General features: G+C 35.9%; 3 protein-coding genes and 1 pseudogene across 4 annotated transcripts; 2 read left to right on the top strand and 2 right to left on the bottom strand.

The window, feature by feature from the left end:
* LOC18774606 (GABA transporter 1) lies at positions 6,354-11,626 on the bottom strand. Its single transcript, XM_020565140.1, is given in 8 exon segments — positions 6,354-6,884; positions 6,986-7,219; positions 7,542-7,672; positions 7,755-7,941; positions 8,192-8,217; positions 8,220-8,258; positions 9,127-9,354; positions 11,377-11,626. Coding segments are annotated over 8 exon segments (1,344 nt in total). The 5' UTR covers positions 11,495-11,626; the 3' UTR covers positions 6,354-6,503.
* LOC18774494 lies at positions 19,470-30,504 on the top strand (annotated as a pseudogene).
* On the top strand, positions 50,529-56,685 carry LOC18774396 (glucomannan 4-beta-mannosyltransferase 2). Its single transcript, XM_007208398.2, has 9 exons — positions 50,529-51,340; positions 51,492-51,590; positions 51,924-52,176; positions 53,604-53,714; positions 54,405-54,541; positions 54,660-54,773; positions 54,883-55,082; positions 55,181-55,396; positions 55,928-56,685. The coding sequence occupies exons 1-9, from the start codon at positions 51,011-51,013 to the stop codon at positions 56,088-56,090; spliced, it is 1,623 nt and encodes a 540-aa protein (XP_007208460.1). The 5' UTR covers positions 50,529-51,010; the 3' UTR covers positions 56,091-56,685.
* LOC18775337 (RAP domain-containing protein, chloroplastic) lies at positions 61,774-65,393 on the bottom strand. 2 transcript variants are annotated; one of them, XM_020566351.1, is made up of 4 exons: positions 63,084-65,393; positions 62,885-62,967; positions 62,251-62,358; positions 61,774-62,149 (listed from the first exon to the last, which is right to left on the bottom strand). In XM_020566351.1, exons 1-3 carry the CDS (start codon positions 64,909-64,911, stop codon positions 62,263-62,265), a joined length of 2,007 nt encoding a protein of 668 aa, XP_020421940.1. In that variant the 5' UTR covers positions 64,912-65,393; the 3' UTR covers positions 61,774-62,149; positions 62,251-62,262. The 2 variants fall into 2 exon arrangements, with proteins under 2 accessions (XP_020421940.1, XP_007208299.2); XM_007208237.2 differs by having other exon boundaries at positions 61,774-62,358; positions 63,084-65,392.

Here is a 72,089-nt window from a genome sequence, read left to right on the forward strand (position 1 = left end):
CCTTACTCCTTACCCAATACGTAATGTTCACATGTTGGGTTTGAATGTTTGACTTCGATGTGGACTTGGCTCCACGTGTGGTCCACTATGTGGTGGTCCTACGTAAGGGGTTGTGTTGAAGAATATAAGTACCACATCGGAAACTTGACTAAATAAAGAGTGCTACTAAACGAACCCTAAAATTAACTAAGTACACCATATAATTTAAGTACACCTTAATATTTAAATCAAAATATAAAATTAACTAAGTGCACCCTATTTAACTACTAAAAATACCCATAATACACCCTAATACACGCTATCACACAACAACAAACCCATTCAAATCTAGTAACAGAATATTCATCAAGGTCAAGTGGCATACTAAATTATTCGGATATCATGGCTGAGAAGCTTTGATTCAAAGGTAGCAAAAAGCACATTGTTTCCTCTCTGATTTATCATTCGCCATTGCCATGTGGTTTTTTAATTGATTAAATGATTTTTATCGGATCTTAAATTGGAATAGACAAAAACAAAGAATAAAAAGTTCAATTTAAGGATGCATGTATCATGATGACCTTGTTGGGATTGGGTATCAGCTAGAAAACCCTAGGAAATCCTATCTTTGTATGATCAATGTGCCAGTGGCTTTTTCTCCTTCAACCACTGAACGGGCCTTCCTCAGTTTTATATTTTTATTTAACTTATATTTGAATTCTCTCTGCATCACTTTCCCAAGTAAGCAGATTCTTCAACTCAAATCCCCAAAGTTTCAATCTTTATTTCCTTAGTTTTCACCCAAATTGAATTCGGTTTTTTCAATTTTCAAATTTTCAATACCCAATTACCAAATTCTTGTTTCAATTCTAGGTATTTGGAGGTTTTTTAATTTGTTTATTGTCAAATAAAAGGAAATAACATAGTTTTTGGAAGTAGGGGTTTTTCGCTTACGTTTGATTATGGTTGAATATGGTGAGTAGGGTGTACATATTAAAATTACATTTGTTTCTCAATTCAATATATCCTTTTTAGTCATTTTATATTAGGATAAATTAGTAATTCAATAAATAGTTTGGTAGTAGGGTGTACTCAGTACATTTTAGGGTTTGTTTAGCAACACTCCTAAATAAATCATAACTTATAATAAGTTGTTCCACTCCTAATAGCACCAAGACATTTGTGATAAAATCCCACACCTATTGGGCTTTGTAGGTGGTTAAGTTGGGGACAATGTTGATTGTAGTGGGTCACTGACTCGTTTCTCTAAAATTTAACACAATAATTGTAACTCTTCAACTCTTGTTACCCTTTCTATCTCTACTAAATCCTGAAGTAACAAATTTTTTACCGACGCCTATCTCCTAACCACCCCTGCACTTGTTCATGAGCATATAACTATAGTTAATTTTTTACTTTATATTTGTGGAATCATGGTTATACTTATAGGTACTCGTCAAGTATTAAGAAAGGTGGTGATGGTAATACACCTTGTGTTAAAATTGTGAGTAAAAATGCTCCTCTTAAAGAAAGGCTTAAGAATCCCGAATGTCAACTTCAGCTAGCCGTTATGGATGAGCCAATTGGTCATTACAAATGGTATAAGGGCAACCTAGTCTATTGCTGATGAGTTCTTAGAACAGCTCCCCACTAACACACGAAAACATTTTTTTAAATGAAAAAAATGACTATGAATACTTACCTTTTCAGTAAGAGAGTCCTCCTAGTGAAAAGTGGAAAGAGGTATAATCCTCCCCTACTCTCATACTTATAAATACTACTCAATTAGTCTGTTATCCCCTTTTTTTAGTGTGTTAGTGACTTCTTTACTTGGTATTTTAGATGTCATGTTGATATTTTAGTTATATTGTTTGAGGTAATATATTTTAAATACTTCAAAAATGAAATTGTACACAAACATTATTTCAAAAAAGAAAAAGAAAACTTGGTGAAGCCATTACTGAAAATCCAAATATAATAATAAAAAACCAAATACACAAACTTCTCTTTACCTTGTACTCCAAATAAAAAATTCAAATATTTTGAAATCTCCATATGGTAGGATAATAATTTTGGTCATGGTAGGATACAATTAATAAAATTTCAAAACATTTCCTCTTCCCATTTTTCTAGCTATAGAAGAGTCTCATCCGGTCCGACCATGGAACAAGTACTGTTAATTTCTGTTTTTTTTCCTTTTCAATTTTTTTTTTTTTTTTTTTTGTAGTTTGAAGATGAAAGAAAAAAAGAATTGATGAAGGAAATCAATTTACAAATTTAAAACAGAATAGAGATTAACTGAGCTAATTTTGTGGGCTCAAATATAATTGTTTTAATTCAAACAAACTTATCTTTTCCGTGCTGTTTTTTTTTTCCCAAATTTAATTTTTCAAATCGATCTCTGAAAAAAAAAGAAAAGAAAAAGGATTTCTAGATTATGTTCTAATGGAATTATTGTTACGGAACCCAACAAGGAAATATCAAGTAATAATTCTATGGTAATTAAATCATATTTTGAAATTTTAAATCACGTTTTCAACATAAGCACTTTTGTTAAAAATAAAACACTGAATTGTTACATATCGAATAATTTTTATATTTTATCTTGGAAATAAAATCTCCTAAATATCACTAAAAATCGGAAGAAATTCCTATACATAAATCGAAAAGATTTTTTTTCCCTTTTCACAACATTAGATATTTAGGAAAAAGAGAGAGTTTATATTTTTTATTTTTTTGGGTGTACAAGAAAGAACTAACCTAAAATGTCTCTGGGCCTATTGTCGCCAGAAGAAAACATATTAAGGGCCTTCCAAAAAAAAAAAAAAAATTCTGCTTTGGAAAGAAAAAATAAAAGGAAAAGCAATAGAGAACAAAGTTTTCCACCATTAAAGAGGCTTACAAAAATTCCAAAAAAAAAAAAAAGAAAAGAAAAAGAAAAAGAAAAGAAGGAACACTCTTCTGGCGCCCTTTACAAACCGACCTCTTGTTCAAACTATTTTTTTTTTCTTCATATACACACAGCCTCTTTCTTCTTCTACTTCTTGGTATAACTTTTCTTCTTCACCCTTTGTCTGCAGAAGCTGTTAGTATTGATGGAAGAGAACAACATGGTCACTACCTCCCAGCCTCCACAGACTGAAAGTAAACCGAACAATGAAGTAGAGACTTTCATGGAGCCTGTACAAATGAATATCGAGCCCAACCAAGATTTAGATCAATCCGGGGCCCCCATTGGAAGAGTGGAGCTAACAGGAACAGATGTTCTTGTGAAGAGGAAGAGGGGTAGGCCGAGGAAATATGAAATGGTTGGTGAGGAGGGAAATGTGGTGGGCTTAGTATCAGCATCACCCAGCAGTACATATTCGGGTTCATATTCGGAAAGCTTACCGAAAAGAGGAAGAGGACGCCCTAAAGGATCCGGTAAATTGCAGCTCTTGTCTCCCCGTGGTGAGTTCTCTGCCTGATCTTCCCTGAAAATCCCACAAGGATATGAATTTAATTAGAGTTGTGTTTGTTAATTTTCCAAATAATGGGGTTGTATTTGTTTCTGTGTCTTTCTTCTTCCACACGTCAATGGTTCTATGTATGTTGTTTTCTATTTGGTTTTCTCTTTTGTTTCTATAGGTACTTGATGATGATGATAAAAATAATTGTTGTTGCTCCTGTTATTGGATTTTTGGAATTGGTGGAATTATGTTGGTTCTACTTGTGAAGGAGATCCTCATATCTATTTGAATGAGTAATTTTTATAAGTTTAATTATTATTCCATACAAAGTTATTTGAACGAACTTTGACATGCTATTTACCAAAAAAATTAATTTATGCAAGCAGCTAGATTAGCATATTTCTGACTTCTAACATCTACAACTACTTCTTTTTCTGCAGGTGGGTTGTCTGTGGATCCGGCTGGAGGAGGGTTTTACACTCAAGTACTGACTGCTGAGACTGGAGAGGTAATTGTTAGATAGATCTGTGAGACGTCTCAAGGTCACTTTGATTTCAGTTAGTCTTGGTTGTTATGTTCTTTATTCTATCTGCCACGAGTTTTATGGCTTTATTTTGTTTTTTGTTCTTTTTTTCTGCAGGATATTGTTCATAAGATACTTTCATTATCTGAAACGAATCCTCGATCACTTTGCATTCTTACAGCTACTGGTGTGGTTTGTAGCGCCGTCATACGCCAACCTAGTTCTTATACTGGTATTCTGAGATTCAAGGCAAGATTCTCATAAAGTTGGAATCTTTTCAGTAAATCCTTTTCTTTAATTTGTTTCTCTCAACAGCCATGGATGCTATATATACTTTTAGGTGTGACATCTTTAACACAACTTGAACCCAACACGAAGTGTAAACATGAGTAACTCGAGAAAAATTCGTAAATAATATGACTTTCTAACTCAAATAATAAACATGCCAAGTTATAGAGTTTAAACAAGAGTGAGTCCATCCTGACATAACTAACTTGTTTAATGGTATTGTATGAAGAACATAATCATTTCTCCAATTTTTTCCCTTTGCTTTGATCTGATATGATATAGATCTATGTAGAGTTATGGTATTCATTTTCTTGGTTTTGCTAGCATCTAAATGAATATCTTTATATCGCGCACAAGCGATACATTTAGTTTAGTAAAATGGATCTTACCTTAATTAATTATGTGGATCAATCAGGACACGGTAATAATGACAAGTATCAAGTCATCAAACATGATTATATGTTAAGTTAGAGTTCATGAAAATTCAACACAAATCCAACACCATATAACTCGGTTACCACCCTTACTTTGGTTCACTTGTGTATCTAAGTTACACATTTGTCATGTCTTGTGGAATGCTAAAACACGAGCAGAAATGTTTGAACCTTCTTGAATGAGGCATGACATGAGTAGCAGCTAGAAAAACTGAAGACAAAAATTGATGCCATACATATAACAGCCACCAACAATTTAACAATGAATTCTCTGTTCTCCGCTTGATGGTCTCATATGTTTTTTTTTTTTCAAATGAGATGTAGTACTTTCCAGCCATATATTAGCTTTTAACATTGAAGGGTAACTCTTTATTTCTTACTTTCTTCCTTCAATGCAGGGCCGCTTTCAGATTCTCACTCTATCTGGATCATTTGTATATGATGCAACGCAAAATCGACGAGGAAAAAATGGTATGTTAAGCGTTGCACTGTGCCATCCTGATGGGAATATTTTTGGTGGTGCTGTTGCAGGCGCATTGATAGCTGCTGAGCCTGTTCAAGTCAGTTTCTTCTTTCTTTTGTTTTCTTCTTCTCTTCTGTTTCTTTTTTTGACTCTGGAAGTAGAAGTGGAATTGCCAATGTTGCTCTAAGGACTCTTTCAAGTGACTGAAATTATTTGGTCCACAAAGTTATGACAAAATGAATTAGTGAGTACAACAGTAACAGAGTGAAAACCAAATATTTGGTATTGAACTATAGTCTTTTTCCAAGGTAATTAAAAGTGCTTGAGGTAATTGCTCAGTCTCATTTTGGGTTATTTCATTTATCAGATCATTGCTACCAGTTTTCTGCAAGAAACCAGCAGCAACACCAGCAAGGAATTGAAAAGGAGGCACTCAGCGGAATCTTCTACCTCGACTAGTATGCTAGGCAATTCATCATGCTTGGCAATGGTTCCCTTACTAATGCCTCCACCAACAATAGTTCATGATGAGAGTTGCATTTCGCCTACATCTGCTCTCTTGGAATTTCCATCCCATAGTGGAGCAGGTAACGTCATTGCTGCAAACCGTAACATGAACCCTGCTACACTTCCGGGTTTTGATCAGAATGCCTTGCAGCCAATGCCAGATCCAACAACATCTCCTCACATTGACACCTTTATTCCTTAGATATAAAGGTAGCTCTCTCTCTCTCTCTCTCTCTCTCACAAACATACAAAGACCCGGACAAGAGTAGACTGATATGTTTGTTATCGAACTTCCTTAGGTCTATGCAGATTTGGTGACTAGAGTTGAAGTGTTTTATCCAGTTTGCAAGGCCACAGTGCAAGATTTCTACCAGTGACTGAGATAACCGTAAATGAGATCTTCGACTTGTTATTGTTGTAGTTTTGATGTTGTAACTTATTGTAGATTTTGTGCTTTGCTTTTTATTGATAATGTGGACTTGGAGTTGCATGAAGATACTGTTAGACTCTTGTGGTAGGAAACAGAAAGGTGCCAGAAAAAATGCACCAACATGAGATCAAATCTCTGAATCCAATTTTTACCTTGAGACTTTTCAATGAATATTGCTGCACCAAAGATATTATTTTTGAGCAGATGGTGTACACATTATATTATGCAGATGTCAACTGACCCAAGAACAGCATGTGTGTAAAAAGCAAGTACAAATGAGAATTGCTGTAAACTGGAAATTCATAATATTATGTTCATATAATTTTTACTTTTCACTTGTTTCTTGAACAATTCTAAAATTCAGCCATCTGATTGATGGATCATAAAACAATTCATGGGTGCAAGGGTGATTAAAATTTGCTTAATGTGTTCATACATTAGCAAATAACCGATAACTCTTGGCATCGAGGCTTATTTGTCTTACAGCAGCAATTGCAGCTATAACGCCCAAGATTGAGAAAACCACAGCAATAGTGGTGTTTAACAAGAAAATGGGGCTCTTTTTAGAGGGCTTAAAGGTCAAGTTGTAGAACACAACAGGCAAGATGAAGTCAAGGGGTATGAAACCAAAAGCCCCAATAACTGAATTGATGTCCCCAAAAAATGGAAGCATTGCTGCTATGGTTGTTGCTACGACGACAGACAGCGAGCGAAAGATTACCCTCGGGATCACATTGCGAGTAGAGAACTCTTTGCTCGTTGGATCCACAAATGCTCGTTCAAGCACTTCATTTGTTGGCTGCAGATAAACCTGTACCAAAGCAATGTAGTTTAGACTACTAGTTTTAGTGAGTGTTTGGTTCCAGAAAAAAGATTGAAAAGAGATTGAGGTGGTGTTTTTTGATTTCTTACCACGCCAACAGCTGATAGTTGGAGTATGGTGAAAATGTTGGTCATGAAAATGAACCACTTTGGCACCAAAGGTTTGCCATCATCCAAGAAGTTGCTAAGTATGAGGCCTTCAGCTTGGTTACCAAATGCCCAATAGCCAGAGATAGCAACACTGGAAAAAGTCATTATAACTACTGCATAACAAAGACATAATCCCTTGAACATCTTTCCCTTCACTGGTGGTGCTATTGTTGCCTATTAACAAAAGTTACATAATTATTAGTTCCTAAAGAAAAAACAAAACCGGTTTTGGTAGCGATTGGCCGAAATGGAAAAAACACGGTTTCTCAACTAGATTTTAGTGCTTCCTAGAGAAGACTTGATAATCACTTCTCTAGAAAGTGCAGGTGAATACACAATGAGAACTTGGGTTTTTACTAAGATGTTTTTGTGTGCTTCTAACAAAACCAATTAAAAACACTTCATTCATAAACAAACTCTCCCAAACAGCCCCATATAATACTCGAATCCAAAAGAAAATGAAAGCGAATTCAAGGATAATTGGACTATTTTGAACCTGAATTTCTGGAATGATGCCATTGCCAAATGTTGTAGCAATGATGGCATTGGCATTAAAGACCCCAAAAACACGATTTTGAGTGTTGCCCTTCAAGGAATAGTCCTTATGCGGCCCTTTGGAAGAACTTCCTGACAAAATATAAAATTATGCTTGCTAAGTTTTCATCTCGTGGCAGGCAAGAAAATGCTATCATGAGTGAGTAGCTATTACCAATGTAGATGCAAGCAGCAGCGGTACAAACGCTATAGGCTAAGCAAAGAACAACAGACACCAAGTTGATGTGCCTCAGTGAGTGAAAAGATGGAATTTGTGCCAAAAACAGCATCAAGCATCCAAATATGATCACAAACTCGTAAAGCTTCATAGTCCCAGTTGGGTTTGACAGCAAGTAAACTGCCTGCAAAGAAAATAAAGCATATTATAAATATATATAATAAAAAAAAGTCACAAGCGCTTCAACTAAACAACCGTGACAAATAGCATACTGTTGATAAAAAATGAAGACATCTTAGGTACTGTCAAAGAATTAAAATCACCCGATTTATGTGATACACATGATTTGCCGGTGATTGCACGTATCTGAATTTTACAATAACCTTTTGTATGCCATAAGCGAGTGAGTCGTACAAGTTAAGAGAAAGGATTACCTTCATGCATTGTCCTCCCAAAAGAGGAACTGACTTGGGCCAACAAAATAGCGACTCCATCCAGGCCCTGTAGAATCCAGTACAGTTTCAATTAAATAATGTCAACCTTTTTTATTATTAATTTTATTTTTATTAATTTTTATTTTTTGAGGACCTTTCCTATTGAAAGGGGTGATAGCATATTAAACTCACACACACAACACAGATGCTAGGATTCGAACTCAAGACCTTGCCTGTTAAAAGAGACATAATTCATCATATAAAGCAAAATACAAGGGATACTCAATTAAGACCATCCTAAACCGGCCTCAACCATACATAAAATCACAAAACAAAAACGTAGTGGATGCAGTGGTTCTAGGAATCTTCTTTATGTCTTTAGTTTCTTATTTTTAGGTTTTCATAATGTGGAATCGATTTTGCTCACTATTTTGTATATCAATGTATTGTTTGCAAGGACTCCTTTAGGTTTCAATTTGTTTTCACAAAATCCCTTTTCTTTGATTGTTCATCCAAAATTGATGATTTCATTTAAAATACACTTATGCAAATGAAAAAATTAACCTCAATGAATGCATATGCAATCTAATCTCAAAGGAAAATTTTGTCATTTAGAGAAATTTTTTGTATAAAATCATTAATATTTGGGCGAAAAATCAATGAAAAAAAGTTTTGTGAAAACAATTTAAAATCCTAAAGAGTGTTTGTGTAATTTCTGAAACCTCAGGGAGTTTTGTGAAAAATTCGAAAACCTCAGGAAGTAAGAGTGTAAATAACTCTGAAGATGTTGTATAGCCAAAAAGGAGAAATTGACAAGGGCCATTACAGTCAATGGCAGACAAGCCACATTCTTTTTGCATTCAGGTTTTTTTTTATATTTTCTCTCTGACAATTTAAAAATGAAAGAAAAGGATTTCATACTGATATATAGGTACCTAGAATGTCATGAGCCATGTCTCTGAATCGGAGATGGCGATGACCCAATTTAGCATAATGTTCAAGAACCAAAGAGAGTAAATTGTATGAATAGGTCACGATTGCTCCGATGACCAAACAAAAAATCCCAGCCGCCCATCCAAGGAAGGTGAAAGCATACGGCAGACTCAGCAGCGCTGGAGCAACTATTGAGGTTGTCAAGTGATAACCGCAGTGCACCCATGATCCTAAATCATCAATATCAAATTAATACCAAATTTGACTAATTCGCTTCTTCTTTTTATGCAAAACAATCTAACTATATAATATAAACTGCATGGATTCAATTATAGATTATAATGACACACTCCAGAAGCAAGCAACCAGATTTTTGTAATTATCATACGGTAAAAATACTAGTTTTTTTAAAATCTAACATATTTTACACGTGCATATGTATTCTTCTCGTTTAATATACATATTTTTAATATATTATTGATTAAAATATTACGGATAGACTCAGGATTTGAAAATGGCATGACCTAAATTTTCCTTACATACATATCTATTGAAAACTCGACGGTACCAATGAATTTTATAAAGACAAAAAAAAAAACATCGGGGACATAATGAGCCTTACTCTTCAAAATGCTAGTACATGTAGATAAAAACATACTTAAATAGTTAAATATCTAATAAAAATTTAGAAAATGTCATTAATTGTAAATAAGAAAATAGGCCTTTATCACATCTTCAATCAACATGATAACAACTAATCAATTTATCAAAATTCCTAATTGACAATTCATACAAGCAAGAACACTAAAGTCAATTTCAAATTCTATTTTGCCATCCTAAGAGAGAGAAAGAGCGAGAAGATAAGAGAGAGAAAGAGAGAGAAGAAAAGTCAGTCTAGGGGGGTTAAGATTTTTGTTGAAATTCTACATTGTGTGTAGATTCTACCATATTGCCATTCGACATGGCACATGGCCAAATGGTCTAAACCCAAAATATTCCAAATTATTGCCCAAAATCTCTCTCAACCCAAGAAAGTGAAGGGGTTAAAATTTGAAAAACCCCAAATTTGGACCCAAATATCAGTCTGAGTATTGTCTGGACCCCAAACTATTTAGTGGAGCCCATCAACAAAAAGGCACAGCCCATGTACATCAGAAAAACAGTGGAACCCGCGCTGGGCCCAACGCTAGTGGCTTTATCTGCTAGCTCATCCCACGTGTCTGCTCCTGGTCAATTGGCCGTTGCAATTCAAATGCCTTTGTTTGTTTGTGTTTTTTATATTTAAAATCATGCAAGTAACTTCAAAAAGGAGTCTGTTTACTTTTTAAATCATGCAATTCAATTGGCCGTTGCAATTCAATTCTCATTTTGTGTTTTTTTTTATGTTGTGTGTTTACTTTTGGAATAAAATTAAATTTATGGAATTTCAATTTTTTTTTTTAAGCCAAATTGTTCAAAAAATTAAATTATGACGTTATTTAAAAAGATAAATGAAGAAAAGTTTTCCATAAAAAAAAATTATATTGGACTTAAACCATTATTAAACAATTTAATAAAGTTGCGGACTTAAAATTTGAGTCCGGATGTTTGGAAGAAAAAACAATTTGAATCCAGACAAAACCCAAATAGTCACTTTTTAAAAGAGGAAAATTTGGATTTAACCTCTCATGAGTTGGAGAAGGCCTAATAAGCTATAATAAGCATAGTTTCTAAAATAAGATAATAAGCTATAATAAGCATAATTTCTAAAATATAATAAGCATTGTTTCAGCAAAAATGTATATAAGTTTATTCGATACGTCAGATTGTGAGTGACTACATGCGGTCAATATTTGCTTCTTCAATAAAAATAATATTATAACTATTTTTCACCTCATTAATGACGGTTACAAGATTTGAAAATCAAGTAGATAAAATTTACATACTAAATTTGACTGTTTGAGTGAATTTTATTAATAAACATAGAAACTAAATATATATGTATCCATTGGACACACATAAGAATAATTGAAGTCGGCCAGAAAAATGAAGTAGGATTGATGATAACCAAATGGTAAAGGACAAAATGAGGTAAAAAACAAATATGTGAAAGACATATCAATCAACAAGAAGAAGAAGATGATGATGATGATGATGATGATGATGATGATGCGATGATAATCAAGATAATGAAAAAGAAACAAAAACTAATTAAAACAAGTTGTAAATTAATGATATAAAAAGAAAAAATATCTCTGAAGGGCGGTCAATACCTTTGGATTTAAGAACAAAAAGAGCACCAGCATCAAGTTGCTTCTCCTGGTCATGAGCTTCTTCTTGGCCAATAACCTCTGCCTCCTCTGAGCTTGGTGGCACCGGCAGCGTCCTCATCTCTCTCTCTCTCTACTGAAAAAGGAAAGAGAGCAAAGAAGTGGGAGAATCAATTATGGAGATATTGTGTGTATAATTATATATAGCGGACTGGCACTGAGTCAACGAGGTCCCCTTGATGATGCACAACTTTTCTTCATCATCGTCATCAACATATTATTATTATTATTTTGGATGTAAAGTAAAACAAAACAAGTAAAGGTGGCTACGTATATACGTCCTCTACTTAACAGTCAAACTTTTGGAGAGAGAGAGAGAAGGGGGACAAGAAGGACCATAATGACCCTCCATACCATGATACCAACACGCATTTATTGGTTTTTTTATCGATTTAATTTGTATATAAAATTAGTGTGGGCAAATTAGATGATGCTTTCTGAGTTTAGATCTATGGTTATTCTAATTTTTAATCTTAAAATGATTCCTTAAATTCTGATTAGTCAAAAATGATTCCTGAAACTTTTATTAGTGTTTAAATATGGTCATTGACTTGGCGTTTGCTAGTGTTCTTAGTTAAACATCGTTTTGGGTCTGGGACTAGTTGTTTATTTTCACTAATCAGTTATTCAATAGAGATGTGTTCTTCGTATTAGAGAACAGAAAAATGATCAATAAATATAACACAAATATAACATTATTGTACTTTCGTTTGAGTTTGCATGAGAAATATAGAACACAACTAAGGACTAATTTGGATATAAGGCGGCCAGGGTTACAGTCCGGGGCCCAAAGCTAAGACGGGCACACAAATTTTTTTATAGCCCATATATGTGAATATTAAAAATTAAAAAAATAAAATAAAAGAGGAACCAAACCTTCAAATCTAGAAGGAGTCATTCCTGATATGGTGGCATGTCAGCATAAATCACTTTTTGATATTCTCAAGAAAACTTCCTTCCTTGGAAAACAAAGTCAAAGATATATTATATATGTATTGTATAATACTACGCGCTTTCGCGCATGCGAGAGGTTTTTTTTTAAAAAAAATTTAAATTTATTTTAGAATTAAAAAAGATAATGGATATTTATGTTCCATAAAAATAGGATCCATTATCTGAATTTTTTTTATTTTTAATTTTTTTAATACGAAAAATTGTGAATTTACCATATTATCCTCATTTAATTAATAATTTCAATTCTTAATGTTTGCATTAACTAAGGGCATTTTCTGGTATTTGAATGTTTCACCATTCTCTGCCTTTTGCTTTATATATATAGATATAACAAAAGAAAAACAAAATATAGGGAAATTAAACAAAGATAAACCAACATGCCGCCTTCTTTTTTTAATCAAAAAGCAAAAAGGCACTCGAACACAACACAAGAAGACTCTCAAATGCAAGCAAATTTTTATTTTTATTTTTTGTGTTTCTCTTCTTCTCCAACAGCAAGTTGGAAAACAATCCTCCACAAGACCAAACTAGTACCTTTCTTTCAAGATTTTTATTTATTTATCAGATCTTTCAAGATTCTTATTTTTTTAATAAGAAAAAATAAATGCAAGAAGGAGAAAATAGGAAGATGCATAATTTAACAAAGTTCCTCATCACACTGTCAGCGTAACTAGATTACGTCTGACAACTTCACAACCCAAAGCCTTTTCACCCACACAAAGAACAAATCGATAAGGAAATAATACAAACTCCCTTTCTATATATACAAAAGAGAGCTTTCTCTCTTACCAAAACGTGGTAGGTATTCCGACCCCAAAAAAAACGTGGTGGGTATACCAATTCTTCTACTCATATTTGCAAAACAAGAGGCTTATACATGACGATAACAAAACCCTATAGGCACATGGCTCTATGGCTCTCACATGACCATTTAAAAGAAAATGTATGACTTCATATTGGACTCACACATTTAGGCAAACTCAATAGAAATCAAGCCAATAATGAATCCAATGCTCTTTGAAATTTCGGTCAAATCCTACTTTGCCTCCTCAAACTCAAAATAGTCCACTTTCATCCTTTAACCGAGGTTTGGTGACCCACTTAACCTCCACCATCAACTACATCCAAAAGTTTATTAATTTTGATGACGTGACAAAGGTGTTTTTGTAATTTCATATACATAAATCATTATCCACTAATTGAGTGGATGGCATGGCAAGTGGAGCCCAATTTTTTAATGACATGGATTCCATGTAGACAAAATAAATAATAAATAATTCTTCAATTAGAAAAATAAACCATGTGGATTCTATGTGGACAAAATAAACCATCTATTATGATGCAGAATTATATAGAAAGGGATTCTGATCTTTTTAGCTGTAGATCTCAGAGAAGTCTTTCTGCTAATGACCTGCTTTCATTTAATTCTCAATCAACTCTCTTGTGATAGTTGAAATTGTTGACTTTTCAAAGTCAGGTAGTCACGTGGGTTCTAAGAATAGGTTTTCCAAAAAAATTTGCTGACTTTGTACTCTGGGTTTTGAGATCAATGGTGAGCATTTAGAAGCTGGGCCTAATCCAATTCCTCTTTAGATTTTTATTAATCTGCTTTAGTGGTCAATTGCCATTTGATTTGGAGTTTTTTACAACTCTGTCATTTCGTAAAATACATGGGCTTCTGGATTTGGGCTCTCTTTTCTTTGGAATCAAAGCCCAGTCCTTTGTTCTTTTCTGTTTTTGTGGGCCTTTCTTTGCAAAGATGGGCTTGCGCGAGGATTTCTTTTTTGGCCCAAACATCTTTTGCTAGTCCTCGAGCAAAAGAAGAAGTTAATCTATTTCACTTTCGTAGGGAATCACGATGGCATTTAGCATGTGTCACAAGCCTTTAAACCCTTAGGTGTCCTTAGTAGGAGGAGTTGTGTCTCCTGAGAATTTACCAGTTACGATATCCACAAACTAATGTATGCGGAAACCACTATCTCAAGACTAAAATTATGTCATTCAAGTAAATGCACCACGTGTGAAGTGTAAAGCCAATCCTCAAAATATATTGGCTTAAAGACAATCATCCCTCAATGTCAAAGATAGAATTTGTCTCAATTCTAGGCCTCAAAAGGAATCACTCTTATTTTCACACAGAACCTAGGTTTACACTCTTATCAAGCATATGCGAATAGAGTTTATGTATAGGGAAGCAAGATTTATAGTATATGTATTTAAGAAATAAAAGCTCAATTTCTGGAAATAGACCTCATGAAAAGAATTAAATACTAAGAACGTAGGTACATACCATCACCTCCAAGAGCAAGATGTTCCAAAAGATCCGTTAGGTCTTTACTAAGGTTGTAACGTAAGGCTTGGCTATGGGTTATACAAGAAAGGGAAGGAAAGACTAGAACTTGAGACATGCCAAGGCTTCTACAAGCAAATTCTCGAAATATATGGTTGGCCCTTCTCTTTGAATTTGGTGATTGGCGCCCATTATTTTGTGCTTTTCCTCTACTACACGTGGAATGATTTCGAACTTTTGATCTTTTGAATTGCATACTTCTTTATCAGCCCAATTTTAAGGCTCTTTTGATTTTTTTTTCTTTGAATAATAATAATTTTTCAAACACTTGCAATTTAGCATTTTTACCTCGGTACACACCACTTCTTTCGTAGAAAGGTCAACCTCTCAACTTTATCTTCATCACCATCAAGCTATAGGGTATATGGCTTAGAATCGGTTTAAATGGGTAAGGATTGATGTGGGTGATGAAAGAAAAGGTAAATTGTTTAGCTTCAAGAAAGGGTAAACGGTGCACACAAAAGGTATGGATTAAGGCATTTTAGTGGTGAAATATGTCTAACATCATCACTTAAGGTCTACCCAACTTGAAAGCAACGCACCTACACAAAGTGAGAAAGTTCTTTAGTATCTAATGCAAATCCTAATGAGATCTTCTAATGAAGAACGAAATTGAAGTGTTTAAAAGTAGAAACAATATAACCCTCTCAAAGAATGGCTTAAAGCTCATATAGCTCTCAAGGGTAGTCTCCACTATTCTTCCCCAATCATTTGGGTATGGTACTTTGTCCACCAAAACATAAAGAGCATGGCAATGTGAGTGCAATAGATTATGATGCAAAAACCTTCGTGGCAACCATTTAGTAAAGAATTAGTGATCAAAGCATAGCATATATGTCTCTATTAGTAAGCAAAAGTAGTATCTTAAATTAAAAAACAAAGGTTTCAAAAATTGCAAAATTTCAACTTTGATCAACGTCCAGTTTTTAGTGAAAATTTTGAAAAATAATTCGTAGATTTTGACCAATTCTATATTCCCAGAAAATAAACATAAAATTACACAACTTTCATTTATACAAATTCCCGAAATTCGTTTTGGAAAATTGTGAAAACAGACATCTAAAACAAAACATGTGCAGAATCGTATGGCAGACTTTCCAGTTTTGACCCCTAAGTGCAAATATGATCATAACTTCCAAATGAAAAATCAGATTTTTAAGCTTTGGATATGACTGGATTCAGCATGAAAAATTGTAGAAGACAGCCAGGGCCAAATCTTCAGATTGATTACCAGGAAAAACAGTTTTAACCAAACATAAACCTTATGTTTTCTTAAACAGAAAAAAAACACATAACGAAAAACGAAATACACTAAAACGAACAAAAACACACAAAAAGTTCAATTTCACACCCCTAAACCTAAACTAAATATTGTCCTCAATATTTAAAGCAAAGATAGAATGCACTCAATGGTTAGGATAAGCATGGTATGCATGAAATCGAAACACAACAAACAAAAAGATAAAACAAAAAACAGAAAGCATGAAACGAAGTTACTTAGGTGGGTTGCCTCCCACCAAGCATTTTATTTAACGTCTATGCAAGACGGAGGGCATTATCTATGGCTCGACAAATTCTACCGAATCCACAACGCCCGAGGGGTCTTCCAAGTAAAGTTTGAATCGAGGCCCATTGAGTTTAAACTTATACCCATTCCGCAAGTTCTCAATTTCAATTGCACCATGAGGAGACACTTGCGTCACTTTGAATGGACCCGTCCATTTTGATCTCAGTTTTCCTGGCACAAATATGGAGTTATCACTAGGCATATGTCATTGACGGGACTAGTTGACGGCTGTTTGGGGTTCTTGTTTTTGAGAAGAAGGTCGGAGGATAGGGCGGGTCGAGAGAGAGAGAGAGAGAGAGAGGGAGAGAGAGAGAGAGAGAGAGAGAGAGAGAATGGGGATTTTTTTCTTTCTGTTTTTAAAATTTTTAATTTTATAATATTTTTATAAAATTGTTTAATGTAGTTTTTAATGTTTTTATTTTAAATTATTAGAATATTTAATTATGTGGAGGTGGGCTCCACTTGCCACGTCACTCACTTAATTAGTGGATAATGATTCATGTGTATGAAATTGCAAAAACACTCATACCACGTCATGAAAGTTAACATACTTTTGGATTGACGGCAGAGAATAAAGTGGGTCACCAAACCTTGGTCAAGAGATAAACGTAGGCCATTTTGAGTTTTTGGGGAAGAGAGGGGCAAGTGGGATTTGATCGAAGTTTCAGGGACATTGGTGTAATTAAGCCTATTTAAAATTATATAATTAGTTTAGTGTAAATGCAATATAATATGAAAGGTAAAATTTGCTCATAAATATTGTTTGCTAGTCCCTTTTTATATATATATATATATATATATATAGAAAGAAACGATAATTATATTCATAAATTAGGTACGAAGACCATAAGTCACAAGGGCTAGTACAAATCCAGATACATAGAAACACATCGGCAACATCAAGCGGACAAGGTATATCTTCACTAATAGCCTCATAAGTCCAAAGAAATTTTGTTATAAAAGCCGCAAGCCTGAACAAGCCAAACATTAACCACAATGCCTAAAACTACCAATACAACTACAACTTTTAAACTCTCATAAGTAGAAACTACAAGTAGATATTAGACTACAAACAAACACCCAAATCACAAAGAGGGTGCAATTATTACAACTCAAGAAATTGTAATGTCACAGCCCACTCCCTATATTGTCCGCTTTGGGGCCCGCCCACATGGATTTGTTCTTAAGCTTATCCTATCTTGCTCAAAATGCGTCTTACTAGGTAAGATGCCAACTGCTCTTATAAGGCACTTCACATTCCCAACACCACCCCCCCGGGAGCGATGTAGGATTGTTCACCGATCTTGCTTCTTACAAAGCGCACGAGTCTTACAACACACCACCTTTGAGGCCCAGCATCCTCACTGGCACACTTCTAGTCAAGGTCCAGCTTTGATACCAAATTGTCAGAGCCCACTCCCTGTAGCAAGATAATGTTCGATTTGGGCTCCGTCCGTACAAATTTATTTTTGGGCTCAAGCTTATCCTATCTTGAGATGGCAACTTCTCTTATACGAAAATTCAGCTTTCCCTCCCCGAGCGATGTGAGATTGTTCATCGATCTTGCTTCTTACTAAGCTCTCGAGTCTTACATGTAAACACCCAACTCACCAAAGATTCCAAGGACAACAAAACCACAAAAATCGCCAACGAAATCACCAGCGCAACCAAGTGGAAAATCCAGCCAAAAAACTAGTAAACAACCCCAAGAGAGAAGGGAGGAATGAGGAGGGAGAGGAGGGAAAAGGGTAGAGAAGTAGAGGGGAGATGGGAGGAGAGGAGTGGGGAAGGAGGCTACCCCCCAAAAGGGGTCGACGGTTGAAGCTAAGTTCCTGAGGGTTTTTTATTTCTTTCTCATGTACGTAACTTATGTATTGGTTGTGAAGGTTTGCTAGTATTTAGCGAAAAGAAATGATTTTTAGAGATAGGTTTTGGGGACTACAAATAACCTATTTCCTCTACATTTGACACAGCAAATATAAAGGAAATAGATTTCTCTCTTAAGATTTTTTGCACATTACTCTAATTAATACATGCTGACAAGAGCACAGTCGGTCCTAAGAACTAGGAGGCCCTATGAGAAATAAATATTGATGCCCCTTTTATATAGAAAGAAATTGAATTGTAACCAATAAAAATGAAATATTCGTTCACATTTTATTTTATATTAAAATTATTAAAATAGAGGTTGGATCCAATGCCAAGAATAAAAGATAATGTTCATTGTGGCGTAATTTTATAGTGAGGGTGTCATATGTGGACCCTTCATGTGGACTTTCATATTAGCCACATGATTATTTCATTAAACTTAAGTGAAGTTACTATCCAGATGAATCATGTGTGGCTAATATAAAGGTCTACATCCATAGTTTATATATGGCACCCTCACCATAAAACGATTCATCCATTGTGTTCAAAAAATTAAACAGAGCAAAGATGGAAAGCCCAAAAATACCAGTCGAGTACCTTGCAAAAGACCTTTTTGGCTCTCATTTGTTGGGCTTACTCATCTCTAACATGCCCTTTATTTTTTGGGGCTGGCATAAGCTCTGGGCTATGCCTAAATAGAATTGTACGCATTAGATGTGTATGTGCACTGTTTTGCTTGAGTAAAATCTTAATTAATTAACCCACATCACTGCAATAAATGAAGAACCTATTTTTCTGAATTTGACCAAAACATGTGTTTCAATAATATTTAAATAATCTACCCAAGCATATTGCAAGCAAAAACATACTGTTTGAACAAAAATTGGAAACCACATGCTTACCAGATGACATGCTTACTAACCTCAAGCATAGTGACTAGTTATGAGAGGAGTTCCAGACAATGGTTCATTTCAATGTTGGAAGTGTGGATTATTAAGTTCCAGAAGATAATACTTTTGAATATTGGATCTTGAAGAATATATATATATATATAACCATATGGTTTAAAATCTTCAACGGCCATCATCTAGGAGATCAGGGACAGTGGTAAGTTGTTTTAGTCAAATAATCAGTATGACCTTTATCATTATGGTATTGTTATGTCTTTCATAAATTGCAAGAAGGAGTGAATCCTTTAGCTCCAAGTATACCATTTCACCATGTTGATCTAGTATATTTGTTCTGCTCCTTTCTGGTGACAAGTGTTATACAGTAGTCGCTAACCAGGCTTGAAATATGCCATCAGAATGTGATAAGTGGGGTTGGAAGCATGTTACTGTGTTTGGTAGGTTTGATAAAGGAAGTGGTACCAAAAAGTGGAAATGCAACCACTGTAACCTACGTTATAATGGATCCTGTTCTCGAGTTAGAGCACACCTACTTGAGTTCTCCGGTGTTGGGGTGAAAAGCTACCCAACAATAGATAGGTCTTTAAGAGAAACCTTTCACACCTTAGAGGATGAGCGCCTAGCTCGTAAGAAGAAAAAGAACTTCTGGATGTGCACAGTGTTGGAAAATTTAGTATTAACTAAATTTAATTTTTCCTATTTGAATGGAAATTAATAAAATTCTTTGGGTTAAAGACATGACTCTTGGGTTAAAGACATCTTCACATGAGGGGTGACAACTCTTCAAATCAAGGGATGCATTGTTTGGGGTGACAACTCTTCAGACCAAGGGATGCATTGTTTGCCTTTTCAGATTGAGATACCTTTTTAGAAAGGGTATTTCATCATCTATAAATAGAGCAATCCTCCTATAGTTTTATTCATTCAGTTTATTCTTTACATACAGACTTTCACATATAGAAAACATTAGAGTTTTCATAAAGAGAGGTTCCTACATAATTTGGTTCAAAGTTCCTTGTGAATTGCAGTGCTTCTTTCACAAGGAGGGGAGTCGTTGTATCCTGGGAGGCGAATGCTAGTGAACCATAAGTACTGTTGTGGGGCGTAATTCGTCTTAAGGTCAGAGTGTCCAACACTTGCCTCGAGTCAATTAATGTTCTTTTAATTCAATTATGCTATTGTGAAAATCTGTTTTGTTTGTAATGTTTATTTATTTATTTTATAGCAATTTAGCACTCATATTTCCAACAATCTTAAGACGAATTAATCTATGTTATTGCTATATATATATAATCTGTGTGTTACGCGAAATGATGTATATTCAGTATACATAATAGCACAATTGATATAACTTTCAAATTGACTTTGAGGATGAGGGCATGTGGTCACATCTCGTTGAACAAGTTAATTGTTTGTTTTGTTAACCGTTGCATCTATTTCAATTAAGTTGGTAAATTCATGGTCAAATTGAGATAGCCATGCCTTGAATCAAGTGGGTTGAAATTTTTTTACAATCTAAAAATTATGTATGCATGTTGGACCATTTCCTGTCTATATAAAATGAAGCCATTGTGTATGGACGTGATCCAACTAGAAATTTGATTTTCAGTTTCTAACGGTCATAGGCTGTTAAATCCATTTGTTGGGCTTCTGGCTGTTCATATAAATTTTGCATTCATAAATGATGCATGGATTCTGCAAATCAAATACATTAAGAGGCATATAGTGCTTGTTTCTAGTTACTTATATAAACGTATGTATATGAACCATTGGGTTGACATCGAGATATGCAATTGATATATTGGATTGCATATAGAAAGATTGTGAATATGTGGTTTTGCAAATTTTCCTAAAGAGGGAAAACATGTCAGTGTATTATCTATATTTGACAAACACAATTGACGAATACTTCCAAGAAGAGAAGTAGTGTTGAAATGACCAGAAACATGGTATATTTCTCTGTCCTACAAAGACAACAATTGAAATGTGGGGATAAAGCCCTATTTTGTAGAAATAAGTTTCTAATTATGAGGCTTCAAACTACAATGGTCTGTATGAAAGGGAAAATTTCCATTACAAGGAAATGATGAGTAAAGTGGCTTCGAAATTTCCTAAAGGATATTCATATGTGTAACAAAATTACACAAATGATGAGAATCCGAAAATGTGGAGGTCTATTGCAAAATTGCACTAGACGTAATATGCAAAGTTCTTAAGGTATGAAATTTCATTGGTAGTTTAGTAGCAACCACAATTGTAAGAGAATTGTGGGGGTGGCTTAACTATCTTTGTAATCTCATATTTGTGTAAGAATGGAAAAGTAATTTGCTTTTTAAAAGAGACGAGTAATGTTTATTTTAAGGTATAAAAAGGTTGAAGACCCTACAAATACCTTAAATGTGAGGGAAGTCCACTGAAGAGTTGGCAAATTACTTAGTAAGTCCCAACAAAACACATGGAGGATTTTTCTTTAAAACAACTAGTCTCGAATGAATATAATTTCGTAAGATGGAATGTGCACACCATCAGTTCATAGTCAACCTAGTGGATCCAATATTTAAAGGTAAGACTAGATAGTTAGTTTGATCATTGAGGAGAATGGGAGTAAAAGCCTAAATATTTAAAGTCTCCATAGTGGATACCCAACCTAGCTGACTAGAGATCCCAAGATCTAGGTTCAAAAGGGACAACCAAATTATGGATGACTAAGTAGTCGCACTGCCGAGATTACATCTCCTACCCATATCCTATGATGAAACAGTGCTGCCTGTAGCATGTTTTAGGGTAATCTTTGATTTTAATAATTCCTATAGCTTGGAAATCCGAGTGGGGTAGTGCAGGATACTCTTAATAGGAAGTCACCTATGTGAGTGTGAAATGAGGCCTTTTTTATGAGAATTTTTTAAGGCTTGAATTCTCTAAAGCTCTCACGAATACCAGGAATCGCTCAGGGACAAAATGAGCATAACCGATCGAACCAAATATGTTTAGAAGGGTATTGTGTGAGTGCTATTGTCTGGGTTTACACAAACGGCTGAACAGTTCAAGACATCACATTCACTGATTAGCCAAGTAAATCCGATAGTATTCCGCTATGGAAGGTTCAAGGCCAAAAGCTACCTGTCCAAATGCAGTATTCTTCTAATAGGGACTCTCTCTAGTGTCTTTATTTTTTGTTTGCATGTTGTTAAGTCAATTTCCATTCATGTGGGGGATTGTTGGAAAATTTAATATTAACTAAATTTAATTTTCCTATTTGAATGGAAATTAATAAAATTCTTTGGGTTAAAGACATGACTCTTGGGTTAAAGACATCTTCACATGAGGGGTGACAACTCTTCAAACCAAGGGATGCATTGTTTGCCTTTTCATATTGAGATACCTTTTTAGAAATGATATTTCATCATCTATAAATAGAGCAATCCTCCTGCAATTTTATTCATTCAGTTTAATTCTCTACATACAGACTTTCACATATAGAAAGCATTAGAGTTTTCATAAAGAGAGGTTCCTACATAATTTGGTTCCAAGTTCCTTCTGAATTGCAGTGCTTCTTTCACAAGGAGGGGAGTCGTTGTATCCTGGGAGGCGAACGCTAGTGAACCATAAGCACCGTTGTGGTAATTCGTCTTAAGGTCAGAGTGTTCAACACTTGCCTCGACTCAATTAAGATTCTTTTAATTCAATTCTGCTATTGTGAAATCTGTTTTGTTTATAGTGTTTATTTATTTATTTTATATAGCACTCATATTTCCAACACAAAGCCTATAAAGCGCATTAAGACTTTACGACCAAGTCTTTGTGTCACTAAAGAAGATATAGATTAAATAGTAGCTAGATTATCATGACAGGGCAAAGACAATTGCTCCTTTTAGCCCTGGGTATGAACCCCTCTCAATAGATGAGCTTTTTGATTCTTTCTTAATTAGAGAGAAGGGAAGGATAGAGAAATCTTTGGCTCTACTTAGGGAGTCCTGCCCTCACACCGGATGCACAATATTGTGTTTTGGTTGCTTAGCATGCTAGGCTGCTTCCACATTAATATATTCATCTCTAATCTGAGATGACTTATGTTTTTGAAAGCAGTAGACATAGGTGATACTGATGGAGCAGACAACGTATTTGTAAGTGTTATTGATGATACTGTTATGGAAGTTGGGCCCAGCAATGTGCTTAAGATAATCTCTCATCTAGGCAATGCTGGCAAATTATCTGATTCCATTATGTTGTCAAAGTTTCCTCATATATTTTGGTCTCCTTGCACTTCACACTTTATATGCAAGTAGATGGAAGAAATAGCTGAAATGGACTTCTTAAAACCTGTTGTCTTATGTGCTAAGGAAATTGAGCAATGCATTATGGCATATCAGCACTTTTTTTTTTTTTTGGTTACAAGGAGGGCCTAAGCCCGACAAAAACACAAAGGAGAACTACACTGGGACAAGCCTCGCAGTGGTTCCCCTAGAAGAGTCATTAGCCAAGAGGCTAACAATAGAAGGAGGAGGAAGATCAATAACATGAAAACCCAAACTGGAATTTTGACCCAAGTGAGCCATATGGTCCGCAGCAGAGTTTTGCTCTCTATAGATGTGATAGATGGTGCACTCCCAGTCACGCAAGAGCAAGTCTTTGCAGCAATGGATGATGCTAGAAAGGGGGTGGTTAGTTCCAGTTTCTCCATTAATAAGAGAGACAGCAGTGAGGGAGTCACATTCCATCTGAATTCTTCGGATACCTTCGTTCCACGTGAGGAGCAGGCCTCTGAAGACTCCCCAAAGCTCCGCTTCTAGGATACTGCCACATCCCAGCTTCGTAACAAATCCCTTGACCCAAACACCAGCATCGTTCCTTATGATGCCACCAGCACTAATAGCGCCCAACTCACCCATACAACTGCCATCCACGTTAATCTTAAACCAGCCAGCACAGGGAGGAGACCAATGAAGTTTAAGAACATGTTTAGGAAGCTTGGAGTTCCTGGATCTGTTAGCCACCAGCCATTCACGGGAGAAATGGATGATCGGAATGTGGGGCCAGGGAGGAGGAGAGAAGTTGAGATCAAAAACTTTCTTACAGCGCCATTTCCAGCAGAACCATAGGGCAGCCAAAAACAGGGAGGACCAAGGGATACCCTGCATGCAGCTGAAACTAGCTTTAATATTGGTGAAGAGCCAGTCCTTAAAATCCATAGAGAAGGAGTGAGCAACTTGATTGGGAATGCCAATGGAGTTCCACATTTTAGTCGCATGCCTGCACCTGCGAAAGAGATGATCCAAGGACTCCATGGAGCCGTTGCAGCAAGGGCAGTTGGAGTTGGAAGCTAAGTTTCTTCTCACACGTTGGACATTGGTTAGGAGCTTACCCTGAATCAACAGCCAGAGAAAGGTTTTGATCTTGGGGGGGACCTGCAGCTTCCAAATCATATCCCAATTCCAAGTATAGTTGGTCTCCTCAGTAAACAAGGAGAGGTAAGCCGTTTTCACAGAAAATTCACCATTGGAGGTGAGCTGCCATATACAAGAGTCCGCCTCAGTGTGATTAAACCCTGCAAAAATGCAATGAATTTTTTGCACCACATGCAAGGGGAGGCAGCCCATAAGCCAGTCTGTGTTCCAACCTTGCTCCGTGAGAAAATCACTCACGGTCCAATCCAGCATATCAGCAGTAAGGGGGACTGTGGTGAAGTTCTCCAGAGGACCACAGCCAGCCCAATTATCCTTCCAAAACAAGATATTGTCACCATTCCCAACTCTCCATTTAAGACCTTTGGAGGCGAGTTGAGTCCCAAAAAGAATACCTCGCCAAGTACTAGAGCAATTTAGGAATTTAAGATTAGGCGCAGCAAGCAAACTTTGGTCTTTTAGGTACTTGCCATTGAGAACTTGGGACCAAAGGCCCTGCTTATTTTGAATAAGTTTCCAACCAGTCTTGGCAAGAAGGGCCTGGTTCATAAAATGGGTCTTTTTTAGACCTAGCCCACCACAGCTCTTAGGATGGCAAACAGTGTCCCAGTTGACAAGGTGGATTTTAGTTTGGTCACCGGTATAACCCCACAAGAAATCCCTGTTAATCTTATCAAGCTGGTTACAAGTAGATATAGGAAGCTCAACCGATTACATCGTATAGATTGGAATAGCAGAGGTGACAGCTTGCAAGTAAGTGAGTCTTCCTGCCATAGATAAAGTGTGGCTCTTCCAGGAGGCTAATCTGCGCTGCACTTTGTCAACAATCCCAAAGTAAGTATCCTTGGTAATTCTAGATTGGATCAAGGGAACACCAAGATAATTCCCAAGGCAATCCGTGAGGGGAGACCCGCAAATATTGGCTATAGAAGCAGCAATTCCAGGTTCAGTATTAGGGGAACAACAGATTCTAGATTTCTCAAAGCTGACTTGCTGACCCGAGGCACCACAAAAGAGGTCCAAGCAATGCTTCATAAGCTTAGCTTGGGGGATAGAGGCTTCCCCGAATAAAATGAGGTCATCGGCAAAGAAAAGGTGGGATATAGCAGGGCCATTTCTAGCAACCTTAACAGGTTTCCAGGTTCCAGAGGAGATATGATCAATGATAATATGGGAAAGTTTTTCCATACATAGGACAAAAATGTAAGGGGAGAGGGGGTCACCTTGTCTGATCCCAGCATTCGGAGAGAACCTTCCAGTAAGCTCACCATTGAGAATGACTTGGTATCTGACCGACTTGATGCACTGCATGATAAGAACCAGGAGTTTGCCTCTAATACCAATTTCCCATAGCACATCATAGATGAAATCCCAGTTAATCCTGTCATAGGCTTTGGAGAGGTCAATTTTCCAAGCAATGAACCCCTTCTTGCCTTTAGAATTTCTGAATTTATGAAGGACCTCTTGGGCAACGATAATGTTGTCAACAATCTGCCTGCCAGGGATGAAGCTAGCTTGCGCAGGACTGACAATCTTTTGCATGAGAGGCCTGAGCTTCTGAACAATGATCTTAGACACCACTTTGTACAACGTATTGCAAAGGCTGATAGGCCTTAACTGGGCAACAGAGCTAGGACTAGCCACTTTAGGAACAAGGGTAATCAGCGTGTCATTAAGATCATCCGGGATGCTTGCAGAGCAGAAACAACCAGCAACTAACTCAACAAAGGTTCCCTGACAAAGATCCCAAAAATCATGGTAGAACTTAGCAGGGTATCCATCCGGGCCTGGAGCTTTAAGATTGCCAATACTGAACAAACAATCCTTAATGATTTGAGGATTAACGTCACAATTGAGGGTCGTCAACTCAGAGTTCTCCAAGCTAGGAAAAAGCTGGGGAGATCAGCATTAGAGTATCTCATCGTTTGGGCAGCAAAGAGATTCTTGAAGTAGTTGACAATGATAGACTCCATTTCATTTTTATCGTTAGTCCACGTACCTTGAGCATTAGTGAGGCCCTCCAGCTTGTTCCTTCTTCTGCGAATAATGGTAGACAGGTGGAAAAACTTGGTATTACGGTCCCCTTCTTTAAGCCAAGTGTTCCTTGACTTCTGTAACCAAAAAAGTTCTTCTTGGTCAAGCAAGGCTTGGTATTCATTGGTGAGCTCTTTTTCCAAGTCAGCCAGAAAAGGGGAGTGTCTTCTGCAGAGGGCTTTTTGAATCCCGCCAATTCGAGCCAGCAGCTTCTTCTTGTTTCGAAATAAACTCCCAAACACTTCCATGTTCCAAGTAGTGAGAGCATAGGAAAGGGCTTGAGTTTTTTGGAGGATACTTCCAGTAAAGTTAGCCCATTTATCAACCACAAAGCTGCGAAAGGTAGGGTGCAGGAGCCACATGGCTTGGAACCTGAAAGGTTTGGCAGTAGCACAGGGGAGGTGAGCAGACTGGAGGCTAATGAGTAGGGGGCAATGGTCAGACTTGACTCTAGGGAGGTGTCTGACAAAGGCCTCGGGAAATTGATGTCTCCAGTTAATGTTGGACAGACCGCGATCCAATCTTTCCCAAGTGAGGACACCATTCTCATTTTTCCTGCACCAAGTAAACTGAGCACCAATAAAACCAAGATCAATCAAATTGTTTCTATCAATCCAATCCACAAGGCCACTCCCATGAGAAATGGGATTACCACCACATTTTTCAGAATTGTCAACCAACTCATTGAAGTCACCAGCAATCATCCAAGGGAGGTTAGTGGCCGAAGCAATCCCATCTAAATAACTCCAAAGATTTTTACGGATGCCAGGGCAAGGGTGCGCATAGACTGCCGTAAAAAGCCAATCAATATGGTTCATTTTAATGAGAGCTGTTATAGACTGCCTAGAATAGGCAACAATATCAACACAGGAGACATGCTCATTCCAGAGCATCCAAATACCCCCTGAAAATCCATTAGCATCAACAACATGGAATTTCGAAAACCCAAGCTTCTTAATAACATTGAGGGCAGTGTTGCCACTAATTCTAGGCTCCAAAATGAAAAAGAATATCAATCTTGTGAATTTTAACTAGATCTTTCATAATACCAGGGAAATTTGTACTCCCTGCGCCTCTTACATTCCAGACCATAATCATGATGATGGGGAAGGAAGGTGGCAGCAAGAACCTGAGGAAAAACCTCACTGACTGGAAGCGTTCAGCACTTCTACCAAAGTAGAAGCAGCACCAACAACTCCATTCTTAACATCTAGCATAGCTTTTTTCAGTCTAGCAGCATCCAAATTAATAGTAATCTGAGGGGCAGAGTTTTCTCCATGGTCATCATCCATCTTATCTCCTGGGATATCCTCCAACTTATCTTCAGTCGGACCAGGATCAGGCGGCTCAACCCCAGCTAAAATAGGAGGCGGAGATTTACCAGCGTTGGGGAGCTTAGATTTCAAGCTTGCCACAACGTCTCCCAGGGTGGCTTCATGGAAGTCAATACTTCTAACTTGGAAGCCCGAAGATTTACCAGCCGCGGCACCTTTAAGTTTCCTTTTAGGTTCAGAACGGGACTCGGGGCCAACTTTGGTAGTGGAGGCACAAGATATATTATTTTCAATACCCATCTGGGGCTTATCAACAACACCATCGTTTGAGATATCTCCTAGGGCTTGGCGAGCTTTACCTTTCAACTTAGACCGACCCTTAGCCTTGGAAGGTTTAGCAGGCCCAGCATTTGTCTCAGTTTGTATTTGGGACACCTCCTCAACAACAACATTCCCAATAGCAGCATGAGAATCAACTCTGTTTTTATCATTATCCAAGGCTTCAAATCTTGATCCAGCAGGGGAAGCACCACGGTCAACATTAGGCTCCTTAAGCTTGGGGGCAAGCATCTTGGCCTTCAGGTCAGCATTTGCCTTAAAGGGCTTTTTACCCTTCCTATTCTGGACCAGGCTCCAAGGTCCTATTAAAGTACCTGAAGACTCGTGGGGGTCATCCTGAGGCATGGCATCAGTGCTGGCCTTATTGACAGGGAGGGGAGAGGCGCTCGGTGTCCCTTCATCCATGGGTTGGGTGGTATTCTGAACATTCTCAGTATGCGGTTTTTTAATCACTGAGGGGCAAACGTTTCTGTTGTGGCCATAGCACCCACAGGCAAAGCACACCAAGTGGATGCCTTCATATTCCAAACCATACCAGTTATCCTCCACCTGCACGAAGGCTTGTAGGGGTTGGGTAAGATCAATCTCCACACACACTCGGGCATATTTCCCTCGAACCTGGGCAACAGTATTGGAGTCAACCTTGAATGTGGTGCCCAGTAAATCTCCAATGCGTAGCATGGCTTCAGGGCGGAACCATTCAACGTGGAGACCAATAATCCGGACCCAAACGGTCATCCTTGTCACTTGCTCCACAAGGGGATCAAACCCAGGCTTCCAGCGCTGCATAACCAGGTATTGGCCAGCAATAACCCAAGGGCCACCGCACAGTATAGCTTTCATATCCTCTTCAAGCACAAATCTCACAATAAAGAATCCATTCTCTAAATCAATTAGTTTCCAAGGGCCCTTAATCATACCCCATCTATGCTGCAGCCTGGCAAGAACAAAATTGTAAGTGTGAGCCTTACCCATCAGCTTGATGATGATTGAGGTTCGCCAAGGGCTGTAGAGGCGCTCTTTAACCTGTTCAGAAAATCTGATGCTCGGTCCCTTTTCACCTTCTGAGACAATAAAGTCATCAGCCTCAATCGTGAATTTATCATCCGCCATCCCCCCAAGCCCAGTTCGGGTAGAGCCATGTCCACCTTGTTTCAAGACCGAATCCCTAAAATTCAAGGTTACAGGGGGAGGAGAGCCGAAGCCCACATCAGTCGCCATATCACCAGACGAGTTGGGATCTGGCTCCGTAGTTCGAATCCGCTTCGTTCCCACTGATTCCAGTTTGTTCTCAGGTTGGAGAGCACTGAACACAAATTTAGGTGGAGTCGCCGTCGTAATAGGAGGTAGTCGAGAGAAGTCGCTGGAAAAGATCGCCGCGTAGATGGAAGAAATAGCTGAAATGGACTTCTTAAAACCTGTTGTCTTATGTGCTAAGGAAATTGAGCAATGCATTATGGCATATCAGCACTTTACTCCTTGTAGGTTCAATCAAAATCTGAAGGGAGCTTTGGTCCACTTTCTGCGAAGTTTTCACCTTCCTTCTGCATAGTTCAGAGGATTTTTGAACTAAAGAAACCGCGTCAAGAGTTGGTTGTCAGTGAGAGGTGGAAGCAATGGAAGATAAATATACCAGACGAGATTTCAAGTGTTGAAGCTACAATTTTAGGGGATGATTTCTGGAGCAATGCTCATCTATTATTTGAGCCATTTGTAAGATTGCTTCGCTTGATGTTGACAAACTTGTCATGGGAGATGTTTGTGATTGGGGGGTGCAGGCTCTTGAAGCTGTGAAAAGTAAGGATGTTGATAATGGCACATTGAGTCAGTTGGAAGAGCTAATAGAGAACAGACGGGATGCATTATTTTCTCCACTTCATGCTGCTGGTTACATATTGAACCCTCGATATTTTGGGAGAGGTCAAACTAGAGATAAAACTGTAATGAGAGGTTGGAAAGCCACCCTAGATAGATATGAATATGAAAGTGCAGACCGGCGGGTGCTTAGAGAGCAGCTCAACTCTTACTGGCGACTGGAGGGCTCCTTCGGAGATTGAAGATGTTGTGGATTGTAGGGATGAAATGGACCCAGTTGCATGATGGGAGAACTTTGGATTTGAAACACCTAACTTACAGACACTAACTGTAAAAGTTTTGAGAGATATGGCAAGAGTATGAGTTTCCATGTCAAGAAACGGCCAGCAGATTTGGAGTGGACATAGTGGAGCATCTTGTTTTTGTCAGAAACAATCTTAGACTAAATAGCCAAAGAAATGGGATTACAAACTCCTTATCTGTCCCCAAAAATGTAAGTTTATGCTCTTCATCTGGAGCCAAGACATGGGAGGGTGCTCATAAAGGTGACTGTGAGTAACCTGATAATCTTTGTTACTGCTGCTCAATATATTGTAGTGCATTACTGTATAAAGTTATGGATGTATATCTTTGCTTTTCTGGGAAGTTGTGATTAGGGTGATATTCAAAGAGTTCTTCAGCTGTTATATTGCGTTTGACCTCTCTTGTTCAAGAATTCTTTGTAACTAACATTATGTTCTATGCATTTGGGAAAAAATGATATTGCTAATTGCTCACACTTAAGAAGTAGAGTAATGTTATTTAGACACACAACATTGACCACCTTAACTGACCACCTTCCATTAAGTCCAACTTCTCTGCAGATCCTTAAATCCAGACACTCTTTCTGCTCAGTGCATCTTCTAGCCCTGATATTTTATAGACACAGGTGGCCCTGATATTTGTTCTATCATTTTATGTCCTAATCTGCTGACAAAATATGCCGTCAATTTGTATCTTTTAGCAGACAATAAGTTACGAAAAATCGGAATGTAGTTACACAAGTATTTTTTTAGTAGGTGTGTGCTACTGATAATAAGGAAAATGCTAGAGTCAGCTTACACGGTAATAAAATGAGAAAAACTTTTCTGACACGGATATTGTGCACTCTCTATCTCACTCCTCACTAGTGATCGGAACATGGCCAATCTCATAGATATAACCAAAACTAAATCTGAATTTTTCATCGCATATAAATAGTTTAAAGTAATAAGAATGCTAAAATGTGAAATCTAAGCTAAGCACATGAAATGAAATAAAAAAATGACATATCACTTAAATGAGGGGGCCTAGGGACTGCGTCCATACATATGAATTGTCGTTATTTGCTAACTTCAAGAACATCTGAACATTGTTAGACCAGGGCACTGAGCATAAATCATGGCACAAATCAGTAGATACAACTTTTTTAGAAGTAGCTAGTGGGAAAAGCAACCGCAGCCCTTCGTTTTATAATGGTTATATGGAGGCTCAAGTATCTGCTTTACGTGGAAATTAAGCAAAAGCCAATTTGGCAGATTATGTATTTGGTCAAGCTATAAGAGAAAAAATGCAATTAAAAGACTGAAAAGTGGAAATAGAATTGACAAGTGGGCAAAAGACGGTGAAGACCATTGAAGATAATATGTAGTTAGTACTTAATGTGGCCACAATATGAGAATAATGGTGGGGATAAAGGATGTTAAGACCTAATTTGTCACAACTTTTGAAGTAAAGAAAAAGCACTTATGTTACATACAAGTTGAATAATGGGGAATAAAGAAAAAGGAGAGAGGGGAAAAAAAAAAAAAAAAGCTACTTGATTTATCAAAGGGGTCCTAAAAGGAACACGCAACGCAGCGTTTGATACACTAGCCTTGGTGCTTATGCATATATGTTTATGGAATTATATAGGGGTATGTTAAGATTTGGTTTATCAATGTTATTAATGAAATACTTAGAGTTATAACTTCAATCAAACAGTGTCATCTAAAGTTCTAGACTCGTGGGTTGTTTTAAGGTTTTGATTATGTTGGATTTGTAAGCTTTATTTAGGTTTCTGGTTAATTGTGGTGATATGGGCTAGTGGTTTTAGTGCGGATTTTGTCCGTATTAGTTTTGTTTTTAGCGTGTTAGTTTGTTGCTCCCTTGGAATTAGTATTTTAGATGTCTTGTTGATGTTTTTAATTGTACAGTTGAAATTTATCTAATAAAGTTTCAATTTGATAAAATTAAAATTAAAACAAAAAACAAGAAAACAAAAACAGTGTCATCTAAATAACATTCATTCTGTTTTAAGTTGATCAAGACGGCATGTTACCAATTCATGACCACTACCCTACTCATGTGACAACTAATCAAACTATTTATTAAAGCCATAATAATAAAGCTCACGGGCCCTTTATACAGATATTGTCATGTAATATCTATGACATCCACCTTCAAATCATACCATAACGAGAAGAATAACCTACTTAGATCGGAATGCCATTATTTCAAGCCGATCTTATATTGATATGTCTGTGTTTTAATTTTTTATGCGACAATACATGTTGTCTTAAGATGCTACAATAATTTTTTTTGAGGACCTTTCCTATTGAAAGGGGCGATAGCATATTAAATTCACACACATAACTCGGATGTTAAAATTTGAACTCATGACCTTGCTTAAAAATAAATTTAAAAAAAAAAAAAAAAAGATACTGCAATAATGGTATTCTCCATGCTAATTAAGAACCCCCTTAATTGGCTATTTTCCTCTAGTCATGGTATTATCAATTAGGGTGTGCTTAAATTCAGAAAAAAGCTCAAAAAGTACCAAAGTTGATAGTTCATTAGAGTTTATGTTAGAATAATGATGAGGAGGCTGATGACATTCACGAACAGCTCAAAAATCCCAATGCCTTTGCTCTGAGAGGTACTGTTTTGTCCATCATTCTTCAAACTTACAGGTTTGACATTTGCTATTTTGTTGATGCTTTGTCTCCATTGGTGTGAACTTGCATTTTGACAAATACACAAATTATAGTCGCTGTGTCATATGAAGATGTCAAATTAATTAAATTATTTATAATATTAATTCCTAATTAAGTACTTGAATGCGTGATTTAGAATTAGTCTGCCTACAACATTATAATGTGTCTAATTATTAGTCAATTAGTAAGTTAATATGACACAAAAATCACCATCTCGGCCCACTCCACAATCAACTTGACCTTATTTTTCTTTGGTCTTTCATTGAAAAATCATCTTTGTAAAAACTCACTCAAATTGTACTTCCATATATGGATACAAAAATGATAAGTCATGACCCAAACGTAACGATAAAAGACTCATCACTTAACTGTTGCATTTCTCTTGTCAGAAAGAATTGTCAATCAACTAGCAAGACAAAAAAATTATGGCACTACTTGAGGTGAGCCAACCAACTGTGCAGGCCATGAATGGATCTTCTGTCAACTAGAAAATTAATTAATTAGTCTGTCTAAATCATTGTTTAATTTTAAAATAAAACAGTTTAATTGTTAGTATGTAGCTCTCACATGAAAAGATGGGGCACCATACACACACAAATGATCTAACTAACATCCATTGCATATCATTGGAAGTCTACTATTCGGTCAATTAGTCATGTTTAGTTCTAAATTAATATTTAGAATATTCGAATATTTGATATAATTTCAAACTTGGATAATTAAGTCATTTCAACTTGGCAGGGTCATGAACATGTGCCATTGACATAAGAAACACGAGAATTGAAATGGTCACAAGCAAAATAATTTATTAATATTATAGGCTAACTTACCTACCACCATGAAATATGATTTGTCAACTTGGTCACATTAGTTTACAAATGCACATGGGACTAATTACTCTAGAGGTCACGAAGTAATTTTTTTTTTTTTTTTTTTTCTCCTCATCCCCTTATCTCCTAAAATAGAAAATAAGTGCTTTTCGAACACCTTAAAAATGTTACAAAACTACCGCCAACGTGAAGTAATGTAATGTTTTTATTAGAGCTAAGAGCATATCCACTAGAAAACCGATTAAATCGGCAACAGATTGGTATAATTTATTTTGTTGAATCCGGTGCATAAACCGAACTGAACCGGTGATTCCGGTTTGGTGGTTGGGAGAGAGATTGTATAACCGTCAGCGCGCCAAATCGAACTGATTTTTTATGGAAAAATAAAAAATTATTATTAATATATACATGGCAGACATTCATTGGAGGTTTTTCACATACCCTACAGCTCGCCGCACCCGATCACAACCCGCTCCAAAATATCCCTAATCCAGTCGAAGCCCTAAACAAGGTGGCAATAGCACTGACACTGCCCCTGCCACCAACAACCAAGGATGACATATTGGAATGGAATACACAGTAGCTGCCTTTCATTTTGGTTTCTAATTTTTTGGAATTTTAACACATCAGGTGCCTCAGATTTTGCTTTTGTAATGTTATCGAATTTGAACGGAACATAGCTTTAATTATTTTGGTTTAAATTGTAAGCCTTTATAAAGGCTCTTTAATGATGGATTTTTGATGATGAATGTTGGTTTTACAATTATGAATATGCGATGTTGAACGTTGGATGAAGCATGTTTTGGATTGTGCTAGGAATCTGTTACAAGAATGTAGGATTTGAAATGTAAATCAGATTTAGGCCTTGAGTTTGGGCATGTTCTGACTTAAGCTCAAAAATCACCAGGTCTGTTGCACCAACCCAAATCAAACTACCAATTCTGGTTAACCGAAGTGGTCGGTTCCTTCACCCTTTAGTTTGATGTCAGTGCCAGCTTTCTTAGAATCGAAGGCTACGATTCGATGATCAGTTTGAACTCGGGATCGAACTAATCCAGACCAAGACCGAGCCCGACCCTAATTGCTATAAAATAAAAATAAAATAAAAAAATTGATTTGTTTGATGCAAATGTATATATTTAGAACAAGAAGACTAGGAAATTTGATTATTTTCCGTTACTTGACTCACAAAATGTTAGAAAAATATAAATGAAAAAAAAATCCAAAGTAAATGAACCCTACTGACCAATAATAAACCATAAATATAGATATTTATCAATTGGGAATAATATATAGGATAGAAGCTTCACCAGTAGCTATATATAAATATATTTAATTATTGACCAAGATATCAACTTTTTAACTGGGGCTTTTGTGTTGAAACCCACCGACTAATTTCTTCTCTGAATGTGCTCATCCATCCATGATCCATCCATGTGTTTTGTTTCTCTTCCTTTTACTTTAACCTCACCGAAAAGGTCATTATGGGTTTTGTCTCTTCTTGATTTATCTGGAAAACGAAAGACATGCTTTTCTTTTGTGTCAAGGAAAATTGGTAGTTTCTATCTCCTTCTCAGCAGACACTACCGAGAGAGAGAGAGTAGCAGATGATACTGGTCAAGTTTACAAGACAAGAATGGCATATAAGGGGTAGGTCCCAAAAGCCCACTCTTAAATGGAGGGTAGGTCACAATGTCCATCTTTTTGGCACATTAGCCTCTTTTGATTAGCTTCACCTTCCCAAAATCGTTTCAGGGAATTTTCCAGCATCCAAGGTAGCTAGATATTTAGGGTCATTTACCCAAATCAAATTAATTATCAGAGTACAAGCTAACGGAAACCTAATAAGAAATGCCAAATACGATTCGACAGATTATGATATGGTTTGTATCATCTTGGTAAAGAGAGCACCACACTTCAATTCGGAGTTTTAATATTTAGGTCCCATTTGATTTCAATTGGGCCTAAGATTTTAAAGAGACAGACCAACTACCAAATATGAATGAAATCTACCATATCATTTGACAAAAAATAAAAAATAACGTGTGCATTCGAGCATTTATTATGAAAGGTATCTATACTATTAGTAATGTGGCCACTTATTATATGTTTTATTTTATTTTATCTTTCAAATGTGAAATTTTATGTCTTCTTTAATACAAATGATATTGAAGGAGAGGGATTCGAACAATGGAGAAATTATAGAATACGACAATTGATTATTAATTAACACATGGTTTGGTCAATTATAATTTGGGTAATGTTAAGCTTACCATATTTTTTATACCACATTGTGTCCCACCTCTCTAATAAAAGTGGAGCCGAACAAATTAAAAAGAGAAAACAATCCACAGTTTTGACAAAGGACAGACATGACCCTTCAATCAAGGCTCTGGCAAGTAAGAATGCTTTGTTTGTATGACTTGTATGAGGGCTCTTGTTTATATTGGCTTAAGTTTAAATATACTGTAAACACTAACCTGTGGGTTCTGAAATTCATGTCATTAATGATCCACATGATTAAGAATTCCTGTCATTAGCAAAATTTCACGTTCCAATGTGTGCACGGCATCGCAGCAATCAACTGTTTTAACAATGGGAAGTGATATTTCCATGGCTTTTTAATTCTATAGCTGTCAATCCAAACCCATCTCACCAGCTGTAAGAATAATTTTCACATGTAAGCATGTACAGTGTACTTTGTTTAATCATACTAATATAGTTCTATAATAACTTTCAATTTTCTAATCGAAGAAGGTTAAGCAGTCTTTTTTAAAACTATACACATATTGTCTTGACCTAAGTTGTTTAACTTAAATAATAGTATACCGATTTGAGTTCGTAAGGACAACATTCTAGTCTAGTGATACTTCTTTTTCTAATGATAAAAAAGGTCCCATAGTCAAATTTCCCAATAAATAAAATATGAAAACCTTATTTTACATGCTATAAAGTAATGAACTCTCTTATAAACAAAATTCTTAAGAAATAAAAGAAGCAAAATTATAATGGTAGTTCTTATCATTCCAACGGTCATGAATTTAAACAAGCATGATCTCGATATGTTATGTTATTACACTATCAATTACAAAAGCACACATTCATGCAATTCTATCTGCTTTATGATTTTTGTTGATGCATTATAGTTCTTTCGTTTAGATATATGTTATGTAGTTGTGTGTTTTTTTGACTTTTGCATGTTGTGCAAAATAAGAGAGTTGATGAACCCCAAACATTTCTTAGGGTGAATGGCGTGTGAGTTGACACAAGGCTCTAGGATGAAAACACGCCGAGGATTTGCGCCTTTTTTTTATTACAAAGTGACTCGAATTTTGTTGATTATAACTAATTCACATTACCAAAGCGGAAATTATAAAATAATTATATAAAAAGTTGACCATTTAGATTGTAATCTAAACAAATTTGTACTATGAAAAAGAAAAACAAGTGGACTGATAAATCTGTAAAAAAAAAAGCTAAAAAAACAAGTGGTCATTTTATTTTACTGCGATTTTATGGGCAAATGTCTATGTTGCGTTTAGTGACAAAATAAATAATAATAATTTCTTCTCCTATTTTCTCTTGTAAGGGTACTTTGGTATTTTGCAGGGATGCTAAGGGTCTTTTTGGTATTCAATTTGATTCCAAATTTTTAAAACTCAAAAACAGAATTTCAGTCTAAAACAAAGAAAACCTGTTTGGTAGCCCTATTTTTAAAAACTCAAACTCAAGAACAACTAAAAACCACCCCAATTATTAAAAACAAAAAATATCTGTTTTTTCACAACTAAAAAACACCCCAATTATTAAAAACAAAAAATATCTGTTTTTTCAGTTTTTTTCTAACAATCCACAAGTTCTCAAATTTTTAAGATTTGAAAACAGTTTTCAACGTGCATACCAAACAAGTTTTTAAATCTTAAAAATAAATTTAAGAACTCCTTGTTTTAAGAAAAATCAAAGTTTTTGAGTTCCCTATTTGAATAGGATATCAAACGCCCCCTAAGCTTGCCAGCTCAAGCTTAGCCCGATCTTCTTTTATTAATGGCAAACTATAATGTCGGCTCCTAATATTTGCGAACACTCTCAATCTCAAATAAGGCAGACTTTGCTCAATTGTTCCTTTGAACAAAAAAAGGACTGCTACCTATGGCATAATTGCAATTTCATGTTCCACGACATTTTTGCACAATATTTTATGTAATTAAGAGATTGGATGGAGTGGTAATCTTTTTTCTTTTTTTCACATCGGATTTTCCTCCACTAGGGATTTTCAAAGCAAGACTTTGACAAGGCCACATAAGTTGCATCCAAGTTCTCAGTGGCGGAGCTAGGATTCTTAGTATAGAGGGGCCAAAATTTCAAAATCACTTCTACTAGGTTTTTCATCTTCAACTGGGAGGGCCATCACTAATCTAATTGCAGTAATTGTATTGCTATATCATATATTTAATAATATATTACAAGAGATTAATAATTAAGTGGGGGGGCCAGGGCCATGGCAGGCCTGGCTGTAGCTTCGCCCCTGCAAGTTCTAATAGTACTTGTAATAAGTCGTTTATATCAATCATGTTTTCTTTCTTTTTTTGACACAACGGCGATAGTGTTTTATTTGAGGAAACTGAGTAACAGGTACAAAAAATCAGACTATGTCCTAGAGGATTAGGCGAGTACTCTACACCAAAAGAAGTGTAGAGGGTGTTGGTCTACTGAGGTAGCCTACCTTCTCAACCACGAGCGGGAAAAGGTGAAGGAAACATTAAATTATAGGTATAGTTAGCCACAAATATAAGGTTATAATTAACCTTAGGCAACGAAAGCTTTAAAATTTAATCTTTGAGCTATAATACAACTAACTCTAAGTATCTTGAAGCTTAGTTTCGATTGTTCCACTCCTAGACTTTCTAGACTAAGAGAGAGAGAGAGAGAGAGAGAGAGAGAGAGTAGAAACTTTATCCTTGAAGCACCACTCAAGGTTAACATCCTTAGAGTTGATCACCTATAGAAGGCCTTGTAGATTCACCAAATCACCAATGAAAGTGTTCTCTAACTTTTCAACACCAAGGAAGATGAAGGATATAATGCAACCTAGGAAGGAAGGATGCTAGTGTTCACTTCCTGGGGTGGCTGATTTTTGATAGGTGGGAAGAGCTTGATAGTGTTCTAATCCTCTCTAGAAACTAGCTAAAAACCCTTACTTTTTCTCAAGAGACAAAATTCACTTAAATAGACACGCAAGGGAGGTAAATATATATGAATTTTATTTTCCAATTCATATTGAACAATTCTAGTTGCTTTCTCACTACCCGAGGAGAGCCGTGCATCAAATATTAGGGTTTTGATTTTTCATGTTCAGCCGTCATCCCCTCATCGGCCTAATCATGCTTGTTTTCGTCCATGTTCAGTCGCGTCGTCGTCCTTCTCCACTTGACAGTATCGAGTCATTTTTCTTCCACGTCGAGTCGCTGCCATCACTCCTCTCTTCAACTCTGGGGTGCTGGCCTCGTTGTTGTCTCTCTCATATCCTAGGCATTGGTTTCATCGTTCTCTTTATCCATAGTGCGTCGGCGTCTCTGGTGGTTGCTTTGGTATGGTGGTTTCAGCTAGTCTGCTCTTGCTATTGTGCCGTCAGTCTCCAAGTCAACAACGGTCATGGTGCAAGCTGCTTCGTTGGGGTCGGCGGTCACGATGAAAGCGGCTTTCCTCACGCCTCCTCCATCATCTGATCTGCGATCTCAAGCTTTACCTTTAGGAGAAGACGACCGTTGTCCAGAGATTTAGCGTGGGTGGCTTTTCACCTATGGTCTATAGCTTTGATCCTCATTTTCACAATGTTGGGCCAAGTTTTTGGCAACTAGGGTTGTTGGGTACCATCATTTTACCCTTATTTACAAGTGATGTTGGTGTCCTTATTGACAAACCTATGGAGTCTCGTAGACGCCTTTCTTAAAGTGTTGTTGGAGCATTCGTGGGCTTGGCATCCATGGAATGCTCTTATGCCTGATCCCCGTGTTCAAGTTAAGTAGCTAGGCCAGTTTTGTTATTTTTCCATGGTGTTTTCTTCATTCTCCCCTTAACTGATATTTGATTCTCTGCATGTCTCAAGGACTATGTTTTCATAGGAGGTTGCTTTGTCAGTGTTAAGATGATAGGGCGTGCTTGGGGGTCAATCCTGGCATGTTTCTCTTATTTCATCGCTAATTTCTATTGGAGGTGGCTGGAGATGGTGTGTTTAGTGGTTGTTTTCTTTCTTCTTGGCGTATTGTGTTCTCTGTCGGATGTTCTCACTATCTTGTGGTTGTGCAAAGGACTATGATTTCATAGCAAGACTTTTTTGACAGTTGGATTTTGTTGTAGTGTTCTCATTGGAGGTCTTTGCATCGAACGTCTATGAGTCAATTTGCTATTTTATTTTATCCTGCTCTAGCATTGGTCCTGCGTGACTGTTTCAGACTCTTTTGTTAGTCTATGACATGTGTGGTATTCTTTCCTACCTTGAGGTTTGTCCCTCAGGAATATTTTAATGAGGCTACTATTTCGTGTCATTCTATGTACACTACTTTGATTCAATTAATGAATTCTATTTCTAAAAACGAAACAATTTGACACATAAGGAAGAGACTAAAGTCTTCCCTTGGTAAAACTGGCCATGGGGTCTCTAGTTGCCTCTTGGGCTTATGTGGTCATCCTACTATACGCACATGTCTTAACAAACCCAAATGGGCCATGAACCCGATTTTATAGTTTATGCCCAATTTACTCTTTTCCAGCATTATCTTAATTAATTCAATCTCCATTAAATTAATAAGTTTATGTACATCATATTTATTTCCTTTCATCTAACATTATCAGTGTGCGATTCATTAGGTTCTTAATCGACGAGGCATTGTGCGATCCAAAACTCTTTATTGATTGATTGTGAGTTAAAACTTCCTTTTAATTCTTCCTTCATGAGAAAAAGATTCTATCTTTGTTCCCAGGGCTTCCACAAACCGTGAGTGACGTCTAGCAATTTGTCACGGTTGCCCAAGCCAATATAGAATGGAGTTGTGAACCTATTCAGTTGAGATTACCATGCAATGCTCTTGATCATGCTAATTAGGTCATGAAATTCGTGTCAAGCCCTTAGTGTGATCTATAGTTTCATGTGATTCATTAGAGCATGATCATAATCTCTGTTATTGATATAGCTCGTTGCTTTAGCCAAAGACTTTCTAGTCATATCTTCTGAGCATTCTCCTTCTTTATTGAAAGTAGAAATTCCTTGTTGTACACTCACACGTCTCCATGAATTGATCATGAACCCTTGTCATATCTTTGGGTTATGCCTAGAGGAACACAACACTTCAACATGGCTAAGGGCCTACGACTCTTCCATGAGACAACTCGTGATGCCTCAGGTCAAGACTAATTTGCACTATTCCAACTTGAGAGATTTTGATTGACATGTAAGTTAAACTTTCATTCACTTTGTTGATCACGTTCAGTGAATTCATTCTCTAATGAACACTCATGCACTTATCTTAGTGTCTCCACATAAATGACTCGAGACCAATCATCCTTTTGATTGAGCAGATACAATGCATGATGGTCTTTGTGGATTATCAATGTCTAGTTGATTATCCTATGACCATGAACAGTTTAGGACATGGACATGGTACATAAAGGTCTCCTGAACTTAACTTCTTTAAGTCACTTTCTACGTCTCACGATCCACGACTTGTTGGTTAAGTAAATGACTAAGATTATTACTCAAAACAACATAGTGCCCTTAATTAATTAGGTGAAACATCCTTAGAGTTTACATCTCATGATTGGCTCTAGGGTATATTTCTAACAAAAGGAACCTTGCCTCCGATAGAGTGCCCCCCCTCCCAATACCCCTAAGATCATATCCGTAAAAATTACAAGTTACAATCCTCAAAGAGAACATAAAAAATACAATCTAGTGGCTCTTCAAACCAAGAAACCACAGTTCTCAAATGTAAGGAAAATTGGCGAGGCAATGGGCTACACCATTGACAGTACAACTGGTATGGGTAAGATTTATATCAATAAAAGTTTCTTAACGATTAAAAAAAATGATTTTTTTCCCTCAAAATTTGACAGTATTTGAACTTCTTTTATTCATTGACCAAATTACCATTTTTCTTTTATAACGAACGATAGTATTTTATTGATAACATGAACAAAAACAAGTACAAGGCCACTATAGTGCAAAAGATGGATAAATCTTCTTCAATGACCAAACACAACAACAAGTTAAATTGATATTGAGAGAATTACGCACAACCTTCAAGATTATTAAAATTTCTAATTTTGCATACAGAAGCACGCCTACTCAAACCTACAATACAACTCCGCCACCTAATGGCATAAACGACATATCTGTATCAAAAGCTGAAAGCTGATAAGAAATAAAGTCTCATAAAGAAAAAAATAAAATACAGCTAACTCCTAAAGAGTTCATGACAATCATTAAACCAAAAAAAAAAAAAAGAAGCATGACCACCGCTCCTGTGTAAGTAATAATAGTGATTATTAGCAGCGCATTATTACAAGAGGTCCCAAGTTCGAACCTAAATAATAATATACTAATTTGAGTTTATAAGGCCAACATTCTAATCTAGTGGTACTTCTTTTTCCAATGTTAAAAGAGGTCTCAAGTTCGAACCTCACAATAAATAAAAGGAGCGAGAGGATAAGAGAGAGAAAGGATAGGAGGAGGAGAGGACAGGGGAGTGGAAAGGGACGAAGGCCATCATTCCCCAAAGAAGGCTGCAACTTCCTTATGGTTTTCTCAAAGAGGGTTTTTCCCTCTTAAATTAATTCTTTTTTTATGCCGAAACATTAAGTTAAATATGTGGACCAATAATAATTTTCAGAGGGAAATGAAAGAAAATTATTGAAGTATTATTTAAAGCAAGTGGTGTATAACAAAGAAGGAAAATATGGGAAAGGTAAGAGTAGTTCTCAATATTTGAAGGCTTATAAGTGTCTTATTTATCTTTAGTGTGCACACTATTTATAGACATAGAAAATACATCATCATTGACCACTATAAGTGGTGGTTACAAGGCATAACTATATGATAAGTGTTATATATATAGTCTTTATGATGGGCATCCATAACCTATGAATTTACAACGGTAAGGAACTTTTTTTTCTGCTCGTTAAGCATACATATTTACATTTTTTTTTTCATAAGTCAATGGGCAATTAGTTCAATGGAAAAAAATATATCATAATGACATTAGTCAATTACAAAATTTAGATAACATAACGACGCATGCATATTGTTTCTTTTGAGAATATGTTTTCTTGCAAGAAGTTGCGCAGGAGAATAATGCAAGATTGGGGCCATTTCAAATACACACCTCCTTATCAACGTGCAACTTAGAAATGATGATAAATATATTAAGGCTCTTAAAGTTTAAATTATTTACATTATTTTTGTACATATCCATGCTTGTTTATGGAAATATTGAACATGATGTTGTTCCCATTATCTTTTGCTCCTAGTAAGGTTGGGAAGTGGAAGATCATAGGTTGAATTATTATTATTATTATTATGCGAAAAAAAACTATAAAATAAAAAATAAAAAATAAAAAGAAGAAAAAAAAGATGTCCTATTGTCTACTTTTTCAAGTGGGAAGAGATCCATGTCAAAATGATTTTCAGGAAATTTGTTTGAGACCCGTCGTTTTTGAGAGAAACATGCATGTTCTGTCTTCATCTTCTTCTTTCCTTAATTTTTGACTTTCAAGATTTAGGTAGTTTGAAATAAAAATCATAAATTAAAGAAAAATAATAATCTCCAACAAAATTATATAACTACCTATACCTACCACAGTCTCCTGTCATCAATCAATCATCTATATTTTTTGTGGAATTAAGAGAGATTGCCATAAATTACTCAATCCTTCTTTCAGCGTCAACAATGAATGGACTCCACAAATGTGATATCACTGAAATTTCTTCAATATTAATAAATGTAGCTCGATTTATTCACTAAGGACTTAAGCATGATATTATCCAATTCATATTTATAAAGATTTTTATATATTTTTAAAATAAAAAAAGACTTTTAGAAGAAAAAAAATTAAGCGACTGACTTTCAAAGACTTGACAGATTTTTAATAACTTTTATAAACTTATATATAGTCCCACAATTAGAAGAGTTCTCCACTAAAGATATCCGCCTGCGGGCATTTTTCTAAGACTACCGATATTGCAGTTCAATGATCATAGCTGTCTATTTTAGCTTCTGTTTCAACAGTCATCTTTGCATAAAATCATCCATATTGAAAACTATTTGGTTATATATATATATATCTAGAATTTATCGAAGCGTTTGCAAGAAAATAATATGCCAAAAAGTAAAGAAGATAAAATAGTAAAACTAATATGAGTTTCAAAAGCAAAATGACAAAATGTTGACAAAAAGAAAATGAAGGAAAGACCTCGTCCAGTGCCATTATGGACGGAGTGATTGAATACAACAGAAGCAAAAAGAGCCATTTTCACAACATTAATGCTGATAGAAATAAGGCATTCAAAGTTGAATTGAACTTGGACACTGCAACTAGTCTTTGAAGGTTGAATGACTTTCCTTACTACGCTAGTCATTCAGTCAATTCACTATAACTTCGAATCAAGGGCGGAATCAGGAATTTTTCAATGAGTGAGCTAGCTACAGTTATTAGCTTAAAATTTAATGATAATTTTTTTTACTAACAGTTTCTATAGTTTTTCTAGAAATAAAAGTATACATTAGATCATATAAATCACGCTAATTGTAAACATAAGAAAAAAGAAGAAAAAGAAGGAATTAGAGCCATATTATTCACGAAGGGGTGAATTTTATTTAGAAAAATGTTTCTTTTTTGGAGATACGTTAATAAAAAAGGATTAAAATTGATGTTTGGGACAAACTTTGACACCAAATACAAAATGTGGAAGACCTTTGACTATACCTATTGATGTGTTAGGATATGCAATTGTATATATATATATATATATATATATATATAGTTTAAATATTAGGCTATATATGTGTAATTATTTTTTTCCCCAAAACTTTCCCTAGGCTATCAGGGGCGGATTCAAGAATTTTTTAGAAGAGATGCAATATTAAAAAGACTGAAAACTCATTAAAAAAAAAAGTTAGACAATAAAATGCCCTTATAATTAATCAATATTATTATCTATTCATAGAAAGAAAAAAAAAATTACAAGCAAGCCACAATTGTTGCCAACTTTAATCAATATCAATATAAATTAATCTAACAAAATATCAATATGAATTAATCTAGTCAAAATAAAATTACAATTTGATTAACACAAATACAAAGAGAAAAAACAGAAGGAAAAAAAAATAAGAAGAGTGATGCAGTGGCGTGAGAGCCGTCACCTTGGATTGGGTTTGCAGCAGCGTGCAATTGAAGAGCGGCTCTTCAAGTTTTAAGAATTGGGATTGATACTTGCAAGAGGACTCCTTGTATACACTGTTGCTTTTCCGTGGAGGTAAGGCTATTCCATCAGGTTTATTAATATAATTTTTTTCAACCTCCGGTTCAAAACAACGTCGTTGGGCCAGGAGTTTTATAAATAAATATAAAATAAAAAAAATAAAAAAAAGGCGTTGCACTGCTTGCAGCAACACAACGATGCAAAGTAGAAGCTGCACTCAGGCATTTCCACAAGCAGTTGGTGGGCAGCTTCAACGCAGATCGGAGGAGCGAACTCCGCCACCTTCAAGGCATTTTTCGACCAAAAACAGTGCAGCTGTATCTCTTTGTGTCTTTATAGGTCCGCCACTGCTTTGAATCCTTACATATAGATTTGAATTTTAGGAAGAAAAAATAATAGTAGTAATTAACGGCATGTGTATGCTACCAAACTTATTCCATGCAATGATATGATACCATAATGATTATATTGATTGAAATATAATCATCAGTCTCGATCTCTTGGACTACAAGGGTTCAAGAGATTTGTGGTCACTCACCGTTGAATGTAAATTCAACGGTTCACTCACTCTTGCACTCCTTTTAAGAATTTTTTTTGAACCGTTGGCTGTTACATTCAGCGGTGGGTGACCACAGTCTCTTGGACCCCTGTGGTCCAAGAGATTGGGGTTGATATAATCATATAACACATGCATATATATATATATATATATATCTGAGAGTTTCAGTTAAGAGATCCCTTAAATAAGCTTATTTGAGGGACACGATTATAGGGCCCACATAAACCGTCTATTTTGTAGATATCCATTCAAAGATCACCTCTACAAAAAAAATACTTGAATCCGATATCATTTGACCACTCAATTGAATTATTGAAATTTTAGTACTTTCTTGAAGCACCATGCTCATTGATTTTATATGACACAATTGGATATCAAAATGGTTTCTGCTTTGTCTAATTTTTTGCAAAGATGGTCTATGAATGTAGACTTAAAAAATAAATGGTTTGGATCATTGAAAAAAAAATTTCTCAGGGAACCTTAAAGGGTAAGGCCACTCCAAGCCTAGAAGTGGCTCCAATATATATATATATATATATATATATATATATGTATATATTAATATTAGAAGGAATCAAATGCAGAAACTATCCTAATTCTAATCCATTACGCCACTATCCTAATTCATAAACAAAGGAAGAAGAAAAAAAAAAACACAAGAGTTATCTATATGTAAGGGTGGATTCGGTTCGGCAACCGACTCGAGCAAGGAAAGCCGATTACTGAACCGAAGAGAAGCAGATTGCCTATGCATAAACTATCCTAATTAATATTCCCCCTATTTCCAAGCCTTCATCACTGGGTATAATTCCTGATAATAGGTACTTCATTTTTTATGAGCTTCACTAAAGAATGCAACTAGTTTCTTCTCTTGAGACAATATAACACCTATACTCAGTCCACTAACAACACATTCAACCTATCTTTTATAGTGAAATTCTGTGGTGAGGGTACCATATATAGACCACTCATATGGACCTCCATATTAACCACATGATCATTTCATTAAACTTAAGTGAAGTTACTATTCAGTTGAATCATGTGGCTAATATGAAGGTCCCATCAATGGTCCATATATGACACCCTCACCATAGAATGACTCATCTTATATATATATATATATATATATATATATATATAATCCCCTTCTATTAAGGGATCCCTCAAATAATTTTATTTAAGGGACACCCTTTAGGGTCCCTTAAATTATTTTCAACAATCCAAACCATCTATTTTTCAAGTCTTCATTCATTAATCATTTTTGTGAAAAATTAGACAAATCGAAAAACGTTAAGACATCTAATTGTAACAAACAAAATAGACGAACACGGTGCTTCAACAAAAGACAAAAATAACAACCATGTAATTGAGTGGTCAAATGGTTTCGGATTCAAGTGATTTTTTGCGGAAATGATATTTGAAGAAATATATAAAAATTATACGGTTTGGATCATTAAAAAAAATAATGTGTGGTGGGCCTTATAAGGGTGTCCCTCAAATAATCTTATTTGAGCGATCCCTCAACTGAAGAGGAAATCGAACACAGGACCTTGGTTGTAGGGATAACTTCTCTTAACCATTTGAGTTACAAGCCCCTTGCAAATATGAGATTATTTTTTCAATGTTATTTCAAGTACTCATGATTGAGTAAACAAGCTAACAAATGTATCATAAGTTAAATCTCGTGGCTACAATAGCGGATCCAGGAATTTTTATTGGGATAGGCTATTTTTTTTTTTATTTTTTTTATAGAGGAGATATATTATAAGACTTTTTTCTCTTGAAACAAAAATGTAAATAAAATTTTATAAATCAAACAAAGCCACAATACGAGCAAATATAACACAAAGAAGTACAAAATATAAATAAATAGCAAACAATCTCAAAAAAAGGTTCTCGTACAAAACTATCCTTATCAACAAATCTTAAAACAATGGTCATTTGCTTTCTATTAGATACATTTTTTGCTTTATCAACAAGATACAATAAGTTGATTCCCCAAAAATACTAGACATTAAAAATCATATATGCTAATTAATAATTCAAGTTGCAAAAATAAAACATATATCAACAATCTCCCAAAGTTTTCACTCAAACCCTAAATCATAAAAACTTAACAACAACAATTAAAATTGGAATTGAATATATATATATATATATATTATATTTTTTTTAACTTAACAAGATTGAAGAACCCACTCAAGATAGGTTGGTACAATTTTTGGGAGGATGAGAGCTATTTCCTTTAGGTTCTCAAGGTTCAAATATGGCGTTTTGGGTGGCTAGAAGAAATTTTTTGATGTTTGCTCTATGTGGGCGTAGCCCAATATCAGTATGATTAGTAGCTCAAGTTGATAGAGCCTTAGCGTGAGTTTTGCTTCTAATCAAATTTATGTAGGTTTTGATTGGATTGACGTTTATTATTTCCTATATGCTTCAAGAGTAGGCTTATTTTAAATAAAGGACTAAGCTATTATTAATTTATTAAAAAAAAGAAAAACAATGCATGTGTGGACTGTATTTATTTGGTGCAATGGACTAATATTTATCTGAGTAGGAATAAACCTATAATTATGAGATCATATTTAATATTTCATAAATGTTCCTCCCCACTCCAGCCTAGCCTTAGGTCCGCCTTTGCATGGCTAATAAGTATTAAACAAACTAATATTTAATTAGTGATGTAAGAAGACAAATCAAACTCATGTAATTAATCTCCCATTATGTTTACCATGGACAAGAAAAGTATTACCAGTTACAACTTGCAAAATAGAAGTAAAAATCTTGAATTCGACTTGTACTCAGAATATGCTTTCCGCATATATATTGTGTAAAAGCTTGGACCACAAGAGTTCATATGAGTTCACTATAAAATGTTCGGTTGTCCTTTGTTCTTTTGTAAAGGCAAAGTGAGAAACACTCACAAGGCTTGAACCTTAACCAAACCCTTGGAAGTTGCTTTGCTGGCAAAAAAAAAAAAACACCCTTGGAAGTTAATGGTTTCAAGTGTGGCTAAAAAGGCACTGTAAAATTTGTATTGAGTGTCATTTAGTTGGGTTTGTAGGCTTTTATTCTTTTGGCCGGAAATAGACTCTAAGACTTACTTGGCGGCACCTACAATTTTCAGAGAGTCATGAGGTTCACTTGTAAAGGAGAAAAAGTTAAAAAGTAAGTACAACTGTACAACTTCTAAATTACCCAACTCCTAAAAAGAATATGGCTATTGACAAAGAGGTGGGTATAGCTACAACCCAAAAACATTAAAGAATGTTGAGTCTATTCATCCGTTACCAATTAGTTTTGAGTTGGATCTTGTGCATCATATTTCAAGTCAAAACAACTAGTTGATATTTTGACCAAAGGTCAAGCAAATGAAAGGCTAGGTTGTTGTTAAGCTCAAACATGTTATTTACTATTTTTCCCATTTACATATCTTAAAAATACAAAATTCTATTTTGTGATTTTTGTCTTGCAAAGCAGTTTTTCAAAAACCGTTTTTTGTAAAACGTTATCAGACCAACCCTTAGAATTCGGTCTCTCTTCGTTCATCTCTATTATTCTCAAGTATCTCTTGATTGGGTCTCAACTATGGGTAAATTAGTCATACTAAGCCTTCAATTCTTGTTTCTCCTTAAATAAGTCAATTGCAATACCGAGATAAGCTTAGGATTCATGGCCAAATATAATTTCTAGCAACTTATTCAACTATTTAAACGGACTAATGTGAACTTGATGTTATTAACTCATTTATATTATCACACGTCCACATGTACGGTGATCAATATAATGTGTTGAATGTTAAGTTCGTCATTTAATTAGGCTAGAGATATGAGATCAGATTCGTAGTATTAGACCGGTTTAACAACGAGGCCTGCATTTATTAACAGCTAAGATCATTCTTGAAGATTTTACTCTTGACCAAATAAGTAACACGTTATTGTTTTCTTTTTTTAACCCCAAGGAAATTTAAAGCATACCTCTCATAGAGCATAAGGTAGAAACAAGCTTGGAAACTGTTAAATAGAAATTCAATCACATATAATGCTGTGATATTATTTTGCACTGATTTGTTTTCTATTTTAGGAAAACTAATTACCACATCATCGCAGTATATTCATGAGATCTCCAATAATTCAATGTGGAATTCAACTTTAGAAGTTACTTTTCAAGTCAACTTAGCAATGAAATTATAGTTTTACCCTTGTAATTTTCCAACTGAAATATTTATAAACCAAAATATTAAAATTTAAAAAAAAGATTTCACTGCTTGCACACCTTACCAAATATGGCATGAGCTCGGCGACAATGCCAGAGTAGCTAGAAAGGGCAGGAGATAGGTTTTTTTTATTTATTTATTTATTTTATTTTATTTTTTTTAAATTAACATTTTTAAAAAAAAAATTATTGAGATGTTCTTTTATTGGGAAATGACAATGCTGCCCTTTTGCATTATCAAGCAGCTTGTTATTATTATTATTGTTTTTTTGTTAGAATATATACCTTGTAATTTGCAACAAGCAAGTAAAAGCTGGACAATAATGAAGTCACTCAGACTTGGAGTTGGAACAGTTGAAAGTGTGAGGATTCTCTTGATTGCAAAAGGATATCTACCTAAAAGGGAGAGTGAATTAGAATACATATAGTCTGGCCAAAAGAGAAATAAATAATGCTAATAAACAGAAATAAATATGAAATTCCAAATTGGGCCAAAACTGACTATAAAAGACCCCCCCTTTCTCTCTCTGTCCTTCATACTCTCTCTCAGCACTCTCAGTCCTGTCTCTGCTTCATTTTGACAAGAGGCAGAACAAGTTAATAGTTGGCACAGATCTTTGAGAGAGAGAGAGAGAGAGAGAGAGAGAGAGAGAGAGAGAGAGAGAGAGAGAGGCTTAGAAGAAGGGAAAGTGTAGATTTTTTGTTCTGTACTTTCCACTTCTGAGTGAAGAGGAGAAAACAAGAGAGCAAATCTGTATTGCCTCATAAATTTCCCTCTCTGGGTTTTTTTTTCTTGAAATCAAAGGATTTTTCAGCCCATTGTTTTCTGTCTTGCCTTATTGAAGAATTTGAGAGCCGCACTTTAATCCTATACAAAACCCACTTCCCCACATTGGTCACATTTCATTTAAACCAAAAAAGTGAGTGAAAGATCTGGTAGTTAGTTTTGTTTTGTTCATTATCTTCTCATCTCTTGCCTTTGCAGAGTGAGAGATATGGCTGAGACCACAACCAAAGTTCTGATACCAGAATCATTTCAAGGGGGCACATATGACATTGCAGGCCAAATGGGGCTGATTTGGGAGCTAATCAAAGCGCCATTGATAGTACCTTTGCTCAGAATTTGTGTCTACATTTCCTTGGCCATGTCTCTCATGCTCTTCTTTGAGAGGCTTTACATGGGAATTGTCATCATTTTGGTCAAGCTCTTCTGGAAGAAACCAGAGAAGCGCTACAAATATGAGGCCATTCAGGAGGACCTGGAACTGGGCAGCTCCAATTTCCCTGTGGTTCTAATCCAAATCCCTATGTTCAATGAAAGAGAGGTACATGCTGCTTTGTTATCAAAATCTCTCTGTTTTTGTTTTCGTGTGTTCTTAGATTTCACAAGCATTGTTGTGTGCTGTTATCTGTTTGTGACAGAAAAAACCTTAAAGTATGGTGCTTTTTGTGTGTTCTCTTGGGTTTTTGGGTCAGGTCTACAAGATCTCTATTGGTGCTGCATGTGGGCTTTCATGGCCGTCCGATCGTCTAGTGATCCAAGTCCTTGATGATTCAACTGACCCTACAATCAAGGTAAACTTTCCTAAATTCAGAAAACAACCCATCATTTGGATCACCCCACTAATTATTCTCCCACATTTATCGTTAAAAATGTAATCTTTTCTTCATCATTTTTCCTTCCAACCACCACCGCCAACAAATCTCATCATTCTAGTGACATGGGTCTTTTCAATGTGTTTGTTAAAAAGCCACAGAGAATGAAGTAGCCCAATTATTGAGTTTTCTGGCGTGACCCTTGTGGTTTCTGACATGGGTTTTGTTTCATTTTGGCCATTTGACTCGTCGCATTAACAAAATGGGCAAGTGGGTTTTTAATAAAACTATCAAAAACTGACGTTTTTGCAGCAAATGGTGGAGCTGGAGTGTCAAAGGTGGGCAAGCAAAGGCATAAACATAAGGTACCAAATCAGAGAAACCAGGGGAGGCTACAAGGCTGGGGCTTTGAAAGAAGGCTTGAAGCGCAGCTACGTGAAGCACTGCGAGTACGTGGCCATCTTCGACGCCGATTTCAGGCCTGAACCAGACTATCTCCGGCGAGCCATCCCTTTCTTGGTCCACAACCCTGACATTGCTTTGGTTCAAGCTCGATGGAGATTCGGTAAATTAATTATAATTCATTCATTTTTCTGATTATTATTATTAATTAGATTATTATTATATGTTCTTTTTTAACGTACCCTTTAATTGCGTTTATTAAATTTTTCAGAGTGTCGGTGGTCTGATTTTGTGGATTTTTCTTTTTGTTTTTCCTTTCGAGTATGTATTTGGGCTTTTATTTTTTCTTTTCCGTCGGCGGGATCAGTTTGTGTGTACAGTGTGCATGGGACAATGGGTCTTCCAGAGTACAAACCATCAATCACGGGGTCGGGCCCACACAGAGCAGCCCTTCTTGGCCATCTCTGATTTTGACACCTGTTTGTCTGCTAGCCCTTCATCAAGGGCTGCTTGGTACCCACGTCTGGAAATATTAGAAAGTACTTGTCATAGACGGAAGTGTGATTCATGTTCAATTTGTCAGTTTTAGTGCCATTAATCAGTGCTTTTCTTTTCTAGATTACGTTTTCATTGGCCTCAAGTAGAAAACAAAAACAAAAGTCCAACAATTTAATTTTGGACTGATGTTTTCTTGCCATCTAGCTTGTTATTATGTGGAAATATTAAAGTGATGAATCGGTTGATTCACAGTCTATCAACATAACGTGTCCAACATTCACTAGAAATTTTGATTCCACGTCGTCTCTCGTATTTATGGGAAATGACGTAAGAGCTCCTAACATAGGATTAGGATCCCTCACTCAAGTAGCAAAGTCAGTGTCACCTTCTTCTTGTGAACCGGCATGATCAGATGCTAGAAATGCGGGGTAGGTTTGTCATTTTGCTGCACGAGAACAAGGACGGTAATTTTGTGACAATAAGTTGCCTTATGTAAACCCCGGATTGTACGGTTCAAACGGTCAAATATTTCGTAAGCGGCCGGATCAGAGTGAGTTTCCGGAAACTTGAGTGACAAACGTGTCAATTTACGGACTCAAGATTTTTATCCTCTAGTGCACTGCTCACGTGGTTACTAAAACTAGGTGGCACCACAGTAAGCCTTGCGGTGGACCCACATTTTCTCTGCTCCAGCCTTTACCGACACTTGGTTTGTCGTGCTGATGCTAGCGTGGCCAACCTTCATTTGTGTCACGTGACCACCAGACCAGTTCCCTACTTTTAAATGCTTTTGGAGTTTCTTTTCTATTTTTGATGGGGTCCACATCTTTTTAATCTTTTTAATCATTTAGTGCATTCACATTATTTTTTTCTTTTTTATATTAGTAATAATCTAAAATATTCTAAATTAATCTAATTTAAAAAGAAGGGTATCCGAATTTGAGTGCAAGAGGTGACCTAACTGCCTTGGCCAACTTGTCTAACCCACGTTTGCACATTCAGATTATAAATATTATGTTACATGTACATTTTTCTTTTTCTTTTTTTTTTCTTTTTTGGGGGTGAGATAAAATTGTTTATGTGGTTTTGCAGTGAATTCGGATGAGTGCTTGTTGACCAGAATGCAGGAGATGTCATTGGATTATCATTTCACGGTTGAACAAGAAGTTGGGTCAGCAACACATGCCTTCTTCGGTTTCAATGGTAAACCTATTTTTAACAAATACCACTTATGGTCAAATTTGAATTATCATCCATGTTGCCCTTTTTTTCTTTTTTCTTTTGTCAAAAATATATATCTTGATTTGTCCCTGTCTATTAATTGGTTGACATGTGCAAAGTGCTGGTTCAGAGTTTCCAATTGGTGGGGACTAATTGGCAAATATGTACATATAGTTGGTATGTGAGAGTGACTTGAACATATGAGAAAAATAGAACATTGACCAAGTCTGCAAGACTTAGACTTAGCTTTAGACTTGCAGGGAGGGACGTTACACAGTCATTATCATGATCTTTCTTCATCAAAGTTATGTTTTAATATTTTTTTTTATCATAAATGAAATTGGTTGACTTCTAGTTCCTTCATTCCTGGCTAAAATCATGCCATTGCCAAAGTTTTGAATTTTAAAAGAGACAATGTATATGGTCTTCAACAGTCAAACTGGATAAATTGAAAATTTGAACTCAAGTGATTGTCAAGTTACTAATCAGACGCAGTAATTACTAGTTACTTCTTGTTAAAGTAACTTGATAAAGCATTGCATATATTTTTGCTCATATTGCACTGCATATTAGTAGTTTCTTGCTAAAATGGTAATGCATATTCTAATTACAACTGCAACATTCAACTCAGAGTATTTGCAGTTTTGAATTTGACATATGAAAACATTGCAGGGACCGCTGGTGTGTGGAGAATTGCTGCTATTAATGAGGCAGGCGGGTGGAAGGACCGGACGACAGTGGAGGATATGGATCTTGCTGTCCGGGCTAGTCTCAGAGGCTGGAAATTTTTGTACCTTGGTGACCTTCAGGTATTTGTTAACCGAATATGTATGTACATTGAACAAATCAAATGGTTCATCCATAGGTGAAGTCTAACTACAATAGGGATGACATGAACACAATTTCTGATCTTTATCTATGTTTCAGGTGAAAAGTGAACTTCCAAGTACTTTCAATGCCTTCCGTTTCCAGCAGCACAGATGGTCTTGTGGTCCTGCTAATCTGTTTAGGAAAATGGTGATGGAAATAGTAAAAACTAAGGTGAGTTCCTTTTAATTATATTACTCACTTGTGCCCCTAATGCAATTTCTTCTTCTTCCATCTTCTTTCTTCATATGTTATAATTATGTTTCTTGTATGTGTGTTGCAGAAAGTTACATTGTGGAAGAAATTTTATGTCATATACAGTTTCTTCTTTGTCCGAAAGATCATAGCCCACATGGTGACCTTCTTCTTTTACTGCGTTGTACTTCCTCTGACCATTTTGGTTCCTGAAGTTTATGTTCCAATCTGGGGAGCAGTTTATATTCCTTCCATCATCACCATTCTAAACTCAGTTGGAACTCCAAGGTCTTGTAGACTCTACACTTGATTTCTTCATTAATTACTTTTATTACATGTTCTTCAATCTTATGAAAGTAATCAATCTTCTTCTTGAATTTATGCAGGTCGATTCACCTGTTGTTTTACTGGATCCTTTTCGAGAACGTGATGTCTTTGCACCGGACCAAGGCAACTTTGATTGGCCTGCTAGAAACAGGGAGGGCCAATGAGTGGGTTGTCACTGAAAAACTGGGAGATATTGTCAAGAACAAAGCAGCAGAGGCTGCCAAGAAACCAGCCCCAAAATTTTTCAAAAGGCCAAAGTTCAAGTTTGGCAACAGGTAAAATTTCGTTAAACACTTTTATTCTTTCTACTGCAGACTTGCTTATTTTATTTTTCCATGTGCAATGTGCATAGAAATTTGTAACTATTTGCATTGACACCACATCTACACTGGCACACAGAGAGCTCTGTCTTTTCTGCATAACTTTAAGCCTTGGCTAAAAAACCAAATCACATGCACCATATGTTTTAATTATTTGCCAACATTAACCTAATCCCACAAGTAAGAATAATTATTTCTGTTTTTACCCTTTTCATTACTGGAGATCAGAATCTTTGCATTGGTCTATCCACCTAAGTATCATATAAATCAACTGCTGCTGGCATATGACAGCAGATGAGAGTTTATTAAGAGTAAACATGTGGGATTAGGAAAATAATATTATCTATTGGTGTTATGAAACCATCCCAAGCCTGTTCTTTATTACCTTCTGCTTTGTCCTTTAATGTTTTTTCTTATTCTTTCCAACACCGTTTCCCCTAATATGCAATCTTTTATATCTGTTGATCCTTGGTTAAACATTAACAGGCTTCACCTCTTGGAGCTGGGATTTGGGGCCTTTCTGTTCGTCTGTGGATGCTATGATTATGTGCATGGGAAGAACAACTACTTTGTATACCTCTTCCTCCAAACCATTACGTTCTTGATCTGCGGATTTGGCTACGTTGGAACCATCATCCCCAGTTCTTAATCAGCAGCGCTTCGTAGTTAAATTATATAGATTAGTTGACACAATCTCCCCTATTGTTTCTCATGCCATGCCAGCATATTTCTCATCTTCAACAAAGATTTAAGTAAGTAGGGTTCTATGAGCAAATGTTGGTTGCAACTTGGATTATTTTCAGCTGAGCAAAATTCATCTTGCAATGGAAAAAAAAAAAAAAAAAAAAAAGGTTCTTCCTGCACCTTCCTCGTCGAATCTCATGTCACAGTTCAAGTATACCTGGAAATTTTCAGAGAAAAAACAAATGCTGATAGCTGAACACATTATACAGAGTGAATTGTCAAGGAAGAAGCAGACGTCATGGTTTTTTTTATATAAATGTTTTTCAAGGACAAGGAAATAGTACTATTCTCTTTAAATAGATTGCTTGTAATTGTGAAGTTTTGTTCTTCTTTCTTGGGTTTGCCAGCTATAGTTTTTTTTTTCCTTGGATTGTGGGGAATAAGCTCCTGGATGAAAAAAAGAAAAAAGAAATTTAGTTGAAGTTGTAGTCTTGTAATCAAAATTTACTTATCATTTGATAATCATCATATATTCATATGCTTAGTCATTTTAGATTGTATCAGATTGATCAACTCCATTGATTAATAAGTTTGACAGTCTTTGTAAGGCTGCCAATGGTTTCCTTCGGCCCCTTCATCTGAAATTATGGTGGCAGAAATGGTTAAATTATTTCTGATAAAAAAAAAAAAGGTTAAATGATTCATGGAATTCTGCTGAATTTTATATGAACCATACTCCTTTCTGTGATTCTTGATAGCCAGTGTATGCAACACAATTTCTAAAGTTTGGATATATGCACGTTGCCTGTCTGACTCAGATTCAGAGCTTTGTCGTTCCAAAGGCCCCACTTGCATATGTAAATCATGAGCTGTGACATAAAGGCACTAGAACAGAAGCAGCATCCAAGAAAATTGAAATTCATCGGTTGACTATTCACACTGATTATTTTTACTTTATGCTGAGGGATATGCTTTGGGTCACTGGCCTTAGGGCGTGAGAGATTCTTAGCCGTTAATGAAAATGAGATTTACAATGTATAAACGATTAGATTCCGGCCATTTGTACATGGGAGACTGATCTTAACAAAAAATTTAAATCTCTACTATATAAAATATGGATAACAAAATGATGAAGATATGTGATAATTGACCGCTTGTCTTGTTAGATTGTAAAACTGAATCATTAGTCATGTTGATTGTTTCTTGAAAGTGTGATCCAAATTCACGATCATACAATATAAAAATATGTATGGCAAGAAAATATTAATCGTTATAATATTACTCGAGCTTGGGAAATTTTTAATCGTTGATGGGTATGAGACTCACGTTAGCAAATGTATCAACAATTATACTTGCATCTAGACACGATCTTGTTATAAAGTTCTTATGTTGTCAGACTATAAAACTGCTTCAGTAATCATGTTGATTCTTTCTTAAATGCGTGATACATACCCACAATTGGACAGCGTAAAGATATGTCTCGCAAAAGACATGTCTCAGAAAAATGCTAAGCATCTATAAAATTACAGTAGAATCTATAACCAGTGTTGTTAAGGCAACTGCTTTTATAAGGTTTAAGGTAACAAAGCGTCACCCAGTCACTCACCTCACCATCTGCCCTAAACCTGCCCCGACAAGTAGGGCAGGACATTCTGGACCATGTCACTTTTCATGCCTGTCTCAATCTTTTTTTTTTTTCTTTCTTTGATGCGATCAATCATTAATTTGTAGCCTGTGATGATATGTATAATTTCATCACTGTCCAGCTTTACTGCCTTGTTATAATTAATCAGTTAAAAAGGATAAGCAAAAGAGGTTTAAACTTGAGATTAAAGTAAGCATATGATGATTATGGTTTTGGGTTTACTTGCATTTGAAGTGTCATTATCTGTTTAAACTTTTTCTTTACTTGAATCAATGTGTGTCTGCACTCTGCAGTGCAGGCCTTGTGATAATAATAATGTGTATACATTATAATAACAGGGAGGAGATTATATTTTTTATATATTTTTTTTAATGCAGATAAAATATACAATGGAAACTTCGAAAGCAAGTTGCTCTGATAGGTTTGTCATACCAAAGAGATAATATTAACATGGCAGAAAACAATGGGCTAATTGGAGGAAAAACCCTCCCTTCTTTCATCTATCTTTTTGGTCAATTGACAAAGTTACCATATACTTATAATTTCATTTTGATCTTTTAATTCAGTTTTTAAGTTATGTGGTTCTTCAATTATGTGTCGTTTTCGTTCTTATCGTCAATCTCGTTAATTTTTTTTATTTATGATTATTAAGAATAAAATCATACATTTCATCCATCACTTATATTCAATCTTATGTATAAGAAACTCATGGTTGTAAATAGAAATAAATTTAAATACAAGAAAATATATTGAATTTTTTTCTCTCTCTCTTTTGGGGGGTAGGGTAGGGAGCAATCAAACTTAGCATATACCACATAGTTATTCTTTTCTCCATTATTATGATGTTCAGAAGAATGAACAAAGCATTCTGGTAATGCAGAGCTGGCCATGTTCAATTTAGAGGGTGAGTGCCCACTTGCTCTCTATGCTAAATACAGCAGGTCTTCATATTGCCAACTACACTTTGTCAGAAAATGTCACCATGTGGTCTTTTGTGACATTATTATTACCAATCCACAAATGGTGTGGTTCCTACCAAACTCCTAAGTTCTAAGCCAAAAAGCTTTTGTTCCTACCAGACTTGATCCCCACTCCTAACTCCAAACTCCTATATCTACATACTCACCTTTTCTTTTTCTTTCTTCTTTCTCTCCTTTTTGTAACAAATCCACCTAGACTTACTTGATCAAAAGGTTTTCTTTAGATCAAATCTAGCAAATAATACACATTGTTCAAGTTGTAATGTGATCAATTAAGTTTCTTAAACGCAACCGTCTATCCATATTTACGTAACTGAGTATAATTTACTAGTGTCGAAATCATTTATGCGTGTGGAAGGCTTATGCTAATAAAATCTGTGATAAAAAAAGAAGGATAACCAACAAAAACTCTGAAAATGGTAGTTGAGTTGAGAGAGCAAAGAATGGCATAAATGAGGTGAACGGGCTTTTGGAAGTGTCGGCGGCCGTATTGAGATTTAACTTCAACATATTGTATGGTCCATAGTTTGATTCCTTTATGACCTAAACATAAATAATTGATTTCCTTACGATATCATATTTATATAAAGTGGCACATGCCTATACCAGATGCTTACGTCAGTGTATAGATCACTTGTCTTTTTCAACTTCCAACCGTTAAGATTTGCAAAAATTAAAAAAGAAGAAAAGGCTAAATGGGTTTCTAAATATTTGGTTCCACAGTTTCTCCAACCGACACACACAGAATTAAAGGCAGCCGGCAGTCCAAATGCAATTTAGTTTTTCTTATTTCTTTCACCAATTTAACAAGTTAGCATTTGCCAACGGGTCTAGCTTAAAGTTCTTAGGTTAAAATTATAGTTGTGTGTGTGAGAAAAATCTCTTTTTAATTTAAATTTTTTAATTTAGACTATTATTTGTATTAAAAAAATAAATATTTTATTTATATTACTTGTTTGGAAGGTTTGCTTAGGAATTTCTTCAGCGTCTCCCCCCGATCATATGTACTTATAAAATTTAATATGTCATAGTCAAAGACGTTAACCTGTCTGGCTCATATTATAGGTAGGTATAAAAGTAGGTATTTCTTTTCTAAAGTGAAATGTTACAAAACCCTTTAAAACTATTTCGATATTTAGACATGTAGAATGTGTGTTGAAATTATACTACAGTAATTCATCACCATCACGTGTATTGATCGTAGATGTATTATAAATTTCACGTGCATCAACGGTCAGAAAACGTCCATGCTTACGTCTCTAATTTGTCAATAGATTATGTGATTAGTTGGTGAGGGGTCTCCTCATAGTCACACACATACAATTGCTATGTGCTGGCTTGGGATAATTGGTATTTGGATTGAGTCTTGTCTTTATTGACCATTGCCCCTCAATTATGGAATTCAAGCGTCAATTCTAGCATTGGCATGGGGTCGGCCCCAATTTAATAAAATTCCACATGTCTCTCTCTTTCAATCTCTCTCTCTCTCTCCATCATTTTCCTCTTTTTTTTGTTTAAGTACAAACGATACTGGGGAGGGAGAAATCGAATCTAAAATCTCAAGTGAATGAGTAGATGTTCTTAGCAATTTGAACTACAAACTCCTTGCCACCGTCTTTCCTGTACAAGAGCTGTCACATAATAAATAGAGAACTTTAGTTGTGCATGTGATTTTGTTTTTGTGGTTGGACCAAATCCTATACATATAAGTAACACAGAAATTAAGCGGATCTAATCTTAAGAAGAAGTATATAAAGGTTGACACTTGACACAATGAGAACAAGCATGTAACATGTTGAGTTTGAATCTATGAAATCTGTGAGATGATGATGGTGATGATGTGGGAATATATGGCAAAAAGAGGGAACCAATAGTCTAGAGCCACATCATCTCATCCCATTCCATCACACATCGATCTGCAATGAATAAAATAAAACTTATAAGAGAGTGATTAACGGTAAGGCATGTGTAGGGATCACCATTCACCAATGGTGAAGCAGCATGTCCAACACCGAGAAACAGACGAGAGAGAGATTTACAAACAAAATCCTGAAATAAACGCAGAAAAGGATGCCCAAAAGTCCAATTTTCCTGCTGGAATTAACATGCTTGCACACGATTCTGACCTTGCCCTACGTGTTTTTCTTTATTATTATTATTTATAAATCGATTGTCTGCATTCATTTTCTAGGGGAAAAAGAAAGGTGGAAAAGAAAAAGGAGGATATCATTTTGTTGACCATGTGATTTGAGGTGGAATGGTTGATACTAATTTCAGGCATCAATTGGGATTAGTGGGGGAAGTTGACATAAGTAGTTGGTGGATATTTTTTTATTTTTTTTATTTTTTTAAAAGTGTTAAGTATAAATTTTTTAAAAAGATTGGAAAAGGCCATAACCTTATCTTGGACTTGGACTATAAGAACAAGGACTCTAACTCAAACCAACCCGAATTGTACAGCTCCAAGATCCAACCCAAATGCTCATATTATGCATTACATCCCTCAAAGTTCATATCCTCTTACAATACCCAGTTCAGTTTTTGTTCTTTTGGGCCTTGTGCCCTCACATGTACCCAAAAAGATAAAAAGTACAAATGGAAATTGAGAATTCAGTAGTTGTATACTAAAAAATTAACAAATAAAAAGATTTGAGCTCTGCTTATAAAGTGAAATCATATGGGTATGAAAAAACCAAAACCAAAAAGTTTCAGGACAGGAAGAATTTTAAAGGTTTCAAAAACAATTAGAACCAATATGTTTCTGATATACATAAATCATATAATCACAAGGAGAGTCAAGTTAATTTTTTTCAATACTCATCGTTTTAAGGAGTGTTAAGATTTCAAATTCTAAGATTAAGACAAAATTCTTCCAATCTAATGTGGCAGTGGTAAAAAGTTATTGTCAATTGCAACTCTCTCATCTGTTATGTCTACTAGTTATGGGGCTGTGACAGCACCAACATTGCTAAGTTGTTCATCGAATCTAATATTGTCCGAAATTGATGAAAAGTTGGCTCAGGGACTTCAACTTGTAACTGACTAGCAGAGTAAGCCTTACTATTCAAGTTAGGACATCATAATAAATAGCTTCCATACCCATACATCCTCACCAGGAGAATGAGCTTCGATGAACCTCAGCGTAATTCCAACCGAGCTCTACAGAAAAAAAACAGACAAAGTCTAGAGACGGACTGGAGACCACCAGAAGAACAGTGGTTCTGAATCTTCTGATGAGGCTGCAAGTAAAAACTAAGATGGCACTCAATTCTTCAGGCGTGTTTTATATGAATGATGTGGATCAACACCTCTATGTTGTTTAGCTACTTAATCAGCTTAGATCAGTCCGGGCGGAGGAAGTTTGATATTGGCATATTAGCTGCTCCGAAACAAATGCATCTGTGAAAATTATATTTACGCATTTCACTCGCTAACAAATATGTATTTTCAACTGTACTCATCTGCCAGAATTTCAAGAATTCAATTCCATTATCAACTACCTTTCCCACTGCCTATACGAGGATGGTATTTTTGTCCACATATAAGTGCTCCTTCAGAATTTCTCTTAGGTACTCTAGCTGCTCAAAACCACCTTGACGTTCTTCCCACTACAAGAAACAGAAAATAATCATTCTGTTAAAAAGCACAACTAGAAACCACTCTTATCCAATAAACATGCAAGAAGTTTGCTATTGATGAACCAGATTTCAATATTTAGGCATGACTAAGAATTCTATTGTTGGCATGAGACAACCTTCTCCGAAAACCTATATGCTTATCGTCAGCCTCATTTATGTTTACACCTTCTAGTGCAGAGGAATTTGTTCCCTAAATACTGTAGTGGTACTGAAACTCAGATAAATCTGTACATGATTGCAGAGGAATTTGTTCCCTAAATACTGTAGTGGTACTGAAACTCAGATAAATCTGTACATGATTGAATCAAGCTGATCTTCGGCATGGGCATGAATAAAGGTGAGCTATGGTCTCAACATGCCTAGGCACAAATGCGCAGCATAGAAAAACTAAACTAGAAAAACCTTCAAAGTAAAGAACAAAACATAGAGCTTGTGCATGTGTGTTCGCGCGTGTCTGTTAAGGTGATAATTCATGATGTGAGAAGTGAGAACTCACCTCTTGATGAGATAACGACACAACTTTCCAACCAGCAGCAGTTATGTAGCGCCTTTTTAGCATAGTATGTCCCAAGGGCACCCCTGTATGAAGCAGAAGGATATCAATTGAATAGTAACTGGGGGACTAAGAGTAGTCAATGATTCATTTGAACACACGCACAAAGAAGATGCTGCAATATTATGTGAAGGATGCTCACCAGTATTTCTTGAGAAATGCGTTGGGCCATCAATCTCCATAGCAACCTTCTTATCAATCAATACAGCATCCAAAGTGTACCCATCCACAACATATTCTTTGACCCAATCGAGACCAGTGCTAACAAGAAGACGGGCAACTTCCCTTTGAAATGATGATGTCATTTTCTGATTAAATCTCTTAGTTTTACCAGCACGAGCAATTTTCTCCTCAAGATCTTCCCTTAAAGATAACTGAAGGTGTGGGTACTCAAGCTTCAAGCACTGGTTCACTAGATGAACCTGAGAAGCAAACATGATATCCTCCCTATACTGCTCTGAAATCCTTTGTTCTTCAAATTGGCTCAGAGTTCTCCACACATGGGAAAAGAAAGTCCGATCCATTTGTCCAATAACAGCATAAGACCAAGCTATATTCCCAAGCTGATCCCTTCTGAAACTGAGAACAGGGGAGCTTCTAACGCCATCAAAGTCAAGATCTCCTATGTTGTCCACACCATTTTCGCTGTCAAATTCTGAATTTTCTTTGCTTGAGTAGCATATAAATTGGCTTTCATCATTGAAAACATTATCTAAAGATTCCAGCAAAGGTTCAGCAGACTCAGATAAAGAAGCAAAAGCCCACAACACCTGAGCAAGCTCTTGCTCCTGGAAAGTATGAATTATATCTGATGCCCTTTTGGATAATTCAGAAAAGAGATCAGGAGCAGAGTGCTTCATTGAAGCAAAAGCACCTGCAATATTAGCCACATTCTGTGAATTAAACTCCCCAACCTTGGTTAAGGCCACCTCCGCAACTCTATCCATTTCTGACAAGTAAATCAGATCACCACCAATCTTAGACAATGCCCACGAGACATTAGAGATACCTTGAGCTGAACAGTCTGGTAAGGCTGTCATTGCTATTCCTACAAGCATAGACATCTCTCTTTGGCGAGCAAAGGCCAACCTACGTGTCTCTATCATTGAAACTTTCTCCATATTCTTAGCAATTCGATGAAGAGCGGTGGCAATGTTCAAAGGAGAGAGAGGTGAGGGACTCAAGCCTTTCCCAACAGCCATGATTGTCTCTGCAGTAACCTCCACCACTTCTTCTGCAGTTTGTGCGTCAATAATAGCTCTATTCAAGTTGATTTCTTTCTTACGATCAGATGGCCCCGAAAATTGGGAAAGCCTCTGAACAAACTCTTCCATGGTCTTCTCCTTTTTCTCTTCAAACATCCCACCTGCCAGCACACTCACAGTTCTTCTTAAATGACTAGCACCATTAAGAGTATTTGTATCTTGCATATCAAAGTCTTCCTCGGAATCAATATCCAAATCTTCTTCAACTTCCTTGATTTTCTTATTCACTTTCTCTATTTTCCCCAGCTTCTTCTTCTTGTTCTTCTTTTTCTTCTTTACTGTCATCATATCTTCCATTAGATGAGATAAGCCCTTCGCCTCAATCGATTTAAGAGCAGTCTTTCTTGCCCTCACACACCAATCCATTCCCTCACTCTCTTCAAGCGACTTAGACTTTTTTAGCTTTTTCCTCTTGTTGGGGGCCTGGAAACCCAGAGGGTCAAGATCTCCAAGAAACTCCAACTCCCAATCCATATTACCATCTCCATTTTCTTCTTCTTCCTCATCGTCACTCTCAACACTCCTTGAGCTAATAGCAGCATTATCTGCGCCTACATTTACGCAATATCTTCTTGGAAGGACAAGCTCAAGCCTTTGAGCTAAGAGCCCAGTTCTTGTTATTGGAAGCTTATGAGCAATATCAGGATTAAAAGTGAAAGGTTTGAAGCAAATTTGATGAGGGAAGGTGTTAAGCAAGCTTTGCATACTTATCTAACAATCTTAAAATGAAAAACAAAATTGAAAATTCAAAGCAACTGCCAAACTGACAATATAATTTAAGAGAGAAATCAAAAATTCTTGAGCGAACAGGACATACCCAAAAGACAATATCCACTGCTTCTAAAGAGAATGGGAATTTGAAGGCTCCGTTGCTGTTGTTGTTGCAGCTCTTAGGGGTTAGAAGATAATATTAATAAGGGAAAAGAAATGGGAGGGAGAGAAGGCTGAGGTTGGGTTAGGATAGAAGAAAATCATAACAAGAAGTGAAGAAGACGAAGAAAATTAGAAGCTCGAATATGAAATTTCGAAGAATTGATGGAGAAATGGAGTTGAGTAGAGTTCAGTTGTTGGGTTTCAGAAAAAGGGGTTTGGAAAGGATAATGTCGAAAAGTTCAGGAATTCTACACTTACATCCTTTAAAAAATAGTTACTGTTTAAAACAGAACAACTTTTACCCCTACAAGTTGTAGGAGGGAGGTTTTCTTGTCTCCAATAATTTTCGAATGGGGTTGAATTCTCCATTTATGAGGAAGTGTTGTCTTGCTTTTGAAAATTTGTGCGAGTATCAAGAACAATTAAGCATTGATGTGTATGAACTAATTATGTTTCTACGTGACAGGAACTCTTGTTGAACGCGATCGCTATTTGAGGCAATTTTTCTATAATGTTTCAAACGAAAAGAAAGCAAATAGATACTAAAATCATATCAATATTCCCGTAACTTCTTTAGTTCACTAGTTCTAATATCCACGAACCAAACACTCTTATACTTCCCAAGAACTCACTAGTAATAGATAACAATTTTGCTTCGACCCAACAGCTAAATGATACTTCCAAACCAATACTAAATTCTAGGAAATGCCAACACAATTTCATACTAACATACGTGATTCACACCTTAATTATAGAATTTAATAAAAGCTATAACTAAAATGTGAAGAAACATTTAATAAATAAAATTAATATTTCACATAGAATATTAAGCGGAAACGACAACATCTGAAATCTTAAAAATTTTACATTATTTTACAAGTTAGAACTACTCAAGAGTTCACTAAAAGAGTAGCTCATTATTCATTCACAAGCTATGTATACAATACACTCTATAGATATGCCAAAATCATCACAAGCTCTAGATTTCAGGTTCAATACCTCCAAAATTTGTTAGGGGTGAGCGAAACCACATCTCAGTAGGGACATAAATCTTTTCAAGGTAAATTGATATAACTAAATTAAGTGACATACAATCACACAGCCAAATATCATATTATTAATAATAATGCATGAATGCTCTTAATCTATAGGACAAACAGACCTGCATGTCGCATATCATGTTTATACCACTTGGTCCCGAATGCCCATTTGTATGAACTAACCTCCATCTCAATCATCCCATAAATTCCCTTTTGTTATTCATCTTGTCTAACTCCCTGTCGCCAGTCCCGTATCACCAATAAAAACCATGTGCACTATGGGATCCCCAAGATTTGGTACCTGCAACCTCTTTTTCCATCATTATTTTCTCAACCTAACAATTCTAGCTAATTTTCATGACATGATATAATTATGCCTTTCACATATTCTTCACAACAACATAACCATTTAAAATATCACCAATGTATATATAATTATGCCAACATTGTTTAAATAGTTAAGAATACGTAAACACCCAATACAAGGAACGTCAACCAAACTGTAATACCATGCATAATAGAATGCTCACGAAATTTAATTAAATCAATCTTTGTAAAAGGCCCCCAAGAAACCCTTACCTCAATTCCAAAGCTAGCTCAAAATTTAAGAAAACACAAGCTAAGCCCTATATCTCCTCCAAGAGTTTCATCACCTCTCTCTCTCTCTCTCTCTCTCTTCTTTTACTTCCTCTCTCCATTTCTTTCTCGTTTCTTACTCTCATTTCAATTCTGGAACGCCCTATTTATACTAGCATAAGTCGGCAACAACAAGGATCCCATTGGGTAATTGTTTGGCGGCTAAGAAATGAGATATGCATGGAAACTATCTTATATAATATAAACTAATATTAATTCTATCACAAAAGTAGATTAAGTAACAAGAAGATTAACACAAACTCTAAGAGATAAATGATAGTATGACGTCTCTCACTTAGGTGAGTTCTCCAATAGTACATGTGACCTACACCCTGTTGGAGTTTGCCGGCCTCGAAACTCATTCAGGGATGAATCTCTTTCTAACACCACATAAAATAGCACTTTTGCCGTAAGGATGAGCAGAAGAATATCTCAAGGATATCTCCATTGTTTTATGAGTGTTGTATGAGTCACGCAGTATGGATTGTTTCTACCACATTGAACTTCCTTCATGGGATCGCCAATCACAGAAGTTGGGTTACCTCCCTAGGTGACTCCCTTATGGGCTTAAGCACTTTCCCCTCGACATTTTGCATTAATAGCCTCCTCCACGAGACATGCATATCGGGACTAGCCTACAAGGCATATATAATGTAGGTCATGTAATTAAAAATAAAGAAACAAATAAATAAATAAAATAAGTCAAGAGTAAGAAAGCAAGCCTGGTATAGTGAAAGCACATCAAAGACGCTGTCCTAAAGCCTTTGTAGCCTCCCAACGTGCAGGTAATGACAGTCTATAAGACTCCAAGATACGACCCCAATACGCAGGCTTAAGGTCCGCTATGAGCATGTTCACAGTCGGATAGAAATCTCCAAGCCACAGAACCGTTGTCCAAAATAATAATATGAAAAATAGAGAATATATGAAAGTATGAGACTATAAAAGTCATATTGTGGTGTGTTTCAAATGTGAAGGAGGAGTGACCTTTTATAGGCATTCAACACTTGTAACCTCCAGACACATTAAACCAAAAAAATTAAGACAATGAATAGAAAATAAAAACTGAAAGTCTAAACAATTGTAACTCCTATAATAAATCAAAGAAAATAGACAAAATATTAAAACAAAAAATAAAACGTTAAAATTTAAAAAAACCTTTCAAATAATAACAATCCCCCACAAGGGTTTTAAAATTTTAAAATAGCAAAAGATAAATAAAATATACATAAAGGCAACATAATACTATGCAATAGGTGTAGGTGCATTCCAGGCTTGAACCTTCACTTAGTGATGATAGTTTTCATTTGAGGAACTTGAGTGTACATAGTATTGAACTCGGTACCTTTGACCAAACTTCAACATATTCCACACATAGTATTAGTTAAGACTTGGAAGTGGGGTAGCGCTATTTATGGTCATGCACTAATCTTGATTCTCATGAGAGTTACTAGAGAATAGACTAATTCTCACAGTAGCGGTCTCACGACGTCTTTCACTTGGGTGAGTTCTCCAAGAGTACATGTGACCTGTACCCTACGAGAGATTGCCCGCCTAGAAACTCATTCAAGGATAACTCTCTTCCTAACACCACATTATATAGCACTAATGTCATAGGGATGAGCATGAAGACATCTTTAGGATGCCTCTACATTATATAAACAGTGCTCAATGAGTCACGCAGTATGGATTGTTTCTACGCATTGAACTTCCTTCATGGGATGGCCAATCACATAAGTTGGGTTACCTCCTTAGGTGACTCATTTATGGGCTTGAGCCCATCCCCCCTGGACATTTCTAGGACTCTGCTCCTAGAAAGACTTTTAGTCAATTGGTCAGCAATATTATTCTCCAACTTCACATACTCCAAAGACACAATGTTCTTACTTAATAAGCTCTTCACAGATTTATGTCTTACATGTATGTGGTGTTCATTTTCCTATTTGTATGAGATTGTTTCACTAAGTCTATTATAGCCTTGCAATCATAATAAATAGATAAAGCAGGCAATGGTTTCTCCACCAGAGGCATATCCATCAATAAACTCTTAATCCATTCAGCCTCAGTGCAAGTAATATCCAAATCTATGAGTTTAGACTCCATAAAACTTCTAGAAATAATTGTTTGCTTCTTAGAACCCCATAAAATTGCAGCTCCACCCAATAAGAAAATGTAACCACTAGTCGACTTCACTTCTTCATTGTTTGTTATCCAATTTGCATCACTATATCCTTCTACCACATTTGGAAATCCTTTATAGCATAGTGAATAATCCATTGTTCCTCTTAGGTACTTGAAAACTCTTTCCAAAGCATCCCAATGTTCCTTGCTTGGGTTATGTATATACCTACTTAATCTTCCAACATCTTAAGTAATATCTGGCCTAGTCTTATTTGCAATGTACAACAAAAAACCTGTCATCTGGGAGTACTTCAGTTGAGAAAACGGTTCACCTTGATTTTTCTTTGAATGAACATTGAGATCATAAGGTGTTGGTGTTGGCTTACACTCAAAGTAATTGAACTTCTTCAACATCTTCTCAATAATACTAGATTGACTTGGAGAAATTCCTTGTGTTGTCTTTTCAATTTTCATTCCTAAGATTATATGTGCTTCTCCCATATCTTTCATGTCAAAATTCTTGATAAATATGACTTCACATCATTCACAATCTCTAAATTCGTTCCAAAGATCAAAATGTCATCAACATAAAGGCACAAGATTACATTTATCATGACCATCAAACTTAAAATCATAATCTAGAATCAGCTTGTCAAATTTCTCATGCCATTGCTTAGAAGCTTGCTTTAGGTCATATAAAGATTTAACCAACTTACACACTTTATGTTCTTGGCCCTTAACTATGAATTCTTCGGGTTGTTCCATATAGATTTCTTCATCTAAGACTCCATTCAAAAATGCCGTCTTCACATACGTTTGATGAATCACTAAATTATGCAAAGATGTGAAAGCTATCAAAGTCCTTATGGTGGTAATCCTTGAAACAAGTGAGTAAGTATCAAAATAGTCTATCCATTTCTTTTGTGTAAAACTCTTATCTACCAATCTTGCTTTATACTTATCAATACTTCCATCTGGTTTCAACTTTTTCCTAAACACCCACTTGCACCCTATAGCTTTATATCCAACAGGCAAATCTGTTAACATTCATGTATTATTTTGGATTATAGATTGAAACTCATCATTTATAGTATCTTTCCAGAATGGTGCATCCACAGACATAACGGCTTCCTTATAAGTTGTGGGATCTCATTCCACTAGAAAGGTATAGAAATCATCTCCAAAATTTTCTCAACTCTTGCTCTTTTGCTTCTTCTGAGTTCTTGAGATTCTAAACTTTCGATTGTAGTTAAGCTAGAAGGCTTCTCATTTGTTTGTACTTCCTTAGAAATTCTTGTCTTGTACGGAAAAATATATTCAAAGAATGTAGCATCTCTAGCTTCCATAACTATGTTGTTTGCAACCTCATTTACTTCAGAGTTAATCACCAAGAACCTATTGGGACTGCTATTTTTTGCATAACCGAGGAAAATTGCATCTATAGTCTTAGGACCTATTTTCTTTCTCTTAGGATTAGGTATGAGTTCATTAGCTAAACACCCCCACGCTTTTAGGATCCTAAGGTTAGGTAATCTTCCTTTCCACAACTCATAAGGAGTTTTCTCATTGTCCTTTAATGTTATCCTATTAAGTATGAAACAAGCAGTTAACATTGCTTTCCCACACAAATTCTCAGGTAGTCCACTATTAAGAAGCATAGAATTTACCATATCCATCAGAGTTCTATTTTTCCTTTTAACCACTCCATTAGATTGGGGTGAATATGGTGGACTGACTTCATGTATAATCCCATGTTCTTCACAAAACACTCCAAGCTTATTTGAGGTATACTCTCTACCTCTATCAGATCTAAATCTCTTAATATTTTTCTCCAACTGATTTTCTACCTCACTTTTATAAACCTGAGTTTATCAAACACCTCATCTTTTGTCTGAATAAGATAAATATGGCAACCTAGAGAATTCATCATTAAATGTCACAAAATACTTATTTTCACCTCTAGTAGGAGACCTATTTGAATCACACACGTCACTATGTATGAGCTCTAAGATTTGGGTGTTTCTTTCTACAGGTTTGAAAGAATTTCTTGTTTGTTTGGCTTGAACACACACTTCACGTTTATTCTTAAGGTCTACATTAGACTTAGGGATTAGCTCAAGATCCATTAACCTTTTGATTTTGCTCAAACTTACACGTCATAACCTTCTATGCCGTACATTACAAGACTCAACATTAAAAACTTGAGGATAAATTTTATTATCTTCAAAAACTATATTTATTTTGAACAATCCATCACAAACATATCCTTTTCCAATAAAGACATTTTTCTAGTAATAACAATCCTATTCAACTCCATTACAATTTTGTATCCTTACTTTACTAAGGACGATCCACTAATAAGGTTTCTCCTTACGTCAGGAACATGTCGCACATCCTTGAGAGTTAGAGCCTTCCCAGATGTCATCTTCAATTCTACTTCTCCTATTCCACGTACTTGTGCGATGGTGCCATTTCCTAGAGTTACACTTCCTCCACTTGAATTTTTGAAAAATCGTTTGTCAAAACATATGTTTGCCCCAGAATCTTTGTAAATTGCCTCGCCTTAAATGTGGCAAAGAATCGTAATCGTTTAGACTCTTATGTTGCAGAGAATCGTAATCGTTTGGGGGCCAAGAAATCTTATAATTGGATTCTTGCAAGATGTGCAATGTTGGATAATTTTATAGCTGCTATAGTGCAGTTGTGGGTAATGATTGAGGTTTCTGAAATTTTTTTTCTAAAACTACTCTTTGGCAAAGAAGCAAAGCTGACATCGCAAACCCGACCACAAATCACTCCCCTAATCATACTTTGGGTAATTCTCTTTCTAGTTTGCCGCTTCCTTTTGTTATTTTGGATTAATTTAATTAATTTTCATAATTTAGAAACATGAAATCAATGATGTACAATCTTCCATTCCCTAAAAAAATGCACTGCTGCATTTAGACCCTACAAAGTTCCATAGAAAATATTTGGGGGTAAACCATCCTCGACTTGGCATTATATGTGTACTTGACACCATTAATCATCTCATCAGTATCCTTAACCTACAACATAAAATAACATGAAGTATAAGAAAAAATGTTCATCATTGACAACAACATTAGAAAAAAGCAAATAAATGTAACATAAACAGTCCAAATGATTATAATGTTGATGTCATGTTATACCTTCAAGTATATCTCTAGGTTTGGTAATCTTCTAGTTTGTTTT

Source organism: Prunus persica, chromosome G6 (assembly GCF_000346465.2).
Source record: "Prunus persica cultivar Lovell chromosome G6, Prunus_persica_NCBIv2, whole genome shotgun sequence".
Taxonomy (NCBI): Eukaryota; Viridiplantae; Streptophyta; class Magnoliopsida; order Rosales; family Rosaceae; genus Prunus; species Prunus persica.

Coding starts and splice junctions, on each gene's coding strand:
- LOC18774396 (XM_007208398.2), top strand. CDS start 51,011: ATGGCTGAGACCACAACCAAAGTTCTGATACCAGAATCATTTCAAGGG. Junction 53,715..54,404: donor TGCCTTCTTCGGTTTCAATG/GTAAACCTATTT, acceptor AAAACATTGCAG/GGACCGCTGGTGTGTGGAGA. Junction 54,774..54,882: donor TGGAAATAGTAAAAACTAAG/GTGAGTTCCTTT, acceptor TGTGTGTTGCAG/AAAGTTACATTGTGGAAGAA.
- LOC18775337 (XM_020566351.1), bottom strand. CDS start 64,911: ATGCAAAGCTTGCTTAACACCTTCCCTCATCAAATTTGCTTCAAACCT. Junction 62,968..63,083: donor GCATTTCTCAAGAAATACTG/GTGAGCATCCTT, acceptor TGCTTCATACAG/GGGTGCCCTTGGGACATACT. Junction 62,359..62,884: donor TGTCGTTATCTCATCAAGAG/GTGAGTTCTCAC, acceptor TGTTTCTTGTAG/TGGGAAGAACGTCAAGGTGG.